At 39.5% G+C, this 72089-nt stretch overlaps 4 protein-coding genes, 1 long non-coding RNA gene and 1 other non-coding gene across 6 annotated transcripts; all 6 read left to right on the top strand.

Moving 5' to 3' along the window:
• The first annotated feature begins 19595 nt into the window (after positions 1 to 19595).
• Positions 19596 to 20525, top strand: LOC120223867 (taste receptor type 2 member 7-like). The gene has a single exon (XM_039222110.1). The coding sequence runs from the start codon at positions 19596 to 19598 to the stop codon at positions 20523 to 20525; it is 930 nt and encodes a 309-aa protein (XP_039078041.1).
• Positions 20526 to 21357: 832 nt separating this feature from the next.
• Positions 21358 to 21459, top strand: LOC120223876. Its single transcript, XR_005526390.1, has one exon. It is a non-coding gene; the product is annotated as a U6 spliceosomal RNA (small nuclear RNA).
• An 11476-nt stretch (positions 21460 to 32935) lies between these two features.
• TAS2R10 (taste 2 receptor member 10) lies at positions 32936 to 33925 on the top strand. Its single transcript, XM_039222109.1, has one exon. It carries the CDS (start codon positions 32936 to 32938, stop codon positions 33923 to 33925), a length of 990 nt encoding a protein of 329 aa, XP_039078040.1.
• Positions 33926 to 45845: 11920 nt separating this feature from the next.
• Positions 45846 to 46841, top strand: LOC120223865 (taste receptor type 2 member 9-like). Its single transcript, XM_039222108.1, has one exon. It carries the CDS (start codon positions 45846 to 45848, stop codon positions 46839 to 46841), a length of 996 nt encoding a protein of 331 aa, XP_039078039.1.
• A 7394-nt stretch (positions 46842 to 54235) lies between these two features.
• Positions 54236 to 55174, top strand: LOC120223864 (taste receptor type 2 member 7-like). The gene has a single exon (XM_039222106.1). It carries the CDS (start codon positions 54236 to 54238, stop codon positions 55172 to 55174), a length of 939 nt encoding a protein of 312 aa, XP_039078037.1.
• Positions 55175 to 57452: 2278 nt separating this feature from the next.
• On the top strand, positions 57453 to 61537 carry LOC120223874. The gene is made up of 3 exons (XR_005526389.1): positions 57453 to 57598; positions 59160 to 59409; positions 61251 to 61537. It is a non-coding gene; the product is annotated as an uncharacterized LOC120223874 (long non-coding RNA).
• Positions 61538 to 72089: the final 10552 nt, after the last annotated feature.

Here is a 72089-nt window from a genome sequence, read left to right as displayed (position 1 = left end):
TTTAATCTTATTTCATTTTAATCAACCTAAATTTTTAAGTATTTTTTTATAGTTTACTTATTTTTGAGACAGAGAGAGACAGAGCATGAGCAGGGGAGGGGCAGAGAGAGGGAGGGGGAGACACAGAATCTGAAACAGGCTCCAGGCTCTGAGCTGTCAGCACAGAACCTGATGTGGGGCTGGGACCCACGAGCCACGAGATCATGACCTGAGCTGAAGTCGGAGGCTTAACTGACTGAGCCACCCAGGCGCCCCTAATCAACCTAAATTTAAGTGGCCACATGTGACATGTGGCTAGTGGCTATCAGAGTAGCACAAATTCGGTCTTCTTGGCTCATACTTGATCCCTGGGATAAAAAGACTTACAATCCGGGCTCAGATGGGACTGTTCTCCATCACTGGGACATATGTAACCTCTCCTGTGGTTCCGGCATTGTGGCTTCAGTGGAGTGGGACTCCCTGCATGTGGCTTAAGGCTCAAAGAGTAAATGTCCCAGTGACAGAGGACGAAGCTGCATGGCTCTTTATGGCTAAGCATCTGAATGACCATGGTGTCATTTCTGTTATTTATTTATTATTGTTATTATTCTTACCTTTTAAAGATAACATTGCAACACTGTAACAGAGAGCCTATCACCATTTTGCGTGTTAACAAATAGGGATTCAAATTATACAAATTCTAAGGTACAGCTTTACATGTATAATATAACCTGCCAAAAGCAACAGGGAATATAATCTCTGTCTTGAAAAATCACTAGCTGATATCTGAGAAAAATGGGTATAGATTTTACAGTTTAACTGAGGGCATTTTTGGGGAGTACATCTCGGGGCTTTCCAGACTCTGGTAGTGGCCATCAATAAAATAGAAAGAAGGCATTCTGAACACGTACATCTGTAACAGTGCAGTCATAGTCAGCCGATGGTTAACTGAAAGCAGAGATTTCCTATCAACAGACATGTCAAGCATGATGGAAACCTTGTTTATAATAATTTCTGTCTTAGAATTTATAATAGGGAGTTTGGGAAAATGGATTAATTGCACTGATAAACACCACTGATGGGATCAGGAGTCGAAGGAGTCCTGATTGGTTCTGTTGTCACCTGTCTCGTCATCTCCAGGGTATGTGTCTGTGGGTGTTGATTTTAGCTAGCTCTTTTTATATGGTTGATGAGAAAATATTTTACTCCAAGAATCTCATGTTACGTTTGGACATCCTCTGGGCAGGATCCAACTATTTCTGCACGATCCGTACTACCTGCCTTAATGTCTTCTGTCTCCTGACGATATACAGCTTCTCTAATCCTGTTTTCCTCTGGAATGAAATAGAAAATTCACAAGGTGCATCTCATTATTGTACTGGAGGCAATGCTCACTTTCTACATATGTTTCCTTTTTTTTTTTTTTTAATGTTATGTATTTGTTTTTTGAGAGAGAGAGCATGTGCAAGTGGGGGAAGGGCAGACAGAGAGGGAGACACAGAATCCAAATCAGGCTCCAGGCCCCAATGCAGGGCTTGAACTCATGAACCACCAGATCATGACCTGAGCTGAAGTCTGCCACTTAACCAACTGAGCCACCAAGGCGCCCCTACATACATCTACTTTTGAAGGAAGTATTGATTAATAGACTGATCCAAGAATGGGTAAAAATGGAAAGAAAATTGACATCCAATTTTGTAGAGAATATAAGTGATTTTTTAACTTCTCTGACTTTCCTTGATAAGCTGATCATCATCTTCTTGTAGTGTCTCTGATCTCCTGACTTCTTTTAATTCTCTCCTCAGGTAGCTGAACCAGGCAGGTGAAATCACAGGATATGTATTCTAGGGATTTTAGCTCAGAAGCCCATGTAAGAGGCACGAAAGCTAGAATTTCATTCTTACTCCTCTTTATTATGTACTCTTTGAGCAATGCCATGATAATTTTGACATATTTTACTTTATTTTATTTTTGTCTGAATATATTTGACATCCATGCTACCTTACTTTCACCTGTACAACATAGTAGTTCGAGTTTATATGTTATGCTGTGCTTACCATCCACAGTTGACTGGAGAAAGAAGATGTGTATATATACACCATAGAACACTCCTTGGCCAGAAAAACAATGAGATCTTTCCATTTGACCTATTTGATTTCAGACAAAGAAGTGGCAAAGATGTTTGCCATTGTGATAGCACTTTTCTGTCCTTTTGGACTTTTGTGTGTCCTGATTTTATAGAATAGCAAATGGAAACAGGCCTCTCTCTGTGTCCTGAGGAAGCCGAAATGTGCCTGAGAGAAGACAATTCCTTGTTCTCATATATATAGCTGATATAAGCTATGTATGATGCTTTGAGGGGGAGAAAAGGAAGAAGAAAAAGATAACTTCTTATATGTCCCTTTTACCCACCTCTTCTTCTCTCCTTGTGCTCTGTGATTTGTTATTGGGCATTATTGAAAGTACTGCTTGGTTTAAGTTGAAAGAAAAGAATTCTCACCTTGTTGGCATTAGATATGAAAATTATGTATTTAGTAGTAAAATTATAATATATTGATAATGCATTTTACATTAGGTACTATAGAAGATATCTTAGATTATTCCATTTGTAAATGGTATTAATAGGTTGGATAAATATATAATAAGATAGAATAGAAATACATGAAGAATTGCAATATATATTTATGTGTGTATGTGTAAACATGTTTACACGCACCAGCACCTACAGATTTATTTCCTAAAAATGATGATCAAATGATCGTTTAAAACCAGGAAGGAGGGGCACCTGGGTGGCTCAGCTGGTTAAGCGACCGACTTCAGCTCAGGTCATGATCCCACCGTTCATGAATTAGAGCCCCCCACGTGCTGAGCTGTCAGCACAGAGCCAGGAGCCTGCTTTGGATTCTGTGTCTTCCTCTCCCTCTACCTCCCCTCGGCTTGTGCTTTGTCTCTCTCTGTCTCTCAAAAATGAATAAACATCAAAAAAAAATTTTTAACTAACTAAATAAAACTAGGAAGGAAAACCCAAATACAAATAGCTAATAGTGTCTGCTGTTTAATAAAACTTTGAGAATATAAAAATAAAGCTAATTGAAAGTAATATGTCATTAATGGCCATTTCCAAATGCAATTCTTGGTTTTTGTTTTGTTTTGTTTTGTTTTTTGAGAGAAAGAGGGTGCAAGTGAGCAAGGCATGGGGGGAAGAGAGAGAGAGAGAAGTGGGGCTCACCCAAAGTGGGGCTCATGTTTTACCCAAAGTGGGGTGTGAACTCACCTGTTGTGAGACTTGTGTTCACCTGATGTGGAACTTGAACTCACTAACCGTGAGATCATGACCTGAGCCAAAGTCAGATACTTAACGACTGAGCCACCCAGGCACCCCAAACCTTGTTCTTTAAATGTTTTCAGTAAAGAGCATTAAGTAACCCTGACTCTCAAAACATGTTACCACCACCACATCTAGACCCTGAACTCTGAATCTTTGAAACAAAATTTGGATTTACTCAATTGGTTGACTATTTAGGGAAGGCAAGGACTAACATTTGAAAATGAACAGAATTTTAAGAGACAGTACTGGTAAAAGACAGAAAGTCGTTTGATGACAGCCACTAAGCAAACAGAGAAATATAAATGTTTCAAAGGAAAAACAAATCAGGGGCAACTACTTAGACTACAGAATTAAATTTAAGAAGAAACACGCCTCTTAAAAACAATTAGGAAGCAAGTGAAAAGCGGCAAGACCAAGTATAGAATAACACATTTAAGGAAAACTGTAATAAATATTTTTAATCTTTATTTACTTTGAGAAAGAAAGAGAGAGAGCGCTCATGTACGCACACCAGCAGGGGAGGGACAGAGAAAGGGAGAGAGAGAATCCCAAGCAGGCTCTGTACTATCAGTGGAGAACCCCACAAAGGGTTCGAACTCATGAATCACAAAATCATAACCTGAGCTGGAATCAAGAGCTGGGTGCTTAACCGAATAAGCCACCCAGGTGCCCCAGGAACACATTTTTTCAGTGAAATAGTTGGGAGAATTTGGACGATAGTTACAATGTTTTCTCTAAGAAAGCACAGGAGACATTGCAAGGAAATAGTATGCGTCTCAGCAATAAAATCAGTAGACCACTTTTCAACACTGAGAAAGAAAGTACTTTAGAAAGGCAGTTAGGGGCACTTGGGGGGCTCAGTCAGTTTAGTGTCTGATTCTTTGTTTCGACTCAGGTCATGATCTTCGGGTTGTGGGATCAAGCCTCTTGTTTTCTTTGTGCTGACAGCGTGGAGCCTGCTTGTGATTCTCTCTCACTCTCTCTTTCTCTCTCCCTCTTCCCCTATCCTCCATTCTCACTCGGTCTCTCTAAAAAAAATTTTTTTAAATAAGCCAAGCATCTTATCATCAGTAGAATGGAAAATAAAACCTGAAAAGGTGACCTGGATATTGAAGGCCTTAAATAAAGAGATTTTTTAATGGATGAGTAAAAATTAAATATCCGGAAAATAATAGTCCATGAGGTCCTCATCTGCAAAGGACATACGTAATCTCTTTAGGACATTGGTTCTCGGGGTGCCTGGGTGGCTCAGTCAGCTGAGCGCCGACTTCAACTCAGGTCATGATCTCACACTTGTGAGTTCAAGCCCTGCATCAGGCTCTGTGCTGACAGCTCAAAGCCTGGAGCCTGCCTCAAGTTCTGTGTCTCCCTCTCTCTCTGCCCCTCCCCAACTCTCACTCTGTCTCTCTCTCTGTCTCTCTCTCTCTGTCTCTCTCTCTCACATATAAATAAACATAATAAAAAAATTTTTTAAAACAAAAAAGGACATTGGTTCTCAAAACAGGACGATTTTGCCCCGTAGGAGACATTATAAAATTGGGAGCATGTTACTGGCATTTATGGTAAGCTTGCCAGATTCAGCAAATAAAAATACAGGAGGCTCAATTAAATATGAATCAGATTTTGTTTTTGAATCTTTTTTTCTGTTAGTATTTCTTGGGATAGGTCTGTAAAAATACAAGGAGATATATTCTATGGAGGACCAACTTTGGACCTCAGAAAATTGATAATTAGATAGTGCCAGTTATTTGTTGCTTATCTTCAATCCAAATTTAACTGAGCATTTGTTATTTTATCTTATAGCTGTAAGAGGCCAGGGATGCTGGGAAATATCCCAACATGAACATTATGGCCCCACAAGGAATTATGGGGTAGAAAATGTCAATAATATCAAGGCTGAGAAAGTTATATGAGTGAAAAGCAGAGACTTATCAAGAGTAGTTACAGTTGAAAAGATAAAATACTCAATGCAATGCTGTGCATATACTGTAGCCTGACTTCCTCATCTCTGCATTGCCTCACTTACCATCACAGGGGCCCTCCAGCCTCTGCACAAGCTCCCAACCAGGCCTTCCTCTGAGACAAGAAGGATTTGGGCTGTTATTCGCTAATTGCTGATCAGTGAACCCCTGCGATGGCCTCCAGTCAAAAGACCTGGCCGGTGACAGGCTTCCAAAATAGTTTCTCTCTTTGAGGTAAGGAATAGAAATCCTCAAAGCCGTGCCCCTGTGTATAGGGTTCTCTTCATTTCTCACCTCCATGATTTTGTAAGTATCTTGGCCCTGGCAGCCTTTTCCTGGGAACTGAACTCTTGTTTCAGATCTCAGGGATGTGCGATTATCTCTCGGAAACTCTCAGTCTGAATTTCCAAACATTTTCTTTCCCTCGTTAATGTTTTACTTCTCTTCCTTTCTTCTACCGCGAAGGGGGATACTCAGATCACTCATTCTGGCATTTTTGTCAAATGATAAACATGAACTTAGGCCATGAAATGACATAACCTTTATAAAACAAGATTACTCAACTTCCAGTCCTTAACACTTGCGTCATTGACTTCAGACCGTGGGTGTTACCCCATTACAGACCCTCTCCTGCTGGCCCTCATACCTCTTTGAATTCACCTCTCAATCCAAAACTAAAACATCTCTTCATGTAGACAAAGAGACTTTTTTTTTTATTTTTTATTTATTTCTAGGAGAGATTGAGAGACAGCGTGAGCAAGGGAGGGTCAGAGAGAGAGGGAGTCACAGACTGAAACAGGCTCCAGGCTCCAAGCTGGCAGTCAGCACAGAGCCCGACGCGGGGCTCGAACCCACGAACCTCGAGATCATGACCTAAGCGAAAGTCGGACGCTTAACCGACTAAGCCACCCAGGCGCCCCAAAGAGATGGTTTTAAAAGCTACTTTGGATAGATATTGGGTCCTCCAGCAAGAAATGCTACATCTGTGCTTATCTGTCTTCTTTTAATCGCTAGTAAGTTAGGGTGTGGGGTGAGGTATTTGATTTACATGAGTCTGTGTTGACATTTCAATCCTATATGTTGGATAGCAGCAACCAGGCTGCTTTTAAGACTCACAAATCAAAATCACAGGGTACTTTTTGGCAAACAAAACAAAAAACAAAAAACAAAAAAAGGAAAAGAAAAAGAGAGAGAGAAATGAAAAAATATAATAAGAATTTGATGCTGGGATGAAAACCTCTATGTCTGTACTATAAAGTAACTAAAGATTAAGTCTGGGAGGAACTAAATTTAGTCTTGGGGTCTTGGATAATTGGATGGACAGATGATACCAAGGAGAAGGAAAACTAGCTGAAAATACAATTCCCTACCTGTAATCAGCAGCCTTGTTGAAAACTAGGAGGAAACCAGAATATTGGAAGAGAAAGAGCTTATCCCAGTTGCTAGAAGTTTTGCCATGCTGCCTTGTTTACTTGGTACCATCTGATGTTAACCTTCAAGGTAACTCACTCATGACCAGTAATTGCCCAAAGGATTATACAGGTAGTTCCTAGCAGTGATCGAGTGACCTCGGAATCCAGAAGAAAGAGCTTTGACACTTCATAGAGAAACAAGTAGAATCTTGACAAATTCTTGCTAGCAGGGATGCTCAGGATAAATAATCTCTAACTCTAGATACTAAATGGAAAGACTCAGTTAACAGCTGATGCCCAATGCCTCTAACAGTTGCACATTTTGTGAGCACTCTCTTCCAAACTGAATAACTACTAACAATGCAATGTATAAGGGAGAAGTTAAGCAGAATTATCCTAAAAGAAGTAACTGCACCGCTCCCTGTCCAAGGAGCTAATTTAATACTCCTATGGAAGGGACATTAGAAACACTAGAAATACTATGGGTATAGGCAACCCCACGTTGACTGTATGATGGTCAGAGGGTAGGTAATTTAATATCATTGTCACAGATCATGATAGACACTGTAATGCAGTAGACTCCACAGTCTTGAGCACCTTATGTCAACTTGATCTTTGTGATAGATGCTGGGAGAAAATGTCCTGGAGATATTGCTTTTCTGCATCGCCTAGGTCTTCTTTTCTGAGTAAAGAGTATGCTTGATTAGCAAATGGCAAGACCTGGGCTAGAGGGAGGTATGCAAGGCACCAAGGGGACAAAATTTAACAAACTGCTTGGTCTTCAGGGCCCTTTAAGTGTATACTTCCTTAAATGTTCTCTTCTAGAACTTCCTTAAATGTTCTCTCCTAGAACATTTAAATGCCTCTTAAATGCCTCTCTTACCTCCCTCTAGACCTGGCCTTGGCACTAAGGCTTGGAATTTTACAATGGCGTATCCCTGTTGGTCAGAGAGATAGAGTTTCTTTCTCTCCCCAGAGAAAGTTGCTTGCATTCCAGTGTCAAGATAAGGTCTCTTTCATTCCCCAGAAGAGAAGATAGATCAGTCACCCACAGTGATCAGGGTTTATAAGATCAGAATTTCCTAATTTCAGGATTCCTGAGGTGTTGCATCTCGCTGCATGCGCATGTGACATTTGGCTGTCATCTTACCCCCCTGAGGAGATTGAAGCTTGGGACTAGTGCTATGATGTTCCTCTGGATGGTGCTGTTTCTTCTCTTCTTTTCTCTTCTCTGAATGACAAATAGTCTAATGTACTACAAGTGGTGGGATGGTTTATTGGCTTAAAATTATTTTGGCAATCAGATTGGAGCATTGGCAAAGGCATGGCTTTCCAGAAAGAAGGTCGAGGTCTCTGCAGACTGATTAATAGGGTTTGAGAAAGTCCATAGGAATTGGTAGCTGGCATGGTGGTCAAACTGCATAGTCGTTTATTCAGCCCTCCATTTTGGTCCTCTATTTTGGTGCTTATTTTTGAGTAGGATTGAGAAGTGGTTGAAAGCTGAGTGACGTGGTAGGATTGAAACAAGCGTCCTGCCCAAATGGCACTTGTAGTTTTTGCTCTCTGCTACAGACAGAAGGATGAACGATTCCCCAAAGCTGATCCAGACCTTTGGATACACCTAAAACATTAGGTATGTATTCAGTTGAGTCAGGAGCAGCCACGGCAGTGTTTAAATTTGAAAGTGAGTCTATTTTGCCACCGGCACAGAAACATTTTATCTGTATCTCTCTGATCCTTTCTTCCCCTCCACTGTGACCTCTACTTCTTTAAGAATTTGGGTTGAGGTTGAGATTTCTCTGCCCCAAAGGCCCTATGAACTCATCCAAATATATTTCAAAATACCAAGGAGGGTAAGAACCCAAACTTTCATTCCTCTGTTGAATATAGATGCTCACGTCACCATTCTACTTGGTCCTGGGGGGTGAGAGGAGTAGTGTTGGGTGCAGCAATAAACACTGGTGCTGAGGAATATAGGACAGAGCCACAGTGGCCTGCAGGGGGTGGGGGCAGAACAAGGGAAACCCTGAACCTGTAGACCCCAAAGGCACTGGAAGGTGCACTCGAAAAGAGGAAGTCACGCGGACGAGAGCGGGAAAAAGCTCCCTAGATGCTCTAGCTCTTCCTCTCCACCTGGCCCCATTCTTCTGCAGCCCACAAATCCGCAGCCAGAAGATGACAGGATCCCCATCATAGCCCATAACAGGCAGATGTTTAACTCTGCCGTTGTTACAGGGGAAAAGAAAAAAAGAACCGACAGTTCAACTGATAAAGTCTGAACAAACATTGCATTAAAGAAAAAAAAATTGAAAAAGGTCGAGTGGGACCTTTCGGGACTACTCAGTGCCCTTATTTTTGGTGGTTTTATATCTGTGTGTATAGTATGATGTTAAATACTTATACTTTGTCTCATAAGGGCCAGAGAGAATCATCCAGCGGGGAGGTTGCAAGAAGGAAAATGTGTTAATGGGGCAAATTCTCCTCCCATTTGCTACCAGGGATAGATCAAGATTTAGTGTGGGTGTCTCTATTCTGTGATGTCCAAAATTTTCCTGATAAAACCTTTTGGCTATTAGAAACAGAGCAAATCCCTGTACGTTAAAAACAAAATCCCGAGAAATTCTCAAGGGGTAAAACCATCAATGAATGCCGACTCTCAAAAAATTTAGATATAGAGATGATCAAAGGTAGTCATTTTTCTTTGCTGGATAATACTTATTTTGAGTCCATTCACACTTTTTCCTGCCTAACTTTTATTAATCATCCTGATGCTTTATTCATAATAGTCTATGCGAAAACCCACTAGAAATTAAGAGGAAATTGGGAAGAAAAATTGGAAAAATAGTGACTGGTGGAAAACAGAAGTAGTGTTTTAGTCCTAACAGAAATAAAGTAGAAGCCTTCAAAGTACCTCTCTATTTAGGGGAAAAGCATCGAGACAAGAGGCTTGATAGAGCCAGTGTAAGGAATCCTAAAATCTGATGACCTGGGTAGAAGCTCATCATAAAATTAAGATGTTTTTTCCCTTGTATTAAAAGCACCGATGAACATGAGATATTTCTCTCGGAGATAAGCTGATTAGTTAATTCTGTAAGTTAATGACTCTCAACGTTGTTGTATTGTTTGTTGAAATATATTAAGGAGCAAAAAGAATCTTACAAATTGCCTTGGTGTAACGTTCTCATTTTATAAGAGGAAGCTGAGGTTTGTAAGTGACTCACCCACACCTAAGTGATAGAGCCAGAACTAGAATTCACATCTTCCCATTCCAAAGTCTGGATGCAACTTCCAGAGATTCCTCGTTCTTGTTTCTAAATGCACAGCTCTTCAAAACAAGTTCCTGTTCTTTTAGTTTGTCATTTATACTATTGCATATACATACTGCAAGGTACAAACATATGCAATACCAACTAATTTTACATAAATTCATCCATATCCTTTTGCAAACATCTAGTTGAAACATTACCACAGCATGGGTAACCATCTCTACCCCCCACTGAAACAAAGTTGAGAGGAGTAGATTTCCCATCTTGTCTGTGGTGGGAAGGAAATGCCTTCCCAAAGATGCCCACTTCTTAATTCCTGGCACCTGAAAAACATGTTGAATTACAAGGCAAAGGAAAATTAAGTTTGTGGAGCAATTAAATTGAAAATAGAGAGATTATCCTGGGACCAATTAATCACCAGGATCCTTAAATGTGGAAAAGGGAGGCGGAGGAGTCAGTGTCAAAGTGACATGATGTGAGGAAGACTTCAAGAGCCATTTTGGTGAAGATGGAAGGGAACCATGAGCCCAAAAATGTGGGCAACCTCTAGACACTGGAAAAGGCAAAACAGCACAAAGCAAACCCTCCAAAATGGAGTCTTCCTCAGAGCTCCTAGAAAGGAACATAGCCCTGCTGATTCCTCAGTTTTAGACGCATTTTTGACTTCTGAACTATGGAACTGCATGATAACAAATATGTTTTGTTTTAAGCTACTACATTTGTATTGATTTGCTATAGTAGGAATATAAAAATATACTGCCCACAGGTTCACTTGATGCTTTCCCATGGGCTGTCAAAATTTGGAGCCTGGTTATAAAATGTCTACCTGAAGGAAATAAAACTATTATTGGTGCTAATCCAAGGCAACTAAGTAATCTGTTCCCTCGTGAAATAAAATACACTCTCAACATTCAACTCAAGTGAATATTTATTGAACTCATATTAAGCAAGAAATGGTTAAAAAATCCCACCCCCCTCCGTCTGCCCCTTCTTCCCCACCAACTCTGCCAATTCCCTCCACCCAGCCTAGGATCAATGCCTTGCTGTTTTCCTGGAAGAGGAGCACCATCCCATGTTAAACCAGGTTTCTAGGATTACTCTATCATGTAGTGGGAGGCTTCTACTGGGCTGGGAATGCCAACTTACGTTTCACCAGGACATGCTTATGCAGTCCTCTGTTGTGTAGTGAGAGGCTTCTTCTGAAGCTCAGAATCTTCTTAAGAAGTATTATGGGGATACCTGTGTGGCTCAGTCAGTTGAGTGGCCAGTTTAGGCTCAGGCCACGATCTCACAGTTTGTGAGTTCAATCCCCACATTGGGCTCTGTGCTGACAGCTCAGAGCCTGGAGTCTGCTTCAGATTCTGTGTCTCCCTCTCTCTCTCTCCCTCTCCACCATTCACACTCTGTCTTTCTCTCTCTCAAAAATAAACATAAAAAATTTTTAATAATAAAATAGTATTATATAGCAGGGTGGTGGCCATAGCTAATCGAGCATTTGCTTTATTTTCTAAAAAAAAAGAAAAGAAAAGAAAAAGAAAGGAAAGAAGGAAGGAAGAAAAAAGGAAGGAAGGAAGGAAGGAAGAAAGAAAGATAGAAAGAAATGGGAGTTATCTAGTTCTCAAAAGATTAGCCCCACATATTCCATTTACCATTGTGACCTTGAATATGTGACTTCATTTCTTTAAATTGTAAACTCCTGGGGCACCTGGGCATCTCAGTTGGTTAAACGTCAGACTTTGGCTCAGATCATGATCTTGCGGTTCGTGAGTTTAAGCCCCTTGTTGGGCTCTGTGCTGACAGCTCAGAGCTTGGAGCCTGCTTGGGATTTTGTGTCTCCCTCTCGCTCTGCCTTTCTCCCACTCGTGCTCTGTGTCTCTTTCTCTCTCAAAAATAAGCATTAAAAAAAAGTGTAAACTCCTTATTCTCCCTCCCTCTCCTAGTGCAAGTCATATTTATACACTGTCCAGGTAGCCATTTTACTTCACAAAGAGACCATCTTACAGGCTTCCAAAAAAGCCAAAATAAGGTCACTTAGTAAAGCTGGGACCTCCTGATTCAGAACTCTGAAGCCTTACCATTTTTAACTGAATTATATGTTCACGAATTTGAAAATCTGATGCCTTATCTTTTTTTTAAGTTTATTTATTTACTTTGAGAGAGAGAGAGAGCGAGCACAAGTGGGGAAGGGGCAGAGAGAGACAGGAGAGAAAAAAGGGAGTCAAGCAGGCTCCTCATCACCAATGCAGAGCTTGATTCGGGCCTCAAACCCATGGGCCATGAGATCATTACCTGAGCTGAAGTTAGACACTTAACTAACTGAGACACCCAGGTGCCCCTCTGATGCCTTTTCTTCAAGCTCTTCTTTTAAAAAGACTCCATGTACTGACCTGGAATCCATATCCTAGATAGACAGGGAAATGGAATCTTGGAAAACTCGAGAGAGAGGACTTGTTTATGTTATTCCTTCCTATTTGGTTGCTGAACAGCCAGACAGTTAGATTTGCAAGATAAATATCAGAGAGGAAAGAGGTTGCCTTTGAGCTCCATGGGAACTTTAATAACTACTCTCAGCATCTGGGAAGTTGTCAGTTTGGACTCCTTCCCCAGTGTATGAAAGTCAGCAATGAAAGTGGTATCAAACCCTTGATAAGGAATCAGGGCAAGAGAGAAGAATTTACAAAAAGATACTGAGATGGACTCGGTGCTTTCCACAGAGGTGGTGGGCTCATCTGCAAATAAGAAATGGTTTTAATCACTTCAGGTAGGATCACTCACAGTGTGTCTGGCGTTCAGCTAACAGCGTCAAGTAGCCCCAGTAAACGGAGGGCTCCACTAAGTCTGCGGCCCCCAAACCTTCCTTCTCCCAACTGCCAAGGCCCTCCGCCGTGCCTGAAATCCTACTGTTAGAAAGGGAACCCAGATGCGCTCCATGAGGACAATCTGGTTAAAGGGGAGATCTCCACTCACACAAGTCCCCGAGAGCAGCACATGAACCTGTCATAACTTCACTATTTCCTCTTCTCCCCCAGAAGCTGAGCAAACATGAGTGAGAAGGGTGTAGACAGAGGCAGAGTACCTACCAGAGTCCTACTTCCTGAGTCTGTCCTGGAGAGCCTCCCAAGAAAAACATCCCTCAAAGACCAAGAATAGGCAAAAAAGACGGCGCTGTTTGGCCTTACCTCTAGTCATGGGCTCTTCTGACTGAAAAACAAGGGCCATTTGCTGAAAATAAGAGAGGATGTTTCTTAATTTAAAGGTTAAAACATCCATGAATTTTCTCTTCTTATTAGAAATCAAAGTATCTCAGTATGTGGGCAATTGCCACAGTCATAAAACATCTCCTGTTAGGCACTTTGGAAAGAGGTGAGGTCCAGGATACTAGCAGAAATAAGTAGATGAACCTGTGCATGAGGATGCTTCTTGCTCTCATAGTCAAACATAAGAGGTTTTGTGACAGCCAATGGGTTGTTAGGAGGATGGAAGACATAGGTAATTTTTAACCATCCTCTACTAGTTATTTGGAACACAGCAGATAATGAGACAGAGAACCATTTTTGCAAGGGAGATATGTCCTGCAAGGGAAAAAAATGCTCTCAGCAAAATTTGAGAGCCAGAAAACCAACACTTTCTTAAATAGGTTCTATAGCCTCCACTACAATACAATTTATAGATTCCTTTAATCCCACCTGTGATACCCTAATACACTCAGAGCAGGGCTGGAAAACAATAGATCTCAATAAATATTAGCTGTTATTTGTAGACATAAGAATCATATTGTGCAAAAATGCTTTTGCAGGTAATGCCTAATCTTTTTTAGCAAAAAAAAAAAAAAAATTCAAGGCATCCCTCAAACTATTGGGATTTATGTGTGGGGGTAGAAGTCATTGAACCTTTATCACTCCTTGGCTAAGTGGCAAATGGAAAGGTGAGAAAAGATGGAGGCTTGAGAGTGGGATGGGCAGAGATATGACCACTGCTTGATTCATGACATTTTTAAGTCCCTTTTTCTTCTGTTCAGTCTAAATCCAAATAAGATTTACACTAAACATAATCTTCACTCAAAAAGTTCCCTGTGAGAATTAAATTGTAATGAAGTAGAAAAGAAAACTGTTAACCCCTTTCAAGCCGCCACATCCATTGGCTTCTTGGAGACATCAAGGCTGGTCCTGGAGATCATGTAGGGGCAGACCTTAGGGATGGAGCTATGTTGGTATTCTGCTAGGGTTCTGTCTCCTAACATTCTGGGAAAATGCTTCCATTTTCCTCAAGTTTCAAAGCATATTTGGCAAAATTTACTCCATCCCCAAGAAAAAGGTAACAAAAGTAACCCCAAATGAATAAGTTACCATAGGACATTTCTATGTTATAAACGAGGGAAAGAGGGAGAAATGTCTGCATTTTTGAAATCAGAAATCCTTACCTATGCCTTCAGTAGCTTCTTTCTCAAATCTGTGTTTGACTCCACGTGAGTAGATGATGCTAAGAAAACAAAATGGAAGACAAGTGTGATAGTAAACTTACACTGGGGAATCAAGCATAATGGAGGAAAACAGCTTTCTCTCAGAAAACAGCAAGATGTGGAGAGACCACCAACTCATGCCCAGCCCTCCTCTGAAACCAAAACTCTCTCCTGCCAAAGACCTGCGTGTTCTCAAAATATACATCGGTGGTCAATTCTACATTACCAATGGAGTAAGGGTCAGTGGTCAACTCTAAGGCACTGGTTGACTCTAGCACAGTGGTCAAATCAAGAGAAGTGGCCAAATCTGGGACAGTGGTTGACTCTGGGGCTGTGATAAACTCTAGGGCAGTGGTTGACTCCTTGGCACTAATCAACTCTGAGGTTGTGTCAACCTAGGGGTAGTGTTGAATTCAAGGGTATTGGTCAACTCAGTGGTACTGGTTAATTCTGAGGCAATGGTCAGCTCTAGAGAAGTGGTCTACTCATAGTTACTGGTGGATTCTGGGGCTGTGGTTGACCACTGTAGGACAGTGGTCATATCTGAAGAAGTGGTCAAATCATAGGTGATAGTTCACTGTAGGGAACTAGTTGGCTGAAGAAGAGGACTCAACTGAAGACAGAGGTTGACCTTAGAATGGTTGATGTTAGAGAAGTGATCATCTCCAGAGAAATGATCGACTGGGGCAGTGGTCAGCTCTAGAGAAGTAGTGGACTCAGGGGCAATGGTTGACTCATGGACTGTGGCCAATTCTGAGGCACTGATCGGCTGATGAACAGGGATTGACTCAGAGGTGGTGGTCGATTCCAGTGCCAGGATCAACACCAGAGCTGTGGTTGGGTCTGTGGCAGTGGTTGACTCTAGAACCAGGGTTGACTCTGGTACTGTGGTCCACTTTAGGGTGGTGGTCACCTCTGGGGCACAGGTCACCTCTGGGGCAGTAATTGACTCTGGGGCAGTGGCCTACTCTAGAGCTGTGGTCGGCCCTGAGGTGGTGGTCAATTCTGAGGCAGTGGTGGACTGAAGGGCAGTGGGTGACTCTGGAGCTGTGGTTGGTTATGGAGTAGTGGTCAACTCTAGGGCAGTGGCTGACTTTAGGGTGGTGATGGGCTCTGGGGCAGTGGTTGAATCTAAGGCAATAGTTGACTCGGGGTGCTGGTTGTCCCTGGGGCACTGGGTGACTGACGATAGTCAATTCTGGAGCACAGGTCAACTCTGGGATGACAGTTGATTCTGGGGCAGTGTTTGACTGTGGGACTGTGGTTGGCTCTGAGGTAATGGTTGACTCGGGGGCAGTAGTGGATTCTAAAGAAGTGGTAGATGTAGGGGCAATGGTCAACCATCCAGATGGTGGTTGAATCTGGAGATGTGGTTTGTTCTGGGGTGGTAGTTGACTCTGGGACAGTGGCCAGCTCTGGGGCACTGGTCGACTAAAGGATGGTGGTCAGTTCTGGAGTGGAGGTTGATTCTAAAAACATGGTGCACTAATGGGCACTGGTTGACCCTAGGGTGGTGGTCGACTCTGGAACCATGGTTGGCTCTGGGATGGTGGTCAATTTTCAGGTCAACTGTAAGGCAGTGGCCAACTTTGGGGGAGTATACAAACAATGGAATATTATTTAGCCATAAAAAAGAAGGAAGTCTTGGCATTTGCATGGATGGACCTTGAGGGCATTATGCTAAGTGAAATAAGCCAGACAGCAAAAGACAAATACTGCATCAACTTCCAGCTCTAAGATGGGTAAGTTCTGGGGATCTGATGGAAACCATGGTAACTATAGTTGATAACACTGTATTGTATCATTGAAATGGGCTGAATGAGTGGAACTTAAATATTTTCATGAAAAAGCCCAAACAATACAAGTATGTGAGATGGTAGATATGTTCATTAATTAGATTGGAGAAATTCTCTCACAATATATATGTATATAAAATCACCATGATGTACAACTTAAATATTTTACAATATTATTTGTCAATTATACCCCAATAAAGCTGAAATTGAAAAAATAGGGGCACCTGGGTGGCTCAGTTGGTTGAGCATCCGACTCTAGTTCTCAGCGAAGGTCATAATCTCAAGGTTCATGGGTCCAAGTCCTGCTTCAGGCTCTGTGCTGACAGTGCAGAGCCTGTTGGGATTCTCTCCCTCTCTGTCTGCCCCTCCCCTGCTCATGCTACGTCTCTATCAAAAATAAACAAGTAAACATGAAAAAAAATTTTTTTAATTCATACACAAGTTTTTGCGTGAACATGTATTTTCTCTCTCATGGGTTTATAGCTAGGTATGGGATTGTTGGGTCATGGTAACTCTGTGTTTAATCTCTTGAAGAACTGCTAGACTGTTTTCCAAAACAGCAAGACTATTTTATATTCTCAATAGTAATATATGAGGTTCTCATATCTCCACATTCTGGCCAGCACTTGCTATTATTTAACTTAAAAAAATTTTTTTAATGTTTATTTTTGAGACAGAGAGAGACAGAGCATGAGTGGGGGAGGCGCCAGAGAGGGAGACAGAATCCAAAGCAGACTTCAGGCGCTGAGCTGTCAGCAAAGAGCCCGACGTGGGACATGAACCCACAAACCCTGAGATCATGACCTGAGCCGAAGTCAGACACTTAACCGACTGAGCCACCAAGGCATCCCTATTATTTGACTTTTGAATTTTAGTCATTATGGCTTGAATTTGCATTTCCCTGATGACAAATAATGTCTAGTATTTATTCGTGTGCTTTTGATCATTTGTATGTCTTCCTTGTAGAAATGTCTGTTCAAACCCTTTGTCTATTTTTTTTTAAATTGTAATTTTGTATAACAAAAGTTATGCTATTTGTATTGGGGGAAGGAGATAGATGGGCAGCTGGAATAATAGAAGGCTTTTTCTATCTAGATGCTAGTCACTTTGTTCTGGACATCGATTGCTCTTTAACATATCCAAAATTGAGTGGTACAAAACAATTATTATGCTCCCAGATCACATGAGTCAGGAGTCTAGACACGGCACATCAGGACCTCCAGTCTCTGCTCCAAAATGTCTGGGGCTTCAGCCTCAGGCTACTCAGGCAACGGAGCATGACTCAAATGGAAGAGGCTGGAATCACCAAGCAGATTCTTTTCTCTTAGATCTATCACTGAAGCGGGCTGATTGAAAGCCCGAGCTCAGTTTGAATGTCGAACCAGCTTGCCTACCTGCGGCCTCTTATCTGGGTTGGTTTCCTTCCAGCATACTGGTCTCTGATTTGTCAAACTTCTGACAGAGCACTCGGGACTCTAAGAGAAAATGTTCTAGTGATTAAAGCGAAAGTCGCATGATTTCTTAAGGACAGCCTGAGAATTCCGTAATGTCATTTGCTCTATATATTGAGTGCAGCAGTCATAAGCCCACTCAGCTTCAAGAAGAGGAGCTGAAGACCCCAGATCTCAGTAAAAGAAGAGGGTTAAAGAGTTTGCAGCCATGTCTCACCACTGCCCTAGACTCCGAGAGATGCTGTAACTTCAGACAGCAGATTTTCTGTATTTACACCGACTTTGAGTACTTTATACATACTATGTATTGGTGAGGTGAGTAGGTGAAGATAAACTCTGACTACAATTTAAGATAATTGCTGCATGTGGTGGTTGGGAAAAGGTGCCTCGAAGATCCCTGATTTAGGGGAGCCTAACTGGCTATGTAAGGGCAAATACAAATTAAAAACAAGAGGCTTAATTCTCCCTATTAAAAACAAGGACCTCTACTTCCCGGTTTCTAGGAGAGGACGGGAGCCTAATTTCAGCTGGTGCCTGACACCAGGAAGCAAAACTGCCTCCTGTCATAAATACCTGAATGTGTTTTTTCCTTTGTATAAAGCCAATTAACTAACACAGATGGTCAACCCAACACCAGGTAAATTTAGGACAAACCACCTGTATTAAATAGTGCTGTCCAGTCACCTCACTGGAGGACTAGTTATTGTTTACCTTGAGAACATGTATGTAACGGATCGTATCTGTTTGCATTACATAAAAGGGTGAGATTTCTTTCTGTTTCTGTAAATTGCCCGGGAGGTGCATCAGATTCTGATTTAATGCTTGATTCAATAATCAAAGTGTTTTCTTTCTCTACTTCCTTTGTGGAGAGGTTTTCTGTGTTGGCAGGAGATTTTGCTTTTAACTTTATTTCCCCAACAGCTGGCAGGCTCGCCTCCCTGTGCTCACCCCAACCCCTTCTCTGAGCGGTTCCCAGCCAATGACTGAGCTGGGCAGAGAGTCAATAGCAGGACCCCCCCTTGGGAGACTCAGGCCACCTCTGATGGGCACCATGGAGTTGCAAACTCCCACTGACTGTCTTGAAACTCTCTTAGATAGCACTGCTACCTAAGACCTACCTCCGGTCCTTCCTTCTCCTTCCACAGAACTCAGGCTTACGTGTCTGAGAACAGCTTCCCTAGTCTTCTCCCGCTCACTCCTTCGTTTCTCACTGGGGCATTTCCCCTGGTAATGTGCTTGCTTCTCAGAGCACCCAGACCGAGTCACCACATGTCTTAGATTGGGTTTTCAGGTTGCTAGCTCATAACGAAGGCGAATGGATCAAAAATGTCTGAATCTTAAAACGAAAAAGGACGTTGTAAAAAAATATGTAAAAAGCAATCTCTAGTTTGTGTTTTCACAAACTAGGATTCAAATCCTAACGAATAGCTTTGCATACAAATTATAAGCAATGGGTCGTATGCTATTTGCCTTGAAAAATCACTAGCCCAGATGTTGAGAGTGTTACAGAATCTGGTCTGAACCGGCGGAACCAAGTGGCACTCAGAGATCTCGGAAGGGAGGAGGTTTATTTTACACCGGAGAGGTGGGTAGGGGGTTCAAGGAGATGATTCTCCAGAGGTCGGAGCCCAGGGCGGGGCGTTTGCAGAAGGAACGATTTATAGGCAGTTACTTCCGCATTCCTCATTAATCAGGGGCAGGTGTTGTTTTAGTCCTGGTGGCCATTTTACAACAGATTTTCCCCATCAAGAAAAATAAAGGTGGTTTTCCTAAGGCGACTAAGACTTTGGGAGCCTCCTGGAGACAATCTTCTCTTTGCCAGTGGATATCAAAGTACAGGAAAAAGAAACTTATTCAACATTAGAGCTTTGCATCCGTAAGTCTGTAACACTTAATTCACGAATCAGAGAAGTCCCAAAGAGGGAGCTTGCGTATCAGCAGGCATGGCAAGCATACTGAAGAGCGTATTTATGATGCTGTTTGCTGGAGAATTCCTAATGGGGATTTTGGGAAATGGATTCATTATATTGGTTAACTGTATCGATTGGATCAGGAACTGGAAGTTCTTCGTAATTGACTTTATTATTACCTGCTTAGCCCTTTCCAGAATAGTTCTGTTGTGTATAATCATTTTAGGCATAGGCTTAGATGTAATTTGTGAGGAAATATGGTACAATCATAATCAGTGGATACATTTTGAAATCCTCTGGACAGGATCCAATTATTTCTGTACAACCTGTACCACCTGCCTCTGTGTCTTCTATTTCCTCAAGATAGCCAGCTTTTCCAACCGCATTTTCCTCTGGATGAAATGGCGAATTCACAAAGTGCTTCTCATTATTGTACTGGGAGCGGCCTTCTCTTTCTGCTTGTCCCTGCCTTTGCAGGATACAGTGTCTAGGAACCTGACCAAAACCCAGGTAAACACTGGAAGAAATCGGACATTGAGTTTCACAGGGAGAGCATATGAGCTATTTATGTCTCATATGCTCCAGAACATAATGTTCCTCATCCCCTTTGGAGTGTGTCTGACTTCCTTTGTCCTTTTGATCTTTTCCTTATGGATTCACACCAGACAGATGAAGGGCGCAGGTGGGGATCCTATCACAAAGGTTCATGTGAGAGCCATGAAGTCTATGATTTCATTCCTACTCTTCTTCTTCATGTACTATTTGAGCAGTATTATGATGAACTTGACCTATATCATCCTAGACAGTTGGGTGGCAAAAATGTTGGCTAACACATTAGTATTTTTATATCCATCTGGCCATACATTTCTTCTGATTTTCTGGAACAGCAAATTGAAACAGGCTTCTCTCTGTGTCCTGAAGAAGCTGAAGTGCATGAATCTAAGGAAACCCGCACACCCATAGAATGTGCCAGAAATGATTGCGATTTTGTCAAGAGTGAAGATAATGTGTAGAACTCCATGTACATTTCTTTCCTTTCTCTCCACTTCCTTTATTCTGTTCTGAGACATAGTCATTGAATCTTGCTGAAAATATCTGCCTGGAATAAGTTAAAAGAAAAAGATTTTGCTGTGTTTTCATCAGAAAAGTCATGTAATTAGTAGTAAAATTAGAATATATCCCCAAGACAATGGGAATTTGCTGAGATACAAGAGCAGACTTGGGAAGACAGAAATCTACTTGTGGCTAGATTTCAACTGTACAAAATTAAGTGTAGCAAGTCTCAGAGACAGAAAACTCCCAGAATTGATGAAATAAATATTTGGGAATTCTAAAACCTTATTACCTGTGGCTGATGGCTAACCTTGACTTAAAGTTGTATTTAGGAAAGAATGAACATAAAATGAACTGGTATGACGAATTTTTGGCAATGCACCCACAATACATGCCTAGAAGTCCATTTGGAGAGCCCATGAGAACCCTACTATTTCTTAAACATATGCCAAAGTTGGGGGTCCCTGGGTGGCTCAGTGGTTAAAGCTCAGTGGTCTGACTTCAGCTCAGGTCATGATCTCATGGTCTGTGGGTTGGAGCCCCACGTCGGAGTCTGTGCCGACAGCAAAGAGCCTGGAGCCTGCTACGGATTCTGTGTCTCCCTCACTCTCTGCCCCTCCTCCACTCATGCTGTGTCTCTCAAAAATAAATAAAACAAATTTTTAAAAAATATGCCAAAGGTGGTTTCAAATAAGTAAATGAATAAGAGAGAAAAACACAAGCCTTAGAAAATACAAGGTATGTTCGCTTGGGCAGCACCTATACTAGAAACTGGAATGAGACAGAGATCAGCACGGCCCCTACCAAAGTTGACGCACACATTCACGAAGCATTCCATTTTTTTTTTTTTAAGTTCTTTCATTTGTATCATTCATTCAAACAAAAGAATCTGGTGCCTCTTACCCCCCAAAATACAAGGCTGAAATTCTAGAGTACTATAGAGGTTATTTTGCACACACACACAAAATACAGAAAACACTTACAATGCAACATAGTTTTACATTTTTCTCATTCCCCAGGTATAATGCCAGTTTCGGTATCAAGTATTACTCATTAATACTGGGTTATCAAGCATCTCATGTTTTGACAGAAGTTGCCTGCTTTTTTCTTCCCAGCAAATAAAACGTTACTTTATTTATTTCACCTTTCTCTCTCATAGATGTTTTAGTTTTTAAGCAACAAGATTTAAGTTTGCTATTTGACTTCCCATTGGCATATGAGAAAAAATGTGTTTATTTTTTTTTAAATATGTTATTTTAAAGGCCTATAGAACACATCGTAGGAAAATGAATATGGTGAAACTAATTTTTTGTTGTTGTTGAGATGTAACTGACATATAACACTGTGTAAATTCAAGGTATACAATGTGTTGGTTGGATACATTTATATATTGCAATGTGGTTACCACTGTAGCATTAGCTAACACCTCTATCTTGCTGCATAATTGTCATTTACTTTTTGTGTGTTGAGATCAGTTAGGATCTAGTCTGTCAGCAAATTTGAAGTTTATAAGTTATGTTGTTGATTAGACCTTCAGAACTTATTTAGCTGCTAGTTGTAAATTTGGACTCTTTAAACAACATCTCCCCAGTATCCTTAATCCCAGCCTCTCTTTTTACATGTTTGACTTTTTTTAGATTCTGCATGTAAGTAACATACAGTATTTGTCTTCCTCTGCCAGACGTATTTAACCTTAGCGTAATGAGCGATCACTTGTTTTTGATTCCTTCCTTGGGCAGTGTAATTTAGATATGGGATGCCTACATATTAAGGGGGTAGAATATTTTAAAAGCTTTGTCTAGGTTAGAGACACAAATTTTATTTTCAAAAAGTTGGACTTTAGTATGAAAGCAGAGCAAATTTAGTCCTTCCCCCACGGTCCCTACAACCCTATTTTGCTGAGTTCTTCTTTTTCCAGGGTACAACCTTAGGCAGAACCCACAGCAGCTATAGACACGCGAACACCACGTCCGATCCAGACTAAAACCGAAGCTTAAACCTACCGTTCAGTATCAAACTTCTCTCACTTGCCTTATTCAGATCCCCTTCGAGCCTGAACACCTGATGTGGGAAAGGTTGTTTCATTGCTGATTCTTGTTCTTCTCCCCTGTATTCATGCTGCTTTTGATTTCTTGATGATTGCAGCAAAGTTAGATAGCTAGTACCCCCTAGAGTTCTCCTTTGGCTACAGAGAGCTGTCGACCACACTGGATATTTTAATGCAGACTCATTCTTCTGTAGGTATCTATGTCAGGGATCCCCAAAGCCACCCTCATGTTTAATGACTCAGAGAAATACTCAGGGACTTCAGAAAAGCTATTATAGTCACAGTTACATTTTATTATAGTGCTACAGCAAAAAAAAAAAGCATTGACAGATCAACAATTGCGTATACTACACTGATTTACTCCAAGACAGTTATGATATTTGAAACAGTAGCTAGAAACTGGTTAAGAGATTGCGGATCTCTTTTGTAACAGCCTCATTTGGGATTTTGATCATGAGAATTGAAATTTTGCCTGTAACATATGGATCAAATAGCAGTTGAAAGTTTGAAGCGTTGATCTTTATTGTTGCAATTTATAAATTTCTCTGATATATCTAGGAACAGACTTTGCCTATTTGCCTTTTAAAATATTTGTTATTACTATAACGGTGGATGTTCTCTTTCTAGTAAAACCTCAAACATGTTCTCAGGTTAGCCCTTGGAATACCCTTTCAATCCAGAGTTTTATTTGGTTAAGAATTTTTCCCCATTGTCTGATTATTTCTTCTTATTTATCTTTCTTCTTGTATTTTTAAAATACCAACATGTAGACATTTATGTTATATTATTATTCTATAAGTCTCTTCATTATTCTGTCAGAATTTTTATTTATTATTTCTTCTGAGACATTTTACCTAAATTATTAGACTGGAAGTTCCAGCTCACTAATTTGACATTCAGAAGAGCCTGTTCTCTAATTCAGCACAACTATCCTAATAAAGAGAGAGATGTGACTTTAAGTCCCAAGTATTCTGTCTGCCATTTTACTGTAGGATAATATTGATGTATAGTTATGAAAGCCTATCAAATTTCTCTGATCCACCAATTGTTAGATGTAACATCTAACAATAGTTAGTATTCCGTGTCCTCTGCATTCCCTGCATTCCCTTGAAGGTTAATTCTTTTGTTTGTTCAATATAGTATTTCTCTTTCATTGTTTTGATTTGCCTCAACATTAATTTTTAATATCTATATGTGCAGGTGAAGTCAGTGGGCAAGATTTAGCTCAGGTATGTGGTTTTCTTTGTTGTTGTTGTTTGGTTTTGTTTCTTGTCTCGACCAATATACTTATACTTTCAACTATTGTGTCTCTAATTTTCCACACTTATAACCTTCAGTGGTCTGCCACATGACAACAGTACACCCTTACATTACCATCCAGCACATTTGATTTTATGACCTTAATCTAGGATATGCCTTGGTAGGTAGAGGGAACTAAAGTCAATTTTCTCACTCCCAGTTAAACTCAGCTGGTGCCTAAAAACCAGGGCATCATGGTAATTATGTTAACAAGGGAGTAGAGCAATGACTTTGCAGAATTTCCTTGGGGATATATGGATGGCTTGTGTTTGGGAAAATGGTGTCCTTTACAACTTGAAAGAAGCTAAGGTACTGCACTATTTGTTCTTAATTTAGTTATTGATCTTCTCATGGACTTTATCCCTTTTCTAACAGACTATTTGACTTTTTCTTATTAGCTCATAAGACTCCTTTATGAATTATGAATATTATCTCTTTGTGTGTTACAAATGTTGCAAGTGTTTATAAGGAAGGAGATATTAAGGATTTTATGTCTGGAAGGAGAAGAGTATAGATGATCAATATTCCATTGGTGACTATGAACTAATTTTTGAATATGAATTAATAACTTCTAAAGTTAAAAAGCAAATGACAACTGCGAGATGTATTTGTTTGTTTGTTTGTTTATACAGGAAACAGAAAATGTGATTATAACCCCAATGTAAAAAGAATTGGTGGGGGCACCTGGGTGGCTCAGTCAGTTGAGCACCCGATTTCAACTCAGCTCATGATCTCATGGTTTGTGAGTTCGAGCCTCACATCGGGCTCGCTGCTGTCAGCACAGAACAGAGCAGCTTTGGATCTTCTGAACCCCTGTCTCTCTGCCCTTCCCTGCTCACACTCTCTCAAAAGTATATAAAACATTAAAAATAAATAAATAAAAAGAATTAGTGAAAATACATTTTAAAAATTACTAACACTCCTCAAATAAACAAGTTATGAATAGGAACAGATACTTCACGATGGAAAACGCCATGTTCCACTTTCCAAACTAAGTATTTTTTATTTATTGACAGTGGTAACTTTGCACAGGCTGATAACAATTTGGATTCAAAAATACGCATCAAGGCCTCCTGGGTGGCTCAGTCAGGTACGTATCCATCGACTCTTGATTTAGGCTCAGGTCATGATCTCACAGTTCCAGAGTTTGAGCCCGTATCAGGCTCAGCGCTGACAGAGCGGAGCCTGTGTGGGATTCTTGCTCTCCCTTTCTTTCTGCCCTTTCCCCACTCATGTTCTCTCTCTCTCTCTCTCTCTGTAGGTCTCTTTCAAAATAAATAAACATTTAAAAAGAAAAGAAGATATGTATCAGAAAACGTAAAAATGCTTATACCTTTAAAGTCCTACTCTCACGTACTGAAGTTTCATCTAAGAGAAATATTTACATATATTTAGATAATCATTGGCATACTGTGTATAACAGAAAAAATAAAGTAGAAAAAGAAAGAGATAAAAGTATCCCCATAATAAGGGAATACGTGAAACAAAAGTGTTATATGTCCTGATGTAAGGTGAGGAAGCTCTTAGAGTCATCCTTGTGGAGAATCTATAAAACTTATAAAAGCCCTTGGCTTCTAAAGCTAGTAATTAAAACGTAGTATGACGATGAAACTTACCTTGGACCATGTCTAGATTGTTGGTGGGCCCTCCTTTATGGTGGATTTGTCTGTCTCAGGTTGAGGCACCAAGGTTCAGTTAGTCTCAAAGCATCATCTAACTAGCAAAGCAGCTAACTAACTAGCATCTTTGCAGGACTATATTTACAGGCTCCTGTCCCCAGGGCAGGATCTCACAAGATCTCCTCCCTTGGGTTAGTTATGTCATTGTTTGAGCCTTTCTACTATTAGTTTTCTTAAAAGACCCAATCATAAAAGTGGGGGGTGGGAATGACATCTAATTACTTTTGGTTCAACTGCACTGAAGACATTAATAAATCAAATTCTTTTTTTCTAGTTAAATTCAAGTGATCAGAACAAATATCCCTCAGGTGTTTTGTACTTAAGGCAGAAATATACACAACAGATAATCCGAAACATTGCTCTATATTTTAAGCATTTTTGCCAAGATACAGTAATCTGCATATCCTGTGGAAAAGTTTCCATACATTTGCTAACATTTCCCTTTTTTTCATTGTCCCCCTATGCTCTCAAGAATAAAAAAATATTGAAGATTCTTCTACACTCTCAAGAAGGCTTTTGAAGAAATAAGAGAGGTTCAGTTTGGGCATGTATAGTTTGGAGCACATATGTTTCATTCTGGGAGATGACCAGAAAGGTCTACATGTCCTTGGGAATTATGATACCAAGGTGAGATTCTTATATTGCTCGCCAAGTTTTCTGAAAATTTCAAGCCCTGCATTTTACTCTGTAATGCAGTGACCTGAACTGTGAGTGTAAGTAATCAGTAATGCAGAGATTGCTAGTTTTACCTACGTGTGGAAATATTTTCGTGTGGTGATAATTAGTGTTCCGGGTATAAAAGAGAAAACCACAGGTCCAAAATGGTGTCACTTAGGTTAAGGCCCCAAGTCAATAAACCAAGACTTAATACCTAACCTAACTGGAGCTTCAACCCACCCCAGAAATATAATGTTTAACCAATCAGAATGGAATTTCCCGGTCAGCATGAGGAAATTTCCTAATAGACCCCTTAGGAGGGTGACCTTACCTAAAACAATGGATTCTTGTTAAAATTTTCCTTTTTTCCACTCCCTCTCTACCTTTAAAAACTTTTCCTTTTCTGTAACCCTTTGGAGCTCCTCGCTACTTAGCTGGATAGGATGTTGCTTGATTCACAAATTGATTAATAAAGCCAATTAGATTTCTAAAATTTCCTCAGTTGAATTTTTGTTATTTGACTGAGGTACCAATTTCACAATTTAGATTTGTAAACCAAACGAAGGATCTCCTTGAAAGAGGAGAGGAATTTTTATTCAAAAGAGTGAAAGTTAATCTATGCCTTTATTTACATATTAGCAAATGAAAATCTGGTCTTTAACCATCTCTCTACATAGGATATTTACAATTTCTAGCGAACATATGGAAGAAGACTGGAAATCCTTAGCAGAGTTGGCTGGAAATGCTCAATGGCTGTTACAGAGAGTGATTCCACAGTTGCATTGCATATTACTGGGCTTCGTAGCTAAAAAGAAGAGCCACCATAAAAAACAAGTAGAAGACTACTGCATAACTAAACATAAAATCTGTATCGCTATCTAGTAAATTATCTGGAAATTAGTCAACAAACTACAGGTCAGCATCTTCTCTTTGCAGCCATGTTGAATACGTTGGAGAAAGTTCCCATAGCTATACCAAGTGGGAAGTTTATAATAGGCATTTAAAAAAAATATTTTACATGTATTTATTTTTGAGAAACAGGGTGTGAGCAGGGGAGGAGCAGAGAGATAAGGAGACACAGAACCTGAAGCAGACTCCAGGCTCTGAGCAAGCATTCAGCACAGAGCCCAATGAGGGGCTTGAGCCCATGAACCGTGGGATCATGACCCGAGCCGAAGTTGGATGCTCAACCGACTGAGCCATCCAGGTGCCCCTACAATAGGTATTTTAACAAATGGATTCACTTGACTCACAAATAGCATTTCCTGGATTAGAAATCAGAAGTTATGCTCAGTTGAATTTATTCTTATTAGTCTGGACTTTGCTAGGATTAGTCAGTTGTGGTTAACAATTGTCTATTTGTTTTCTGTGATGCTATATGGGAAACTCCACCATACTATGGAAAGAAACCAAGTCTTAACTAGTATCTGGATACTGACCAACCACTTGAGCACTTGGTTTGCCACTCATCGTGCTGTCTTGTTTTTTCTTTTCTTTTTCTTTTTTTTTCTGAATGCCAATTTCTCTTATTCACTTTCCCTTTATTAATGAGTATTAATGAGGTAGGTTTCTTGCTTCTGCTGGTATCTGTGACCTTCCTGTTCATGAACTTTCCTTTGCTGTATAGTTTTGAAGTCTCCTGATACCATCTCCAAAAACAATTAACAGGGAGAGAGAGAGAAGAAAGAAGGAGGGAGGGAGGGAGAAAGAAATATAACTAGGATATTCAATGTGAATAATAATAAAAATTTAAATTATATTATTATCTTTATCATTGGGTCTGTTGGAAGGGAGAATTCTTTCTTTACCCGTCAGGTCTTCCCACTGGACTAAGAATTAAATTTACATGAGGGGCACCTGGGTGGCTCAGTCAGTTAAATCTCTGACTCTTGGTTTGGCTCAGGTCATGACCTCATGGAGGGTGGGTTTGAGCCCTGAGTTGGACTCTGTCCTAATAGTGTGGAGCCTGCTTAGGATTCTCTTTCTCTCCCTCTCTCTCTGCCCCTCCCATGCTTGCTCACTGTCTCTCTCTCTCTCTCTTTGCAAAATAAATAAATATAAATAAATAAATGCTTAAAATACATTTACATGAGACAGATTAACAGGAGAAAAACCACAAGGCTTTAGTACAGAAACCCAACAATGCAATTGAGACCTAAAAAAATGGCCAAGGTAGGCAGATTTTTATACGTTTTAGAGAAAGAGACTATACATTTGTGAAGAAGCTACAGGATAGGAAAACAGGTGTTTGGGAGTTGTGATTAGGGCAGAGTTTGGGCTGAGGTAGTAAATGAGTAAAAAAGTAACAAGATCTGTTTCTACAGCTTTTTTTTTTTTTTTGGCTTTCACGTCCCTATCTCTGGTGATAAAGATGTCTTTTTGCTTCTTAGTACAGAAGGGGTATTTTTTTATATGAGAGATTTGTTTTCTACTTTCAAAGAGATGGAGGAGGATCTGAGTGTTATTGCAATAACGGGTTGTTTCTCAAGGAACTTTTTTAATGTTTATTTATTTTGAGAGAGAGAGAGAGAGAAGCTATTTGTGCACTTGTGAGTAGGGGAGGGGCAGAGAGAGAGGAGAGAATCTCAAGCAGGCTCTGCACTGTCACCCCAGAGCCAGATGCAGGGCTCTAACCCCAAGAACCGTGAGATCATGACCTGAGTCAGAATCAAGAGTTAGAGGCCTAACCGACTAAGCCACCCAGGCGCCCTGAGGAACTTTAATTCAAACAGTATGCCAAAGTGGCGCGTTGTGGGGTGGCCTGCTTTGGCCCCTACAGGGTCTTCTCTCCTGTCTCTTTCCTTGATTTTCTTTTTTCCTGCCGCTCCATTCTTGTGGAAATACGTGAATCACGTTGAGCACATCAGCGATTCCAGAGACCCCCAGCATGGAGGCCTATTTCAGAGTGATAAAAACTATGTTTTAGTTTCTTAAACCAAAACAAGCTGCCTTGGTTTGGATGTTTGGTTAGACGATACGACTTCTATATCCTTCAGGTCGCTCATGTTGTGATTTTTGGAAATGGCCAACTGAGGAAATTCTTCTTAAGGATTCTTTGGGACTTGAAGCATGGTCTGAAAGGAAAGGCACTTTCAGCTACCTGCGCAGGCCTGTGAGAGAAGTTGACATGAAGTCTGGGCGATCTTCCTTAATTCACCAGATTCTTCCTTTCATTTATGTACTGTGTCACTGAGTATCGTTCCAACTCTTCCTAAATGTGGATCCGTTTCACCTTGATGGCTCCGAAGCAATTTCAGGAACTGAGGACAAGAGACTGTAAATTATAATGAAAGATGCTTCCACTGCTCCTATCACTTAGGGAATTGCAAGCGTTTCGGGAACTGTGAGCAGGAACCCTGGATAGAAGACCAAAATATGTATTATCTTAAATTACATTACAGAATTTATATATTTTTGGAAGTCCATCTTCAGGGTAAATTCAAATAAACCCAGACTGAGACCCCTTGAAGCCCAACTCAAGAAATCATTACTTTTAATAGTTTTGTGTATCTAATGTTTCCTTCTGCAGACTCAAGCAAATACATTTAATTTTTTTTTTTAATTATTTCGGATGCCTGGGTGGCTCAGTCGGTTAAGCGTCTGACTTCGGCTCAGGTCATGATCTCACCGTTCGTGGGTTTGAGCCCTGCATCTGGCACTGTGCTGACAGCTAGCTCAGAGCCTGGAGCCTGTTTTGGATTCAGTGTCTCCCTCTCTCTCTGACCTTTCCTTGCTCACGCTGTCTCCATCTCTCTCCCAAAAATAAATAAACATTTAAAAAACTTAGTAAAATTAAATAAACATTAAAAAATTTTTAATTTTTTAATTTTTTAATTAAAACTTTTTTTTTGATGTTTATTTATTTTTGAGACAGAGAGACAGAGTGCAAGTAGAGGAGGAGCAGAGAGAGAGAAGAAGACACAGAATCCAAAGCAGGATCCAGGCTCTGAGCTGTCAGCACAGAGCCTGAGGTGGGGCTTGAACTCAGGAACAGTGAGATCATGACCTGAGCTGAAGTTGGACGCTTAACCGACTAAGCCACCCAGGCACCCCACAAGTAGGTGCATTTTTGTTTTCCGACATTTTTATAGGAAAACTAAATGAAATAGTTATCTTATATTCTCTTCTTCTCCCACACACTTACTAGAAAAAATATATAGGCTTAGTATTATGCTACAGTTTGTATTTTATCAAAGAATTTGAGCATCTAACCAAAACAGGTATTTCTGGATCCTGGCATAGTTCACAGAATTCTTGTTGTTATTATTAATATGAATATTAGTTAATATCCTCTTTCCCTCTTTCTCTGCACATCTCTCATTCATGCTCTCTCTCTCTCTCAAATAAATAAATAAAATTAAATCAATTAGTTAATTTTTAAAAAGAAGAAAAAAACAATAACAGCAACTCTGCAAGCAAAATTCAAAGGCAATTGAGAACTAACGGGGACCCATCAGAGACTAATTTCATAAAGTATGGAACTTCTTGCAAAAATTTTAAGGTAATGTGAACAACAAATACAAAAAAAAAAAAAAAACCCTCTAGGAAATACATAAGCAATCCATCAGAACATGAATAAATAAGAAAGGGCAGAAAGAGGGAGACACAGAATCCGAAGCAGGCTCCAGGCTCCAACCTGACAGCACAGAGCCCAATGTGGGGCTCGAACTCGTGGACTCCAAGAATCATGACCTGAGCCAAAGTCAGATGCTTAACCGACTGAGCCACGCAGGTGCTCAATTTATTTTTTATTTCTAGAAGATTTATCCCCAAATGTTCCCGTTTCTTTTTTGACAGTATCTTATTGTTGTTCTTCTATGAAATTGCATTTGCGTCTTTAATTTTTTAAAAGCATTTCATACATCACTGTTACATCTGCAGATACTCTTATCTGTCAACTCCGAGATTTGCAGTCCATACAGAGCCTCGGTTTGCTGCTTGTTTGTGCTTGTTTTGTTTTCCTGACCCACGCATAGTCTGCTCTTTTGCTTAATGATAATGTATTGTGAGCTCCTTGTGAGATTTTTCTGCATAGACTTTGTGCCAAGATGAGTGGGAGTTCTCACCTCTGAAGCTTAGTTTATTCATTTTTATTTATTTTTTTAAATTTTTTTATTTTTTTTATTTCTAGGAGAGATAGAAAGAGAGTGTGAGCAGGGGAGGGTCAGAGAGAGAGGGAGTCACAGACTGAGAGAGGGAGTCACAGACTGAAACAGGCTCCAGGCTCCGAGCTGGCAGTCAGCACAGAGCCCGACGCGGGGCCCGAACCCACGAACCGCGAGATCATGACCTAAGCGAAAGTCGGACGCTTAACCTACTAAGCCACCCAGGCGCCCCAAGTTTATTCATTTTTAAAATGAAGATGATAATCGGGCCTATTTTAAAGGCCTATTTCTGAAACTGAAACAGGAAAATGACCATAAAGTGCTTCGCACAGTGTTGGGAACCTATGTCACAAAAACTGTCAAGTTTTACTTTTAATAGTAAAAGTGTGAATCAATATATTGATTTAAGTCATTGTTTCCTGCTTCCTCCATTAGCATATAAACTCCAGGAATCGCACAGGCTTTGAGGTCTTGTGTATCATTTTATTTCTTCCGTGTCCAGGAGACAGCATGAAATATTTAGACACTCAGTAAGACACTCATTGACTACATGAATGAATGCCCATGCCATCAAAATGGAAGAGGCTCAGTGAAAAGATTATTTATAAAAGCCTTTGAAATCAAAAGCAGTCAACATAATCTTATGCATTCACAGATGGAATAACTTACGAGACTAAAAACATAGCACCGTTTTGTAAGACAATATTTGTGAAATTTAGCGTACCCAGAGTTGAGCTTAAGTTTTAATAGAATAGCACAATTATTAAACTATTATTAAAATGTATTAAATTAATACGTTTTCATTGCTTTTCCTACCTACTTTAACACAAAGTAACAATTGTTCGGTGTTTCTATATAATTGAGTCATAATCTATTGTCCTCTATATATTGAAACTTGAAATATATGTTGGCTAAATTATCAGGAAAATGATGTATGCCTTTAATTATTCAGGGTAAGTGTCCACACTGGCTCGTCTGTCACCTCCATAAGTCATTTTTTCCTTTATATACATCTCAACTGTCATGAGCACAACACGAATGATGTTATGGTTGACATATAAATAGATGAAGTCCAAGTTTTGTTTCGGTTATGTTTTGTTTCCCGTGGGTATATGTTTGGCTCTCCTACTCCACAACTCAGGCTAACAAATGCAAAACAGTGAAATCCACGACACAGAAACTTTCATTTGCATCTTTTTTTTTTTTTTACAAATAGTTTATTGTCAAGTTGGTTTCCATATAACACCAGTGCTCATCCCCACAAGTGCCTTTCATTTGCTACTTAACAAATTGTAGGTAGGCATTCCGTTTGGACACACATTCTCCAGTCTAGCTAAGTTTTATAGATGTCTCTGAGGGGTCTCCATGAAGACATTTCAGATTCTATCACAAGGCATTGTTGGGGCACTTTTAAGCCTTTATGTGATGAGAGAGAAGAAAATAATTTTTCCGTCAAGCAGTCAACGTTTGTCGCATTCCACAGCAGGTAATCTAAAATAGATGTAACAGAAGCAATATTGAGAATTGGCAGATATGCTGAGCGTAGTGGAAGGCCTCCTCATTTGTATAGCAGTTAGTCAATCAATACTGGGAGTTTTAGGGAATGGATTTATTGGATTTGTAAACTGTATTGACTGTGTGAAGAACAAAAAGGTTTCTATGATTGACTTCATTCTCACTGGCTTAGCTACTTCCAGAATTTGTCTGATACTGATAATAATTGTAGATGGATTTATAAGGATATTCTCTCCAGATATGTATTCTTCCGGTAACCTAATTGATTATATTAGTTACTTATGGGTAATTATCAATCAATCAAATATCTGGTTTGCCACCAGCCTCAGCATCTTCTATTTCCTGAGGATCGCAAATTTTTCCCACCACATTTTCCTCTGGTTGAAGGGTAGAATCAATAGGATTCTTCCCCTTCTGATGGGATCCTTGTTTATTTCATGGCTATTTACTTTCCCACAAGTTGTGAAGGTTCTTAATGATCAAAAAGCAGAGAATGGAAACGCAACCTGGCTGTTCAACGAGCAGAAGAGTGAGTTCTTTACTAAGCAGATTTTGACCAATCTCGGAGTCATCCTCCTCTCGGCGCTATTCCTGATTACATGCTTCCTGTTACTCATTTCCCTTTGGACACACAGCAGGCGGATGCAACTGAATGTCACCGGACTCCAAGATTCCAGATCAGAAGCACATAGGAAAGCCATGAAAGTCTTGATCTCTTTTATCATCCTCTTTCTCTTGTATCTTATAGGCATCGCCATAGAAATAGCATATTTCACAGTGCCAGAAAACAAATTGCTGTTTATTTTTGGTATGACGACCACAGTCGTGTATCCCTGGGGTCACTCATTTATCCTAATTCTTGGAAACAGCAAGCTAAAGCAAGCCTCTCTGACAGCACTGCAGCGGTTCAAGTGCTATGAGACGAGGCGACTGCTCCCAGCGGCACAGACTGGGATGGGGAGAAATGGATGTTCTAGGAGAATAATCTGGAGAAGAAGAAGCCCCTAAAGTTCTGTTCCACTTGCACGACATACTTGCCTTGGTTGCACCTGTGTTATCGAACCTCACCAAACTCTTCCGTAATTGTTTTGACTACATTGTAGGAAATTTCACCTTCCACATGAAAATTCAGCGGCTGGGTCAGTTTCCGAGCAACTACATCTTCCCACACACCCCTCAGAGGAGAAACAGCTTGAAGACTCTTCGCTATAAAGGTTTTGCTGGTGAGAATAAGCACCTAAAGCCAGGGTTTTCCCTGTGCTTGACTTGACTTCCGTGAAGCACTAACAGCCTTTCACCAATAAGACCCATAGGAAAAAGAAGGCAACACAAAGAAAACTGTAATCAATCTTGATATTTAGAACGTGGATGTGAGAGACAGACACCGAGGCGCATCTTTTGAGTGTGCAGTTTTAGCTTTTTAAAGAGATCACTTTTATTTTCACTGTTTAAATCTTAATGTTTCTCCTCTTTCTTTCTTTCTTTCTTTCTTTCTTTCTTTCTTTCTTTCTTTCTTTCTTTCTTTCCTTCCTTCCTTCCTTCCTTCCTTCCTTCCTTCCTTCCTTCTTCCTTCCTTCCTTCCTTTCTTTCTTTTTTACTGGCATGTGTTTGACGGAACAGCAGTAGTAATAGTAGTAGATGTTCTGTAGGAAATAGCTCAGGAAGCAGAGTCTATGTGGGGAACAGGGGATCAGAACACTGATAAAACGAGTCTTTACATTCTTCAAACCCACTGATTGGAGATGAAGGGAAATCATGAACCAAAAGAGCTGAGCGAAGATTCTGGTAGAAGTACAGATCCAAAGGACTCAACAGTGTGGTCGCTGAGTTGTGCTAAGGGACACAAGACTGAGGCCAGCATAGGATCAGTGTGAAATAGGAGACAGTCTGCTCTAGAGTGTTACACATATTTATATTCATACACACAAACTCGCACTCATAGACATATTTACTGCTGGTTTTTAACTTTGTTTTTAGTGTTTTATTTATTTTTGAGAGAGAGGGAGAGGCAGTGCGAGCAGGGGAGGAGAGAGACAGGGAGACACAGAATCCAAAGTGGGCTCCAGGCTCCGAGCTGTCAGCACAGAGCCGTGGGTCTTGAACTCAGGGACCATGAGATCATGACCTGAGCCGAAGTCAGACGCTCAACTGACCGAGCCACCCAGGTGCCCCTAAAGCAAAGAACAGCAAATAATAATTTAAACAATTGTATTTATGGTGTTGGGAGACATAAAACTGAAGATTGCTAAGCAAATGACCTGATTCAGTCTGTGAGTAGAGAAGGTGCCACTGAGGTTGAAATGTTTTTGTTTTGTTTTATTTTGGATCTGAATAATGCCCAAGAGTAAGGTGGGCGGAACAGGAGAGATTTGGGGTGGGGAGTGAGCATGTGCATTGGTGTTGAAGCTAGAAAGAGGAGAGGGCATTGCAGGAAATGAAAGTCCAGCACGGCTAGTAGATAGAGTGCAGTATTTGAAATTACTTTTAAAGAAAAATTCCAGTGTCAGGGAGCCTGGGTGGCTCGGTCAGTTAGGTGTCCAACTCTCTGGTTTTGGCTCAGGTCATGATCTCATGGGTCGTGCCTTTGAGCCCTGTGTCAGCTCTGCGCTGATAGGCGGGAGCCTGCTTGGGGGTCTGTGTCTCCCTCTCTCTCTGACCTTCCCCTGCTTGCTTCTCTCTCTCTCCCTCTCTCTCTCTCAAAATAAATAAATAAAACATTCTAAAAACTTCCAGTAAAGAAGGACTTGATAAATTTCTTGCAGTTGGTAAGTTGCCTGGCAGAAATAGTAAACTAATATTTTGATAGCGAAAAACATAACCCACCCTATTTTAATCTCAAAATCATTCAAGATTATTATTTTTAAAGTTGTTACTTTGATCACAAAACATCTTTCTAATTTGCATATATTTGATCACTAATGAAGTTAAAGCACTTGTACAGAATTATTAACCAACGGGATATAATTTGGGGGAATTGTTCATTTGTTTTCCTCTATTTTCTTTCATGCCTTATGATGTTTCTTACGAATCTGACACTTTATTTATTGACATTATGCCATATATGTTATGGTCTTTTTTCTTAATTTGCTATTCAGCAAATAACTTAGTTTGTGGTGTTGGTGGAAGCAGGTTTGTAATGTATATAAACTCAAATCCATTTTTTTCTCTTTACGATTTCTCCTACTATTTTGGAAGAATTTGATTTGGTTTTATTGATACATGTTCCTTTTATCAATAACTCCATTTCTTTGTCTGATCATAAAATAAAACCTTTTGCTCCACCTAAAATTCAAAAGCACAGAAAAGGATGAAGGAGAAATTAAGATTGTGCATATTTGTGATACTCAGCTTACTATTGTTAACATGTTTCTACATAGATTTCAAGATAAATTTCAAAATAGACAAGTATAGATACATAGGTATGTTGCTTAAAAATTTATTTTGATTATATTTATATATAAACTAGATGGATATGTCCTTTATCTATACACAGCAGGATTATAGATGATTTTTGTTTTCTTCTTTGACTGTACTATAAATTTCTAAATTTTCTGTAGTTTATGCAATAAGCGTGTGTGTTTAAGCATAAATACATTTATGCAATAAATTCTGTAATTTATGCAATAAATGTATGCAATAATTGATGTGATCAGGGAAAATATAATTAAATAAAAAATAAGATACATGAATAAAATCTGTTTGGTTTCCTTTCCTTGAGAAATGATGAAAAGAGCATTCTCCAGAGTTTTCACAAACTCTGTAAGTACTAACTCTAAATGGCTATTACCTTGGCAAGTCTGATCATTTAGTTTATTGTTTGTACTCTCTCTTTTGTTTTTTTAATTTACTTTCATTAATTAAAATGTTTTAGGGGTGCCTGGGTAGCTCAGTCAGTTAACTGACATACTCTTGGTTTTGGCTCAGGTCATGACTTCATGGGTTGTAAGATCGAGCCCTGAACTGGGCTCCACACTGACAGTGTGGAGGCTGCTTGGGATTCTCTCTCTCTGCTTCTCCTCTGCTCAATGGCTATCTCTAAATAAATAAATAAATAAATAAATAAATAAATAAAAGCTTTTTTAAAAGTTAGAAAATTTTAATTGTGGTATCACTGACATATAACATTAAATTAGTTTGGGGTGTACAACATAGTGATTCAACAATTGTATACAATATAAAATGTTCACCACCAAAAGTGTAATACAACACTATGGACTATATTCCACATGCCTTACTTTACCTCCCTGTGACTTACTTATTTAAAAATGTTTTTAAATGTTTTTTATTTATTTCTGAGAGGGAGAGAGAAAGACAGAGAGACAATGTGAGCAGGGGAGGGTCAGAGAGAGAGGGTGACACAGAACCTGGACCAGGCTCCAGGCTTTGAGCTGGCAGCACAGAGCCGGACTCGCGGCTCAAACCCACGAACCGAGAGATCACGCCCTGAGCCGAAGTCGGACGCTTAACCGACTGAGCCACCCAGGTGCCACTTATTTATTTTATAATTGGGAGTTTGTGCCTCCTAAAACCCTTCACCCAGTGCTGCCCTCCCCCTTAGCAACCATCAGTTGGTCCTCTATATTTACGGATCTGATTCTCTCTGTTGCGTACTAACTTGATTATGATTCTTGGTCGTCGCATATTTTGTGATTCTATTTTGAACTTAGTTTCATTAGAACGTTATCTGCGGGAATTCTTTAAAGAACTTCCATCGGTGAAGTGTCTTTACCGTGCACTCTGCCAGAAAGGATTTAACTTTGCTTGCGAGGCTGACTGGGGATATTTCATTAAATTCCATTTTCAGTTCATAAGTTTCTAGGCAAATTCTGGTCACGAATATACCTGTGTGCAAGTCTATTTCTGTAAATTCTCAGAATAACAGATCTATGACATTCTTCCTTCAATTCAGTGGGATTGAGAGGTAAATACCCCTAATTTTAACCTTTTGTTGCTCGTATGATATTTTTTTCATTTGCTTTTAAGGAATTGCCTTTCAGGGGTCTTGATTTATTGATAGCATTCAATCTCACTTCTAACCGTGGAGGACCCCAAGCTAGGAATCCTACCCTACATGCGCATGCTCACGGTCCTTTCAAATGTATGTATGCTCTGGTAGAAAGGAAGTTGAAAATGTCCTCCCCTCCCACTACTTTCAGTCCTTCTTTTCCCCCTCAAAATTTGCCATTTCCCACCATTTTTGACATCTGAGGATGTATTTTAAAAGTTTCATGTCAGCTGAGCCATGCACTTAATGTAATTCTGAGCTTGTTTTTCCATATTTTCATGTGTTCTGAACTGAGGGTTTTGCCGTACCCTTGAAAGCAAAAGTTGATTGTTCTTTTCTAGTTTCATTCCACTTTATTTTTTAGTAAATGTGTTCAAGGCTATATATTTTCTGCATAAATATTGATTTAGATACATTCAGTGTTGACACAGCTCTTATATAGTCAATCAGCTCAAAGAGTTTCAGAGGATTCTTTGTAATTTCCCTTTAATTCAAGAGTGAAGAGAACAATTTTCTAGTTATATGAGATTTGTAAAGGTAGCTTCTGTATTGATATTTTATTTTATTGAAGTTGGATCAGGCAACATATTTCTATGATACTTGGCCTAGGGTAAGATTTATTTGGCTTAATATTTGACCCATTTTGGTGAACGCTCCATGTCTTCTTGAAAGGAGTTTGATGGTGCTGAAGTCAAGTTTATATAGATGAGCTGAACCATATTAATGATATTGCTTCTTTATATTCGTGTTTATTATGTATTCATTTGAAAATGATAATATACATTCATTCATAATTATTGATTGATGAGTCATTTGTAGTTGCATTTAATATGAAGCAATATTGATAATTTCCTTAGCATTTGTGCAAATAAAATTTATTTATTTATTTATTTATTTATTTAATTGAGAGAGAGAGTGTATAGGAGGAAGGGGCAGACAGAGAAGGAGAGAGAGAATCTTAAGCAGGCTCCACACTCAGCACAGAGCCCAGTGCTGTTCTTGATCTCACGGCTGTGAGATCATGATCTGAGCTGAAATCAAGAGTTGGACACTTAACCAACTGAGCCACCCAGACACCCCTATTACTTTTATTATTTTCTTTTACTGATATTAAAATCCTTGTTTGTCACTCATTAAATTTTCCTTTGTCCATGTTAAATATCACTAATTTTGTTATTATTTATTATGTTTTCCATCTGTATATTTTCAACATTTCTAAACTTTTCTTTTATTGTCTCCTGCAGAAAACAAATATCTGATTTTTGATCTTTTGGTTAATATTAGAATTTCAAAATTCTGATTATTGAGTGAACATTTTTATAGTTACCTTCATTGCAGTTATATTAATCTCCTATATTTTATAGTTACCATCATTGCAGTTATATTAATCTCCTATCTTCTCATTTCTTCTTTTTTTTTCAATTCTACATCCTTTCTTCTAATTTTCTTCCTCTCCTTTTCTATTGTCTGCTGATACAACAGTTTCATATGCTGGTTTAAAAATATCTTTTTTTAATGTTTTTTTTAAATTTATTTCTGAGAGAGAGAGAGAGAGAGAGAGAGCAGAGGAGGGTCAGAGAGAGAGAGAGACACAGAATCAGAAGCAGACTCCAGGCTCTGAGCTGGCTGTCAGCACAGAGCCCGACACGGGGCTCGAACCCATGAACTGTGAGATCATGACCTGAGCCGAAGACAGACACTTAACTCACTGAGCCACCCAGGCGCCTCTAAAATATCTTTATCTTCATCCCAAGTAAAAGAAGAAGCTTAGCTTGTATTATCTATTTCTAGTCTGTCCTATGCTGCGTATTTTTCTGGTCTGCAGTTTCAAGTTTTAAATTATGTTTTTATTTAAAATGTATTTTTATTATGAGAAAATATGGTAAAATGTATTTTAATATGGTAAAATAGTTTGCAAGAATAGCCTTAAAATTTCAAGAACCACCACAACAATCACAACAGCAAAAATAAAATACCCACATACATATAAAACTACTGCAGGGGAAAAAAAGGCAGATATACACATTCATGCACACACTCACACACACACACACACACGCACACACACACAAAGGGAAAACCAACCTTCTCAGCATTTTCAGTATATGAATATACACTAAAAAAGTAACAACCATGAAATAGAGGAAAACTAACACAACATGCCAAGATGAAGAGAAAGAAACAAGCGAAAAACACCATGAAACATAAATGTAACACTCAAAGAAGATGTGTTCAAACAATGAAAAGACATGACACAGAAGCTGATAGAGACAAAAAGAAATTAAAGAGATACAAAAGCACCTTAGAAATGAAGAGAAATCTTGGTGTACATAAGAGCATGTAGATCGAACAAGGTAGTAAAGAAGAGAAAAGATAGAAATGAGAAAGAAGGAAGTAACACAGAAATCATAAAAGACAATATGAAAGGGAAAAAGTAAATATGAAAAAGCAGGCCATGATAAACAAATAATTGGCTCCCTGAAGGAAAAAAACAAAGTAAAGAAATGGGCTAATACTTAAAAAGAGAGGATATAAGAAAGCTTTTTGAAAATGAATTTCTTGGGGCACATGAGTGGCTCAGTCAGTTAAGCGTCCGACTTCAGCTCAGGTCATGATCTCACGGTTCATGGATTCGAGCCCCACATCGGGCTCTATGCTGACCGCTAGCTCAGAGCCGGGAGCCTGTTTCAGATTCTGTGTTTCCTTCTCTCTCTGACCCTCCCCTGCTCACGCTGTCTTTCTCAGAAATAAAGAACATTTAAAAAAATGTTTTTAAGTAAATAAAAATAAAAATAAATTTCTAGAAGGGGCGTCTGAGTGGCTCAGTCAGTTGAGCATCCGACTTTGGCTCAGATTATGATACCATGGCTCATGGGTTCAAGCATCAGATTGGACTTTCTGCTGTCACTGCAGAGCCTGCTTTGGATCCTTTGCCTCCTTCTTTATCCCTCCCCCACTAGCTCTCTCTCAATAATAAATAAACATCAGAAAAATGAATTATTGGAGCCATATGTCAGAATGACAGCATATATGGGAAAACTATCCCAGAAAGGTTAGCTCAGAGACCTTCTCTACTCATCATGTTAGACTTTAAGTGTAAAGATAAATGACTCTGAGTTAACAGGCAAAAAAGAGAAGTCATTTGAAGAGGAAAGAAAAAAACTGATATCAGACTTCTTAATAACGTTCATCAACAACATGAAAAAGAGGGCAAAATTAACACTAAGCTCAAGGAAAAAAGTGTGAGCCAATAATATTTTATCTAGCCACACTGTCTTTCAAGTACCAAGGTCATTGGGGAAGGGAAGATGTTTTTAACATACAAGAGCTCAGGAACTACTGTATCTACTAGCCATTCATGAGAAATAGATTAGAGGCTGACTTCATGTAATGAAGAGATGGTTGGGGGAACTTTGGCAAAAGGAATGGTGGTGAGGTTTCATATGTTTAACTATAGAGAGAAGTCTAAAGTCTAAAATAAAAGGAAGGCTGGTGAATGATTGCAACATTACACCGCAAAAATATGTAGACAGCTGACAGGGGATTCCAAGTTGCTGGGTCTCTTGTGAGGATGTAGGGAAAATGAGCTGAGAGTGACGAAAAAGAGAAACACCAGACCCGCTTCACCTCAGTTGGATGATGGAGTGTGAGAGGGAAAACAGTTACCACTTGAAAGGCTGCAGAGGAGGCAATGTCCATAGAGGAAAGTCAGGAGATAGTTGTGAAGTGTTAAAATAAGGCATCTATGGATAAAATTGAGAGGTCTGTGAACTTGCAGGGCCACCAAATTATAGCTTCCTTTTTATTAACCTTTAACTTAAACCTAGCATTCTTTCTAGGTATGAATGCAGGTAACGATCACAGCAACATCAGCAGTACCTGTGATTGTTCACCCCTAGAAATCACAAATCACTGTTGTTAGAGATGCCTCAAATTATCGTTTTACCTTTATCACTGCTCTTTCTTCCAGATGCTATTATTATGTGAAAAGAGAAGCACAGAGATTACCGTATCACATTAAAAATATACTTTAATGGGGGCACCTGGCTGGCTCAGTTGGAAGAGCATGCGATTTTTGATCTTGGGGTCATGATTTTGAGCCCCCATTGGGTGTAAAGATGACTATATACATATATGTATATATGTCTATGTATATACATATATATATATATTCATCTATCTATGTATCTATCTATCTATGCACACACACATGCGCATATAATTTATCCGGATTCCTTTAAAATTCCATGTATTTTTTTAATGTTTATTTATTTTTGAGACAGAGAGAGACAGAGTATGAGCAGCGGAGGGGCAGAGAGAGAGAGGGAGACCCAGAATCCGAAGCAGGCTCCAGGCTCTGAGCTGTCAGCACAGAGCCCAACATGGAGTTCAAACTCATTAACTGAGAGATCATGACCTGAGCCGAAGTCGGACACGCAATCGACTGAGCAACCCAGGTGCCTCAAATTCAATGTATTTTTATTTTGTTCACTTAAAAAAACATCCTGAAGACATTATTATCTGAAAAAATTATTCTGAAGACATCAGAGTGTTCACCAATCTGTCAAAGTAGTCTATGGTATATAAAAGTTTAAGACCCCCTGAGTTCAAACAAAGAAGGTAAAGTGAACTGTCAGAAAAATGAATGAGAACATAAGGTTCTTGCTGATGATTTGCTGTGAATCTCCATGGACATAGTGAGGGATTTGGAGTCAGGGGTGGTGGGTAGGTGAAGTCAGTGAGTAATTAAAAATATGAGCTATCTGAAAATAGGACCAGTATGGCAGCATTCTGTTCTCAATGCTCAATGGAAAATATAGTCACTTGCCTGACTTGACTAGCAATCATCGACAGCCATAATTAAAGAGAAATTGTTTACAGAGAATGTAAGATTCTAAAGAATGGCACAAAGTATTTTGACAAGGCAAAGAAAATGGATTTAAAGAAACATCTGCCTAGATAGGTTGGTGTTGGAGCACTTCTGATAGGAAGAGATTCAAGAAATGACACTAGTGGATGTGCTGAGCCTAGAATCTATGAAGGGGCGGCTATATCAATGCATGGACCCAGATCCAGGGTTAACATCTCTCGTCTTTGGTCTAAAATCGTTAGAGTCCATTCTTACATGTGTTCTTTGAGCTCTGGCCAATATAAATGTGGGAAATCTTGCGATTCTTTCAGAGTATAAATGTTTTCCCTTTTGGTCAGATTCTGTCATTGCCTTCCCTCTTTCCCCTCCCCCCAGCGCCTAGAGCATGCTGCATTATGACCTTGGTTATGAGTCAAGAGACAAAAATGGTGATCAAGGTGGATCTTAAGGAAAATAAGCATCGCTTTGCCTGGTAACTTTCCCGGGTGAGGTTACTATATGGTCTTCGGGCAGAGCAAGGCTGATTCCCTCTGACATGGGAAGGTGGACTGCTTCCACCAGAAAGGAGTTCGAGATTCTCAGCTTTATTTATCCAAGTGCACCTAGATGTCCTCAGCCCCGGTTTTAGGGTCCTACTCTTGTCCCGTCTTTGCTCTACATTTCATTCGATGAGATTTGATGAATCTGCGAGTACATCTTATATAGTAAATCTCTTATGTGCACAATTAGCTTTTAGACCCAACGTATGGTTATAAAACATAAGTGAATCTTTCAGGGCCACCATAGAGCTCTGGTTTTCAGACTGTCATGAGTTGAAAATTTAAAAATCTCGAGTTGTCGTAAGTTCTCCTTATGCAGGTGGAAATAGCCAGGCCATTCACAGTCTGTTTAGTCATTACTAATGCATTAAAAGACAAGAACAGTAACCATTTCATCTGCAAATACATAAGGGAAATTATCATTTATTTTATTTTATTTAAAAACATTTTTATATGTTTGGGAGAACGCAAGCATAGGAGGAGCAGAGAGAGGGAGACAGAAGATTCAAAGCAGGCTCTGTGTTGACAGGTTGACAGCAGTGAGCCCGACATAGGGCTGGAACTCACAAACCAAGAGATCATGACATGAGCCGAAGTCGGATCCTCAACTGACTGAGCCACCCAGGCGCCCTGGGAAATTATCATTTAAATAAAGGTGGCATCTTCAAGCACGGGTGTAAGGTGGATTGCCAAATCGATATTATTGAAACAAGTGAACAGCCGTCTTCAATCCATAAATCTAGTTGGATCCGTACCTGACAATTTCAGATATATACACATATATATTTCCAAATTGTTTTTTTAATGTTCTATTGTTAAAAAAAAAAGGCAAATCATGAAAATAATAGAGAAAATATAGGAAAATTTTAATGGAGACATTTTTCTGACTGTAACTCAAGATCCAGAAGTCATAAAGACTGATAAATATATGAACTATATGAAATTTGAAAAGTTCTGCTTACACTTAAAAAAAAGAAGGAAAAGCTGAATACAAATGAAAAACTGGGGAAATATTGTCAATACAGAACATAGCAAAAGTGCTAATCCCTCTAATGTGTAAACACCATAGAAATTCATTAAAAGGTAGAAAAATGAGCAAAAATGTAAATAGTTTACCAAAAAGAAAATTCAAATTGCTTTTAAATATACAAAAAGGTACTAGACTCCAGGGGCACCTGGGTGACTCAGTCTGTTGAGGGTCGGACTTCGGCTCAGATCATAGTCTCATGGTCTGTGGGTTCGAGCCCCACATTGGGCTCTGTGCTGACAGCTCAGAGCCTGGAGCCTGCTTTGGATTCTTTGTCTCCCTTTTCTTTCTGCCCCTCCCCCACTCATGCTCACGCATGCGCTCTCTTTCTCTCTCTCAAAAATAAACATTAAAAAGAAAGGTGCTTGACTCTCAACCCACTTAATGGGTGGCATTCTTAGTCTCCAGTCCTCAGTATCTCAGTCTCAGTGTCTGTTGTCACCAATATACTTAAAACACACGTGCAAATGAGGTTGGGCATTTGCTTGAGATCATCACCTCGAGCCCTTTTTCTCTGACAGAGCAGTTGCTCCAGTGAAAGCAAAGCCTAGAAGCCTCTACCTTACATGTTAAGTTGGTCAAATATCAAACTTGGTGCAAGAGAATATTACCATAGCTTGGTTTATTGTTTCATGGATTGAGATGCTAGGTACCTTAAATCAGGAAACAACCAAAAATGTGTACAGATAGATGATCAAGTGTGTTTTGTGTTGAAATTGGTATCCGTTATTATGAAAGCATTATAAGGAAGGTGGCATTCACATTTTAACAAAGCATGATCAGCTGCATACAAGTACAGATTCTGGGGTGAAATTCTGTGTTATAACAGAACAACTGGAATGTCTTCAGTGCTCAGTCTTCCCCATTACAGGGAGAAGGAGCTGGAAGTCAAATAACCATCTTTACAAGAAAATTGAGTTATTCTAATTAATGAAGTGAATACATTGCCATAAGGCTGAAATTAGTCATATTAATTGTCTACACTCTAAACCAACAATCATTTTTAACCTCCCAAAGATGGATTTGCACAAAATGGATCATAATTTGGGGGTACATTGCAAGTTATTAGAGATGGTAATGTAGCCACATCTCCAAATTAAATTTGGATCCATTATTTTCCAAGTAATTGATTCTTTCTTGAAGTTCCTGGTCAACAGCTTAAATTCAAAGACTCCAAAATACACAGAGCTTCAAAGGAGAAAGATTGTGCAAATCCAAGAAATCAGATCCATTCCTATTTGCATCGTTGAGGCTTTCAATCATCACTGCACACGAAAGACATGACTGGTCCATCAGTAAATTCTTCAGGCAGTTGTCACCCTGAGCAGACCTGGCTGTCTCACTGACCTGTATCATTGCTAGGGAAGAGGACAGAAAAAGACCACTACCCAGCAGGACGTAAGTGGCAGACTCAGCCACCATCGTCCACTGGTCCGCTGAAAGCTGATACTATCATTGGCAATACCCCAAATAGGAACGTTGCTGACATGCCAAGTACAGTGGAGGTAATATATATGATCTTGATTGCTGGTGAATTAACTATAGGAATTTGGGGAAATGGATTTATTGTACTGGTTAACTGTGCCGGTTGGCTCCAAAGGGGAGATATCTCCATGATTGACGTCATCCTGGTGAGCTTAGCCATTTCCAGAATCTGTTTGTTGTGTGTGGTATCTATCGATGGCTTTCTTATGCTACGCTCTCCACACGAGTATGCTCAGAGCAAGATGATCACCATCGTGGACGCTTTCTGGACACTGAGCAATCATTCAAGTGTCTGGTTCACTGCTTGTCTCAGCATTTTCTATTTACTGAAGATAGCCAACATATCCCACCCGTTCTTCCTCTGGCTGAAGCTAAAAGTTAACAGAGTCATCCTAGGGCTTTTTCTCACATCCTTCCTCACCTCCATAATTATTAGTGTTTTTTTGAAAGAGTTCTCCTGGAATCACTTCAACGTCAACCCTAAGGAAAACAGAACTTGGGAATTCAAAGTGAGTAAAGCCCAGAGCACTTTCAAAGTGATTATGCTGAACCTAGGGGCTCTGGTTCCCTTTACTCTTTGCCTCATCTCATTTGTCTTGTTACTTTTCTCCCTATTTAGACATACGAAGCAGATGAAACTTTATGCCACAGGGCTCAGGGACTCCAGCACAGAAGCACACATGAGGGCCATAAAGACAGTGGTCATCTTTGTGCTCCTCTTCATTATGTATTACGCAGTCTTCCTTCTAGTCACTTCCAGCTTCCTGATTCCTCAGGGAGAATTAGTGTTGATGTTTGGTGGCGTCGTAGCTGTCATTTTCCCATCAAGCCATGCGTTCATCCTGATAATGGGGAACAGCAAGCTGAGGGAGGCGTTGCTGAAGGTGCTGAGGTGTTTGAAGGGCTTCCACCAAAGAAGGAGACCTCTTGTTCCGCAGAGAATTCTGAATGCAAGGAGAAAGAAATCAACACAAGAGAGTCTCCCTTCTCCCAGGTGATTACATTCATTTGTTTAATTGGAAGCTGTTGGGAATCATGAATAGCTACCATTATTCTAAGTTTCCCTTTGTGTTCCTCCACGTTGTTTAACTTTAAATCAAATGTTATCATTGAGCCACATGTATTTCCTTGTCTCTGCAGGAAAGATGAATCTAAATCCCATGCTGGGGTGCCTGGGTGGCTTAGTCGGTTAAGCATCCGACTTTCGCTTAGGTCATGATCTTGCGGTTCGTGGGTTCAGAGCCTGGAGCCTGTTTCAGTCTGTGACTCCCTCTCTCTCTGACCCTCCCCTGCTCACGCTCTCTCTCTCTCTCTCTCTGTCTCCTAGAAATAAATTAAAAAAAAAAAAACATTAAAAAAAATAAATCCCATGCTAACATTTCATATCATTGCCTAAAGGCATAGAGATTCTCCGTTCTGTCATAGTCTAGTAAAAACCTTGAGCTCCGAAAACAGAAGAAAAATTTCAGGCAAACAGGCTATGGGGAAGAGGTTTTAAAACATATCAGCCCTTCCTATAAAATCAATCATATAAAAAACTATACTTCATCTGACCTGGGGGTCAGTTCTTATCTTTTCTGCTCTGTCCCCTCGATTTCTAGAATGATTTGTCCTGATAAGGAAGGAGATAAAGCACTGGTGAGGTCCTCTCTAGGGTGAAATATAATGTAAGAAAAGAGATGTGATCTCATGGAAATGTTTTTCCAGGAAAAGGGATGGGGGATGTATAGTTAGAGATATGTGTATCAAAACTACCCAGTTTTAGAGTCAATTCTCAAAGATTCTTTGGAATGTTTTCTCTGCCCTTCTAGACTCAGGAATCTTTGACATGTTTGTTTGGGTTTTTTCCCTTCTTAGCATCATTCTCTTTTCTATTCTGGTAACATTTTACAGATAACTAGGTTTCCTTAAATTATTAATTTCATGCTCTCCTATTACACATTAGGCAATAGAAATAGGATATATACTACATATGTTGTTTACATTATATAAGCACTTAAATACAAGAAGAAGAACCCTAGTTCTGTGATTTGTATTACTTAGATTTAAATGTATTGTTGCCTGGGTCTCCCAAGAAAGAATAAATCAATTTGATAGTAGAATTCATCTTATTCCCTGGAAATATTATTTGGTTAACATTTTTTAAAAATGTGATAGTCCCATCTGGAGAAATGACTGTAATGTAGAATGTGAGATTATAAGTCTTATAAAAAGAGTTGATTATGAAGAGAATAATTTAAAGTGTGTTTCCTTAATTTTATATGAAAACGTTTATTATCCAAGAGACAACATTTCGGGATGAGCCTTTCAAATGAGGAGCATTTCCTGTATTAAATAAATGAAATGAAACTAGCAAATCTTTGGCATCTTTCACTTCTATTAAAAAACTGCATAGAGAGAAAATTTTTGTAAATATTGCCATGTGCCTGCCTGACTAATAACACTATACCATTTATAATTGGATTGGTATCATACCCTTCTCTAATTAACCATTTATTTGAAAATAAAAATTATGATCCTCTAACTGAATGCCAATTTTCTGTAATCCAACTGTACTGATCATTTCCAACACTAAAATTCATTTCTACTAGGAAATCTGAGTTTGATTGGCTTACAATTTATGGTGATGAAAATGAATTTACACTTTACACATTGTGATTATGGAATCCATGTTTTTTTTTGTTTTCTGTGGCTCCCTATTTGAAAGTCAGTTCAACAGATGGAAGTATGCAAGACTCAATAGCAAGAAGCCTGTTGCAAATTCATGAAATATAATCTCTTTTAATATGTATGAGAGCATTTTCAACCAAACATTTCACTTACCACTCACTAAAGGGTAATGATTATAATTTGCCCAGGCTCAAAGCTAGTCAAAATGTTTGGAACAACCAGTTGGTTTAGTCCTCATGAATGTAGAAGCCATCCTACTTCAAAAGAGAGCTCGGTACTTCTGGAATGATATCAAAATCCAAATAGTCAATGAAATGAAAACATTATTCCATGATTTGAAGAACTTATTTACGACTCTCCAACTGAGAATCTGTAAATTAGCCTATCTGTAGTGATATTGGAGACCAGGGTGTTCTCTCTACAACATGCTCAGTACAGAAGACAACGTCTTCATCATCATAATAATGGGAGAATTCATAATAGAAATTTAGGGGCATGTACACATTGGACTGGTAAACTGGATTGACTGGTTTCAGAAGAAAACGAACACCTCAACTGTCTATGCCCTTCCCAGTCTAGCCCTCTCCAGAATTTGTTTGCTCTGTATAATGATAGTAAAGGTCATCATAATGGTACTCTACCCAGATTTTTATGAAAATGCTAAACTGCAAGCCATCATGTATATCTTCTGGACACTCACCAACTACTTAAGTATGTGGTCTGCCATCTGTCTCAATGTTTTCTATTTCCTCAAAGTAACCAACTTCTCCCACCCACTTTTTCTCTGGCAGAAGAGGGAGAATTGACAACATGATTCACTGAATTCTCCTGGGCTCTTTGGCTATTCCCGCTGTGGCCAGCCTTCTACTGGCAATGACACCAATTTCATAAAATTGCAAAACATAAAAGTAACTGGCCTGAAATGTTCCATGTGAGTAAGAGTCAGTGCTTCAACCCGCTGACTCTCTTTAACCTGTTGGCAATTGTCCCATGTACTGTGTCATTGATCTCATTTTTCCTTTTAATTATGTCCCTATAGAAACATGTCAAGCAAATGAAACCCAGTGTTACAGGCTGTGGAGATCCCAGCACAGAGGCCGATGGGGGAGCCAGGAAAACTATGACTTCATTTCTCTTCCTCCTTTTTGTATATTATTGGCCTTCCTTCCCTTTTGGAGACTTTTTGCCACCTTACGAAAGAAAGCAAGTTAGCTGTGATGTTTGGAGAAGCTCTAGCAATTCTCTATCCTTCTGGCCATTCACTCATTTTAATTATTGGGAATAACACGCCGAGGCAGGCATCTATTAGGATGCTGAGATAGGGCAAAATGGCCTCCCTGCTATAAAATCTTAGCTTTCTAAGTGAACTTGAAAACCAAATCTCATTGCCTAATAAAAAATACATCCTCGTTTTTTCCAGTTATTCCATTTATTTTGGGTACACATCTTGAAGCGTTCTTGAGATCTATTAGCACGTGAATGTATACATCCTTTCTGCGTCTCTACACCCCAAATTCTCATCTTCACTGTTTCCTCTGAGAATTTCAGAGCTCACAGCTCACAGTTATTATTTTTGCCTCCTCTCTGCAGAGGTTAGGCATGTCCTTCCTAGTTACTTTCTGTTAAAGTTTTGCTTTGGCCCGTAGTAAAGTGCACTGAGCTGCATGAACTGATTATTTTTTTCTTTTTTTTTCTATCACATATTTTTCATTCCTGACCCTTAATTTTGCTCCCATGATGGCTCTGTTGGGTCATTTCCCCCTTGGATTATTAACTAGGAACTCAGATCTTCCCCTGTCCCGTATCTGGCTCAGGTTCCCAGTTATGTATCTGTCTCCTGCCAAGTGAGTGATGCATTAGGTGGTCTCCTAGATAATATATTCTGGTGGACCTTTTTCTGGCATCTCCTATTCATTTGCCTTGAAATTAAATTTCTGTACAAACCATCTCCTATTCAGGCAGCAATAGGATGGGAATAGAATTCTTTCAAGCATCTCTCTCTAAGGCTATTCCTAGAAGATTCCTTCACAATCTCGGTAAAAGGATGGGGCTAAGTAATGTCAATCAGACTGCTTCCCTCAGGTTCCTTTCTTAATATGACCTGCAAGGGTTCTTTTCATTAGGGACTTTAGCAAAACAATGAATTGAGAAGAAATAGCATACATTGTAGGATAACTGTTATCCCTTAAAAAAGCATGTATACCCTTAACAAACACAGGGCAAATTACAAAAAAATAACAGAAAACAAGAATCACTACAAAAGCGTCATTCTACTATGAATATCAAATCCTTCCTTACTGGAGTAGCACTGACACACTTGATCTAGAATTTAGAACATCTAAGTTCAGTTCACGTCTGTTCCCATATGACTGTGCACTTCAGCTCCTACCCATTTGCCATGTCAAATTCTGGTCTATTTCAATCTGTTCATTTCCTTTTGTTATAACTAAAATATTAATTACCTGAAGATTATCCATTTCTCTGCATATGATGATGTAAAATTCACCCCATAATGTCCCAATATTTACAGTCTTATGTAGGTAAACTTCATCAACTATATTTCTAATAGCCTATCATTTTGGATGCTATTTGTTGTATAAGACAGGAGAACTGATATTCTTTTGATGGGATATATTAGTATAGTCTACAAAATATCTGCTAATTCTTCACCAGGATGAACTTTACATGCCTCTGTAGGTTTAGATGCAATAAAAATTTTGTAAAATTAGTACTTCTGAGAAGGTTTCCTCCATTAGTCTGAAGTCCTTTTCTCCATATTTAGGTTTTTACCTCCACTGACCATGACCAGGCTTCAAAGTATGAAGGTGGTGACCAAACACTCTCACACAATTATTTTTTCTGTTTTCCAGTGGTTTGTTTTTTTTTTTGTAGTTAAGGCATTTAACATGAGATCTATGCTTTTCACAAATTTTTAGGTGTACAATGTAGTGCTGTTAACTGTAGGCACAATATTGGAGAGCATATCTCTAGAACCTATATTTCTTGCATAACTGAAACTTGATACTCATCGAATAGCAACTCTCCATTCTTATGTCCTTTCAGGCCCGGGTAGCCACTGTTTTGCTCTTTGCTTTTATGATTTGTCTGTTCTAGATACCCATGTAAGTGGAATCGGTCAATATTTGTCCTTCTGAAACTAGCTTATTTCACTTAGCAGAATGTCTTCCAGGTCCACCCATGTGTTTGCATATTGCAAGATTTTCTTCTTTTTAAAACTGAGTGATATTCCATTGTCGGTATGTAACATGTTTTCTTCATTCACTCATATGTCAGTGGGCAATTAGGTTGCGTCTACATTCAGCTGTTGTGAATAATATCACAAGAAACATAAGGATCTCTCACTTGGAGATCCTGATTTCAATTTTTTAATTTATTTTAATTTATTTTTAAGTTTGTTTATGTATTTATTTTGAAAGAGAGAGAGAGAGAGAGTGTGAGCCAGGGAGGGGAGGAGAGAGAGGGAGAGGGAGAATCCCAAGCAGGCTCCTCACTGTCAGTGCAGAAGCTGACATGGAGCTCGATCTCACAAATTGTGAAGTCATGGCCTGAGCTAAAATCCTATGGTTAATTGACTGAGCCCTCCCCCCCCCCGCCCCATTATTTAAATTCTTTTAGATAAATTCCCAGAATCGGGGTTGCTGGATCATATGATAGTTGTATTTTTAACCTTTTAAGGAACTTTCATCTTGTTTTCATAATACCGGCACCATAACTTCCATGCTATGCAACACAGGTATGTATAAAATCTACATTTACTTACAAACAAATAAACAAAAAATGTATTCTAAAATTTATTTCGATAAAGGTATTATTATAGTTACTGAAGGCCTCCCTTTTTTTTTTTTTTTTACCAGGAAACTATGGAGAAGAAAATGATATGCTTGGGTCAGGAATCATCACTTTTTTCTTTTTTTCTTTTTAACATTTTTATTAGTAAGAGACAGAGACAGACCATGAACATGGGAGGGGCAGAGAGAGGGGGAGACACAGAATCTGAAGGAGACTCCAGGCTCTGAGCTATCAGCACAGAACCCAATGCTAGCCTCAAACTCACGAACCGTGAGATCATGACCTGAGCCGAAGTCGGATGCTTAACCAACTAAGCCACCCACACGCCCTGGATCATTTCTAAGCCCAGAGGAAAGCAGTCATCTGTGAACATGGCCACAGAATGAGGCATTTGCCCCAAAATCCAAGCTGTGTCTCAGGAATGAACATTTGTCCGTTGAGGAAGGATGAGACAATATGTGTTCCCAAAGAAGGTATGAGCACCCTTAGAATTATTCCATGGAAACACTATATTGCAAAGTGTTTCTCAGTAACTCTAAATTTAGAGAAGCTACTTCAAAATAATAGTCTGTGGAAATTAGGTAAATTTCATCATCGGTCTCCTGCCAAATAGTCTAGAAGAGCTAGATTCTCAGATACAGTGTGGCATGGCCGAAGGTGGAGAATAGATCAAAACACAGGATTTTGCTCTCTTCTTTCATGTGTACAACTTCCCTTGAGCACCTTTTAAGTGAAAAGGGAAAATATAAAGATAATGAATATTGTTCTTTATTATGACTCCTTCATCTCATTATATATAGCATCACAGGGGTTCCTGGGTGGCTCAGTCGGTTAAGCGTCTGACTTCAGCTCAGGTCATGATCTTGCAGTTTGTGAGTGTGAGCCCCACGTCGAGCTCCGGAGCCTGGAGCCTGCTTCAGATTCTATCTTCCTCTCTCTCTCTGCTGCTCCCCTGCTCATGCTCTGTCTCTCTCTCTCTCTCTCTCACTCCCTGTATCTCTCAAAAATAAATAAACATTAAAAATTTTTTAAAATATATGGCATCACAAACTAAATGGCCATTAAATGTCACTTGACTCATAAGACAATGCACTATTCTATGAAACCTTGTGCATGTAATCATTCAGCTGAACAACCAAGATAAAGGAGCTAAAATATTTTTTTTAAACCTAATTATCTATATTTAGTGTTAACCTTTTAAATTCGCTGAAAATCTATGGTTCTCAATGTCAAGTCAAACTTTAGACTTTTAGTGGTAATCAATATTATCATTTCAGAAAATGAAGATTCTTCCACAAATTTTGATTTGGGCCCCTTTTCTATTTGCTAGAAAATCTTCAGAGGTTAGATTTGCCAGATTAAATACAGGACACTCAATTAAATTTGAATTTCAGTAATCTCATGTAATTAGTACACACACTTAAAAAAAATCATTCATTGTTTATTTGAAATTCAAGTTTAACTGTGTGTCCTGTATTTTTATTTGCTAAATCTAGTATTTCTACGGAGGTTACTAGTATGTGCTACAGATTAACGAATCCAAAACATAACAAAACATAGCCTTAGAAGGACAGTGCAGGATATTGAAAGAGAACAGGTCTAATTTGCATCCTAAAATGTAGCTCAGCCTAAATGCACCCTATGTGGAAAAGTAAAACCCGCTGATACAGGTTTTACATACAGGTGACACATGCAGTGGCCAGGCCAGGGATTACCAATCACATTAGCTTCCCAAGACTAATTAGGGTTTAATGATGATAGCTACAGTCTTTATTTATCATTCCAGTCTCCATCACAAGAGAGACTACAGTAAGAGAGGTAAAGAAAATTACAGCAAAATCTAAGAAGTAGGTGTACCTGTCAAACTACATCAGTTCAACTAGAAAACGGTTGGAAATTTCTGTATTTTACCATGCCGGATAAAGTAAAGAGCACCTTAATGCTCATAGCAGCTGGAGAATTTTCAGTGGGGATTTTAGGGAATGCGTTCATTGGATTGGTAAACTGCATGAACTGGCTCAAAACTAGGAAGATTGCCTCCATTGATTTAATCCTCACAAATCTGGCCATGTCCAGAATTTGTCTATTATGTGTAATACTGTTAGACTATTTTATACTGGAGCTGTATCCGGATGTCTATACTACTGGTAAACAAATGCGAATCATTGACTTCTTCTGGACACTAACCAACCATTTAAATGTCTGGTTTGCCACCTGCCTCAGCATTTTCTATTTCCTCAAGATCGCGAATTTCTTCCATCCCCTTTTCCTCTGGATGAAGTGGAGAATTGACAGCGTGATTCCTAGGATCCTGCTGGCATGCCTGGCCCTCTCTGTGCTCATTAGCCTTGTCGTCACTGAGAATTTGAATGATGACTTCAGGTCTTGCGTTAAGGTAAAGAAGAAAATAAACGTAACTGTGAAATGCAGAGTGAATAAAGCCCAATATGCCTCCATCAAGATTTGCCTCAACCTGTTGACCCTATTCCCCTTTTCCGTGTCCCTGGTCTCATTTCTCCTCTTACTCCTCTCCCTGTGGAGACATACCAGGCAGATGAAGGTCGGTGCCACAGGGCGCAGAGACCCCAGCATAGAAGCCCACGTGGGAGCCATGAAAGCTGTCATCTCCTTCCTCCTCCTCTTCATTGCTTACTATTTGGCTTTCCTCGTAGCCACTTCCAGCTACTTTATGCCCGAGACCGAATTAGCAGTGATGATGGGTGAGTTGATAGCGCTCATCTATCCCTCAAGCCATTCGTTTATTCTAATTCTGGGGAACAACAAATTAAGACAGGCGTCCCTAAGGGTGCTTTGGAAAATAGAGTATATCCTAAAAAGAAGAAATCGCTAAGACCGTAAATGGATCTGAAGACTATCATTTACTGGGATGAAGGAAGACATGATGTTTCTTAGTTGTCTTCAGTTCTCTCATTAATGTTGGTTTCTTATGGTTAATTACTCTTAAATACATTTAGAATGTCTATAGTTGTAGCTTAGGAAATCTCACGGAGAGATGATTTTGCCTCTTTCTCTCTCTCCCTTCTCTCTCTCTCCCTCCCTTCAAAGTTTTTTTTTTAACATGTTTCAGAATATATAAAAGTTAATATCCTCATATTAACTGTCAGAGGAGAGAGTATTTTCATAGTTGGGTCTAAATCATTTCTCTAGATGCAAAATTGTACAACTAATTCAGAACAACTGTAATAGCATCTCCTTGTTATTTGCATCCTTATGAAAAGCAGCTCACTCATCCCCATGGTCCTAGTTACACTTTTTTCTCAGATCATCTGGCTAGTCTCCACCTTTGGAAAAAGCTCAATCTGGTGAAGGTCTTAAGTGTAGTGCAATTCTACGAATGTCGCAGAAATGAATATTGATTATTATCACCGTTAAGATATATATTGTGATGAAAATAAATATTGTCACAGCAAGTTTGAAAATTATTTTAGACTAGAGTTGAATGAAGGGAAGATACTTTATCTGTGTGAGAGAAGGAGAGTTTATATAGAACGTTTCTATAAAACAATGTTGGCTAAAACAACAAACAATTTATTGCTTATTGAAGTATATTTCTCCACAAAAGAAACGTGTAAGTTTGCTTTTAGCAAAGTAGGACTACACCGGGAACTGATTGTCATCATACCCTTATCAGATGAAATCTTCAATCAAAAACTTATGTATTGAGATGTTAAAATGTCAAAACTGTCAAAGGAAGCATTGATTCAATACAGATCATCTCTACATGCCGGGAGAATACTATTTGGATTATACACAAGTTATCTATGAAATATCTATTTGGGAAATTTCAACAAAAGCACGTCCTTTATGTTGTGGAAAGGATATTTTGGAGTGATTGACCCTGTTACCAATCAGCCTAGAGTAGCTATAACCTTTGTGTGTGGAAGAGAAAATGTTTATAAATATTCTCATCGATGAACCTGGCAAAAATAAAAATTACTTCCACATGAGTTTCATATGTTAATCTTTATTCTCCGAATCTGACTGTGCAAGATACACATTGATTAAACTGGTAGATTTTAAAAGATTTATCCTGACTGCCTTGTAAGTTAAAGAAACTAGAAAATTAGCTGCATAAGCCGAAGCCTACATTCTTTTCAATATTGACTTAAAGAGTACCTGTCCCCACCACCCACTTAGGCAGAGACCAATTTATTTAGATTTATTAGACATGGGAACAACAGCAACAAAAGCCCCCGAGGGCTAGGGGAAATCTTAGAAAAATCTTCATGTTTGATGTCTTCATATTGTGGACCCTAAAAAAGTGATCATCTGCACACATTACAAAAATAACAGTTCAATATTCAATTTCTCTGTGAATAACAGCCAGGCAAAGGATACTAAGGTGGAAACAGAGGCCTATTAGAAATCTCTTACTATACATAATTCTACTTTACTGGTATGTCAAGGATGAAAGTCATATAGTCAAAGCAAGTGGTTTATCTTCTGAGAATATATTAGTTCTGAGAAATTATGCAAAAATGATAATAACTTAGAGTTGAAAGAAGTATTTGTACTACTTCTTTTACTCCCAGCGTTTGGGAGTAGAGTTTTTTAGATTTGCTCTAAAAGAGTGTAGCAAACTGGTTACAGAGAGTGCAGACAAATTCCTTCTTCTTTTTTTTTTTTTTATGTTTATTCATTTTTGAGGGGGGAGAGGCAGAGAGAAAGGGAGACACAGAATCTGAAGCAGGCTTCAGGGCCTGAGCTGTCAGCACAGAGCCCCACACAGGGCTCAAACTCACAGACCATGAGATCATGACCTGAGTCAAAATTGGACTCTTAACGGACTGAGCCACCCTGGTGTCCCTTCCTTCTTGTTTTCACTCCTTGTTTAATAAGTACATGTACACTCATACATCGAATATCTGAGTGTTAGGCATGACCCTGGATGCTGTAAATACAGATGAAAGGTGATAAAGTCCATGCTCTCAAGTAATGTGTAGTCATGGAAAACATTATGGAAGACAGATAACGATCGAGTAAATAAACTCATGGTTTTTTGACTCATCTTTGGCTCAAGTCATGACTGATGCAACTGAGAATTCCTGCAGGAGAGGAATCACTCTATACAGTGTAGTCAGACTAGACCTACCTGAGAAACTGAGATTTTAAGCTGAAACTTGAATCACATGTATAACCCTGCCACGCACCGTCTTGAAAAAGTAATATCTCGAAAAGATGGCACAGCAAGTGCCAGTACCCTGAGGAACAAGTGTTTGAAGAAGAGTCATAAGAGCAGAGTGACCAGAACATGGTGAGCAAGGGGGTGACTGGCAAGATCATGAAATGCCTTGGAGGTCATCAGAGGGAATTTAGACTTCAGTGCAATGGGAAGACATTGAAAATGTGATATAATTTTTTATATGTAGATGTGAGCTTACTTTGGTTATAAGAATAGATGTAGTATGTGTTGTAATGAGGAAGAGTACAATTAAGGGGACCAACTAGTAAGTTATAGTGTCGTAAGTGGTCCCTGTGAGAAATCATAGTAACGTGATTTGGAGGGCGGTAATCGAGTAGACTTTGTTTAAAAGACACACATTTCCTTTCCTTTTAATTTAATTTTACTTTTTTTGAGAGAGAGAGCGAGAGAGCTTGTGCACTAGTGGGGGAGGGGCAGAGAGAATACTAAGCAGGCTCCAGGCTCAGCTTGGAGCTTGATGTATGGCTCGATCCCTCAACTGTGAGATCAAGACCTGAGCCAACATCAAGAGTCAGGTGCTTAACCTACTGAACCACCCAGGTGCCCCAAGACTTTTTAAAACTTAAATATTTTTATTTTTTTAAGTGATCTCTACACCCCACACGGGGCTCCAACTCACAACTCCGAGATCAAGAGTCACACACTCCACTGACTGCGCCAGTCAGGTGCCCTGAGTTAGGGCATTTTAAAATGGATGAATTCTATATATTGTACAGGTAAAGCTGATCAGTCTTATTACTTGGTTAGATAAGGGGAAAGGATTGAAGAATAAGAAGATTCAAAATACCTTAAGATTGTTTTTACGTTAGCAATTGAGACGACATGGCTACTTAAGATGAAGTGACAAATGCTAACAAGGGATGGGAGGACCAAAATAAAAAATTATTTTTTTAACGTATTGTGTTTGAGAGATCTATGAAAGGACCAAGTGAAAATGTCAAATAAATAGCTGAAAATAGGAATCTGTACCTAAGGACTGAAATAACAGATACATATTTGGAAGCCAGCAACATAGAAATGGGGTGACCTAAAAAAGTTACAGAGAATTGAAACCAGCTTGGAACCCTGAGATATTCAAGTCTTTAGAGGTTAAATTACAGAGAAAAGACCAGCAAAAGAAAACAAGAAGAAGGTAAGAAAAAAGCAAGGAAAGTCTGGTGGAATGGAAATAAGGGATGTCAGTATGTTAGGAAGAGGGAGAGATCAGCTTTCAAATGATGTTGAGAAAAACACTAAAATTGGTATAACAAAGTAACCATTGGTTTTGGCAGCGCGGATGTAATTGATAACCCAATGGCAAGAGCAGTATTAGTGAAGTGTAGGGACAGAAGCTAGGGTCAGTGGGGAAAGTTTAGGAGGGAATATAACTCGAGAAAGCAGAGAGATGGTGAATGTATAATTTTTTAGTAAGTTTTGTTATTGAGGAGAGTAGAGAATGGAACATGGGGCCAAGACAAAATTTTAGTGTCTTCACCGGTTCTGTTTTGAAGTTGGATGATACAGTGTGTGCATGCAAATTGAAATGATTCGACAGAGAAGGGAATAATAATATAGAAGAAGGGTAGTAATTGCTGGGGCAGTGATGTTAAAATCGTTATCTCTGACATTAAAGGATGGAACCCTCAGACCCAAGATAGGGCTGTTTAGGCGGATGAGCCTAAAAATATGAAACGTCCAGATTTCCTGGAACCCTCAGGGCCAACAAGAGCAAACCCTTAACACTTACAAGAACGGGAGAGCCTCCCCACTTCTGAAAACTGTTCAATTAACTCAGTTTGAAGCAAGTTAATATTTATTCTGCTCAGAAAATGCCCTGCCACTCCTCGTGACTTCCAGACAAAGTTTCAACACAGCCTAATAAGGTGAGTACAATTTCTCTTTCAAAACAATATAGCTTCAAGCTAATACTAGCACATGTTGTTAACGTTATCAGCCAAAGCAATCGAACATGCTGGAAATGGGTCTTGAGAGGGATGGATCAAAAGGCTCTCTTTATTCAGTCTGGGTATGAAGAATTTATTGACCTGGGGGCCCTCAATAATGATTTAGAGTTCATATTCTGACAAGGGAGCATAAATACAGCCCTAATATTCTGTTGGGAAAGCTCCATGAAATTGTCCACAATGTTGGCCTCATATGTAAGGTAGAATTGCTGCAATGTCATTGACAGGATATTAAGAAGGATCAGAAAGCTCAGGAAGATGGTAATGACAGAAAAGATAAACTATGTAAGACTCAAGAAACCACCTAACTATGTTCCCCCAGGAGATTCCTGAAGGCATTTTCTTCACTGAGGCAGTAATGAATGTTCTGGTGAGGGGAACACTTGCATTATGGAGAACTCAATGACGGGATGTCCTCTGTAGGCCAGGATTGGCTGATGGGAGTGGCTGCCAGGAACCTGGGCTCCATGCATCCATGAATCCATTGGAATTGTCTGTTGTAGCACTGAACCATCATCACCATATAGAGCACCAAGGCCAGCCCGGGTGCTAATCATCATATAGTGATCTGCAGGAATCTATGGTCGGCACTAAGAAAAATGATATTCCTAGGATTCAGATAGATAAATAATCAAGCAATGTGCTTCTTGAATTGTGTAAGGAAAAAAAATGAATACTAAGAAGTTACTGTAAGAGAAAACATTTTTCCCTCTCAAGCTTCTAACTCTTAGTCACTTCACTTCATTGACTGAAGAGGAGGCTGGATCCCACTGGGGAGTGACATTGCCAGGTTTCATGGTACATGCTTTCCCAATCTCGATCCTCCCCAAAAGGAACTGTACTCACTGGACAGAGTAGTGGGGAACCAGGGAAAGAGATAATTACATTCTTTGAGAGTTGTTAAATATATAAGATATGACCAGGCAGTAATACCAGAGCAACTAAAATGCCATCATGATCCTCCAGTGAGAGTGGAAGCCCAGGGGGGACAAATCCTTCTGTGGCTCCAATGAGTTCACATACCTCCCATGTGGACTTTGGAGAGTGGAGGCGTGGAGGAAGGCAGTGAGAAGTGCGTGGCTAAATCTCTGCATCTAATGTAGTATTAATGGCCTAGGAACACTGAATAATCCAGCAACATTGAAGAGAATATGGGAAGATAAAGCTGGAGATGTGGGATAGTTCCAGATTGTGAAGACTGTTGTCAGTGACAAAGTGTGGTTGATTCTATGGGCGGCAAAGAAATTTTTGGAGACTGGGAGTAGCATGATCATTTTCTTTGCAAATACTTCAGACTGGGGTACAAAGTTTAATATAAAATTTTGTTTTAGGAGGAGGGGTAGCTCCTTATGAAGAGATTTATTTCTTCATAAATCTGGCAAGCTGGAAGTTCCTCCTGGTGGGCTGGGAAACAGCTGGATGATACTGAGAGAGCAGAAATGGGGAATAGAGCTCTGAACTGAAGATGATATTGCTGGGCACGTGTCTAACTAGGAAAGCCATGTTTTGGTATCTCTTTCTGAAAACAAAGCAGGGCATTAAATGGGTTATTTGTAAATGTCCTTACCTGTTCACTCATTTTAAATTATGCAAAACTATTGATTTGGACATAAGACCATGAGCTTTGCTGCCCAGTAGTTGGATTGAAATGATGGGAACACATTATCTGGTAAATTACTGTCAGTTATCTTTAATGACTAGTGTTATTATGAGGCCTGTTGGCTTTTATCTTTTTATGTTCTTTTCCCCTATGCTTTCAGTAAATGATGGAAAATTGGAAAAGATCACAGCTGGGACTCCCACCCCGCTTGAGTGGTAGAAAGAAAGCTCCTACTCTATTCTTAAATCCACCCAGGTCACCTTCAAATGTTTCCACCCTCAGGTTTAGGTACCATCATACATTTTGTGCTGTGAAATGTACCCAACCTCATCTGTAGAATGATTCCATTCCTTCAGAAATTGTATGACAAGCCTATCAAGGTACGGAGAATACCTGCGCCCCCCGAGACTAATTCCACTTCCAAGGAGAAGGTCAGTTCAAGGTCTGATTTCAGAACTGAACTTGGCAGGGCATGTGGGAATAAACAGAATTAAACATGTTTACTTTGTGTCTGTCATTTTACCCGTAAATTCTCCATTAATACTGATACTAAAAGCCAATGACTTCTATATTCTTTATAGAAATGTCCACCAGAACCTTCATTTTTATCCTCACCTCGTTTTATGGTCTGCCTTTGGAAGCCACCTGCATTTACACGTGTGAGTCCCCGTAGGTACAACCAAATGTGGAAGGACCCTCAGAGAAACAAGATCTTCTGGGTTAAGCACAGTTCCTAAATTGTCTACCTGGAGCCCAACTGAGAGATACTTTTCTATAAAAGCTTTTTATGTTCGTCTCCATTCAGGGGCTTTGGAGGCGGATGGAACAAGTGTGCTGTCATTAATATAAGGATGCTCATTCATTTAAGAAATGTGGTACATAAACTTTCACGCTGTAGTCATTTGCTGAGGCTGCTGTAACAACGTACTACAAACAGAGTGGCTTAAACAACAGAAATCCATTTCCTCACCGCTCTGGAGACTAGAAGTCCAAGAACAAGATGTTGGTTCAGTCTGAGGGCTCTGAGGACCATCTTTCTCAAGCGTCCCTCCCAGCTTCTAGTGGTTTGCTGGTAATCATAGCTTCTGCTATGTCACCCCAATCTCTGCCTTTATCTTCACGTGGCATTCTCCCCGTGTACGTGTGTGTGTCCAAATTTCCCCTACTTATTTATTAATTGTTATTGTTTCTGGTCACTTTTCTCTCTATTTTAAAAAAAAAAATATTGAGGTGTAGGGGCGCCTGTGTGGCTCAGTTAGTTAAGTGTCTGACTCTTGGTTTCAGCTCAGGTCATGATCTCAAGGTTGTGAGTTCGAGCCGCCATTGGGCTCTGTGCTGACGATGACAGCCTGCGATTCTCTCTCTCTCAAAATAAATAAATAAACTTAAAAAAACGGAAGTGTAGTTTACATATAATATTATATTAGTCTCAAGAGTACAACATAGTGATTCAACATTTACATACATCATGAAGTGATCACCCTGATAAATCTACCTGCCATCCGTCAGAATACAAAATTGTTACATATTATTAACTGTATTCCTTATGTGTACATCGTAACCCTGTGTTTTATTTATTTTATAAACGTACGTTTGTACCTTTTTAATCTGCTTTTTAATTCTGTTTTGCCCATCCTCCCCCCACTTCCCTCTGGCAACTACTGGATCATTTTCTGTATCTATGAGCCTATTTCGGTTTAGTTTTGTTTGTTCATTTGCTTTACTTTTTAGATTCTACATATAAGTGAAATCATATGGTATTTGTCTGTTCTGTCAGACTTACATCACTTAGCATAATACCTTCTAGGTCTACCTGTATTGTCACAAATAGCAAGGTTTCCTTCTTTCTTTATGTCCAAGTAATATTCCATTGTATCCATATACCTTATTCTCTCTATCCATTCATCTGCTTCCATATCTTAGCTACTGTAAAGAATACTGCAATGAACATAGGGGTACATGCATCTCTTCAAAATAGTATTTTCATTTTCTTTGGATAAATGCCCAGAAGTGGAATTGCTGGATTGTATTGAAGTTCTATTTTTAATTTTTTTAAAGAACCTCCAAGCTGTTTTTTATAGTGGCTGCACCATTTTGCATTCCCATCAATGGTACATGAGTGTTCCCTTTTCTACATATCTTCACCAACACTTGAGCCATAATATGTTACATATGAGTTAAAGGACTTCCAAAAATCAAGGGGGGTTACAAGGTAATTCTCTCTGTGTCTGAGCTGAGAAAAGAGTATGTGTATTCGTATATGAAGTTGGCAAAGTCCATCACTGGTGTCAAGAATGAAATTTTTTGCTTTGTAATATTGGTGGTAGTTAAGTCCTCACAAAATTATTAAAATCAGAACTACCTCTAAAACTGCACGATACAGAACATTTGGAGTCCAATCTGGGTTTTGTATTGCCAAACCTGTCCTTCTTGTCCCCTAAGAACTGTGACCCTAGAAGGACAACAAGAGCCAGGGTTTTAATGCTGATGACTTTATTGATGATTTGAAGTTGGAGAAAGAAAGGCCAAGTATACATCACTGAAAAGTCCATGGTCACCAGGTGATCTCTATCAATTTCTAAAACAAAGAGAAGAATTTTAGACAGAAGTATTCATTTTGGCTTGGGCATTATCTATGCTGATATTCTACTAGTGGGTAGTCTCATTACAAGACATCATGTTAAGAGAGAGAGGAGGAGGACACGGGAGAAGGCGAACAAAAGAGAGTAAGAGAAGGAAGAGAGAGGAAAAGAGGAAGAGGAGACGGGAAGTAAATCTTAGGGAGATTGTAGGTTAATATAAGAAAAACAGAATCAAAAAAAAAAGAAAGAAAGAAAGAAAGAAAGTTCAGGATGGAAGTAACACCTGCTCTTATGAGAATGGGGGAGACTTTTCTATGGGTAAGGTTGAGGCAAGGAGAACTGTGACAAAGACAGGAAATTTAAGAGGGAGTAAAGTCAAGATTTAAATGAGAGAAGGAACATAAGCAAGAAGAGAGAATTAGGAAATAGAAAAAGAGAAAGTCACTAGATTGGTGAATAAGAATACAACTGATACCTAGAGATCACGGGAGGCCTCTTTAGGTGGTTTTCCTTGTCATTGGCCACCACATTCACCACTCGGGCTATCTCTTTCACGCTGGCCACCATGGCCACCACGGCCACCACGGCTACCCTGGCGATGTCGGTTTCTTTGGCCACCTGGACCACCTAGACCACCTGGGCCACTTTGGTCACTCAGGCCACCTCGGCCGCCTGGGCCACGTAGGCCCCATCTGCTATATGGGCTTCCCAGGCCTCCCTGGTTGTAAGGCCTGAGCTGAAGACCATGGCCTTTCTTTCTATTGTTGCCCATCTTGCCACTCTGATCTCCATCTTCTCCTTGGGGTTTGCCTTGTAAGTCTTCTGGGGTTTCTTCCAGTAATTCATTATCTGCTTAGACAAGAGAACACAGATTCAGAAAGGAACAAGTCAAAAGAAACATTAGCCACAAACTTAAACGAGGCAAGTATGGGATCTACCAGAGCCTAAATGTAGATAGAAGTAATATATTCCTGGTTTCAGTGGGACTAGGTAATGACCAGGGCCTAGAGAAGGGACAGAAGAGAAGGGGCAGAGAGATCCTGGCCTCGTAAGAATGCGTGTACTTAGCAGCTCTCGTTTGTCCATTTGCCACTTACTCTCCCCTCTTTTAATGCTTCTGCTTCATCTATATTGCCATCGATCCTGAACTTGCCATGGTATACATTCAATCTATACTTGCCAGGTAGCTCACGATGTCTAAGAAGAACCACCGGACAGATTCAGTGTGTTTACTTCCAGACATGCATGACAGTTTGACATGAATCTATTGGACGAGGGGAGATTATTAGCAACGCTGCTCACCCCAGTAGCATAGCAATCATGGGACACCCTCCCCCCTTTCTTCTATCACCTTCTACAAATTGTTAAGTCTATGGCAAGCAGAAGGTACAAATAAAGCCCGCCCTATATCATGTCCTTTTGCACGTTTCTGGTACCTATAATTGAGGCCCAAGGCCTCATCATTTCTCTCTCTTTTTTTAAGGGTTTATTTTTAGTAGTCTCCACACCCTACACGGGGCTCAAACTCACAACCCTGAGATCAAGAGTTGCACACTCTACCGACTGAGCCAGTCAGCCCTGCCCCCACTTTTTAAAGGATTTTATTTTTAAGTAATCCTTCACCATCTCTTGTATCAACATTCAATCACTGCTTCATAATCTCTTGGCTGTCATCCTTCTAATCATTTTCTTCAGACTTCAACACATATTTTATTGCACACCCATATATTATATTGTGCCTTCTGTCAGGTGTTAGGATTCCAAACTTAAAATACACAGTCTGTGCTCTCAGGCTGCGTTCTCAGTGTTTTCAGATCCACTAAGAAATTGCTGTCTCCCTTTCTTATTCAAAAATCTTTTCGTTGCCCACAGAAAAAATTTTAAGTGCAGTTCGCCATTCACAACACCCTTCACAAAATGAAGTTTACCCACTTCTCCAGCTCTATCTTCCTATATTCACTTCAACCTTACTGATTATTTAGTGTTCTTAGATTATTGAAAATAACACATGCATAGGGGCGCCTGGGTGGCTTAGTCGGTTGAGCGTCCCACTTTCGCTTAGGTCATGATCTCGCGGTTCGTGGGTTCGAGCCCCGCGTCGGGCTCTGTGCTGACTGCCAGCTCAGAGCCTGGAGCCTGTTTCAGTCTGTGACTCCCTCTCTCTCTGACCCTCCCCCGATCACGCGCTCGCTCTCTCTCTCCTAGAAATAAATAAAAATATTTTAAAAAAATCAAATATAGCTAGAATCCCACACTCTCGGTCTCAGGATGTAGGATGGTGGTTAGCGCGTTAACACACAGGTTCTGAGGCTGACCTTGGGTTCAAATCCAGGTTTTACTGCTGTGGGACTTCACCTTGTGGACCTCAGGTNCGAGCCCCGCGTCGGGCTCTGTGCTGACTGCCAGCTCAGAGCCTGGAGCCTGTTTCAGTCTGTGACTCCCTCTCTCTCTGACCCTCCCCTGCTCACGCTGTCTCTCTCTCTCTCTCTCCTAGAAATAAAAATAAAATATAAAAAAAGAAAAAGAAAAGAAAAGAATAGATGTAGCCTTGCATTTGCCTCTGCTTTCCCCCACTTCTCCGGTCTCCACGGTCCAGATCACATGGCATCTCCTGTAGGAGGCTCCCCCTTCTCTCCCCTGTTCTCAGCTTCCCTAAGGCCTTACTTTGCCACTTTTCTGATCGTGATCATTGTTATGTCCAAGTTCAATCTCCCATTAGATCCTGTGTTTTTTGAAGACAGGAACAATGTTTCATTTACTTTTGCATCCTTCGTACCAAGTACAGGATCCTGCCATGGTTACTGGTTTGTCTGTTTGTTTTTAATGATTTTTTTAAATGTTTATTTATTTTTGAGACAGAGAGAGGGTGCGAGCATGGATGGGGTGGAAGGAGAGGAGACACAGAATCTGAAACAGGCTCCAGGCTCTGAGATGTCAGCACAGTGCCTGACGCAGGGCTCCAAACCCATGAACCGCGAGATCGTGACCTGAGCCAAAGTCGGATGCTTAATCGACTGAGCCACCCCAGGAGGCCCTGCCATGGTTATTGTTAAATAGTGAATTGTATTGAATCAATGTTGTGGTAGAACATGTGGATACTTAAAGCACTTCTTTGGGGAACCCTCAAATAGACATGCTCTTACAAAGGCAACCAAGGCCAGGTATCTGAAACAAGAAAAAATCAGAAAGACAACAGTGAACATATTGTCTAGAACTGAGAGAACTCTTACTTAAGTTTCAAGCAAATTATTTCCCCCTGCCCATGTTTTTTCTTTTGGTCTTTGATCCTCCTTCTGCAGTGTGGAACTAATAAGATTAAACTATAGAGTGCAATGGTTGAAAAAGGAACTTTAAAAAAAAATTTTTTTAACATTGATTTATTTTTGAGAGACAGAGAGAGACAGAGCATGAGCAGAGGAGGGGCAGAGAGAGAGACACAGAATCGGAAACAGGCTCCAGGCACTGAGTTGTCAGCGCAGAGCCTGACACGGGGCTCAAACTCCAGAACCTTGAGATCTTGACCTAAGCTGAAGTCAGACGCTTAACCAACTGAGCCACACGGGCGTCCCAAAACAGGAACTTTTAAAGGCTAAGCATGATTTTTTTTTTAAGTAAAAATCACAGATTTTTATCTGGATTATTTTTATCACCCAGACTATTTTAGAATCCATTTAGAAAAATTCTAAATAAGTTGATTGAATTCAAAACAACTCACCTAATACTTGGGGCATTTCGTCTTCCTCTTGAGGGGCTTCTTCAAAGAAAGAACAAAAAAAAAAATGAGGTATGAAATGACATCATAACATGAATGGAAGGAACGTTGACAACCCAGGAACCGGCGAAAAATCATTAAGCTCATAAAGGTTTTCGTTAAGCAACAACATTTGGGGTTGACATTTGCTCAATTTTGCCACCTCTTTGGTGGCATGACTTGTAATTCATTAGCTCCCTCGTGTACTCTGGTCCTTTCTTAATCCTCCCTTCCACACACACTCCCACCCACATTGGAATGGACTGCCAGGTTTTCATTTGAAGTGGGTACAGCTTTGAGAAAACTTCTCATTGAAAGTGGGATCGAGGCTTAATAACAAAGGAATTAAACATTAGGGCTGTAAATAAATAAGGTATAATGATAAGGTCACAGATGGAACAGCTATAGTACTTTGTTAAATTACAGGGTATCTTTATGATTCAAATTAGTTAAATGTCAATGGAGATAATTCCCTTACAAATGTAAGGCATTTGTGTTATTCAATCATTAGCCATTGGTTGTAGAGGGATTTAGAAAAAAGAACATTTACAAATGAGTAGGTGTCCCGTTCTGCCAATATTCAGCACTATTTAGATCTCTGACACGAGAGATTGCAGTGTGAAACGGAAGGAGGCCCTCCCTGACAATATGACTGAGGATCACGGAAACGTATGGGCCTGCTATTTCTTTTTGTATCTCTCTTGATTCAGTTTTGAGAGCTTTTCAAGAGACAAAACACTCAGCAGAGAGAAAACATAAGACAGACTGCGAAGCAAAAAAGAGAGGAACACATGCTTGAACCAGGATTCACCTAGGTCTTCAAAAAAGAAAAAGAAGAGACATCTAAAATATGATGTGATAAAACTCTGGCTATCCATTTGTAGAAAGACAAGTCAGTTTAGGATAAGAGATTAAGAAAATGCCTAGAACTCAAAATAGTAGTAGTAGTAGTAGTAGTAGTAGTAGTAGTAGCAGTAATAAAATTTGGATATAAGGGACCAACATTTCCCAGACTGGAACCTCAGTCCTAACCATTGGTTCCGAAGCAGAGATGACAGTCATATATTTTTACTGACGTTGCGTTACATATAATGAAAGGAAGAGTCTCAAGGATTGTAGACCAAACAGAGGTTATGTGACATCTTGCAGCAGAAAAAAAAATGATACTTGAGGCAGGCAGAGTAAAAGGTTTCTCCAGGAACTCCCTACTGTTAATTAAGCATGTCTTAATGTTAATGCTTTGCTGGAGGGAAAAACAACCTTAGTTTGACAATAGCTAGGCCTCCAGTATCCTGGGGTGGGGGGGCTTCTTTAGCATATGAAAGTCTCATTGGAAGTGTCCCCCCCCCCCCCACCTTACCTCTCCCAGCTCCATAGTATATAACCAGTCTCTCCTCATGGTTCCATGGGTCTTCCTGCCCATAGGTCCTGTCCCTGTGCTTTAATAGAATAACCTTTTTGCCCTCAAAAAAAAAGAGGGAGAGAGAGAGAGAGAGAAAGAAAGAAAGAGAGAGAGAGAGAGAGGAAGGAAGGAAGGAAGGAAGGAAGGAAGGAAGGAAGGAAGGAAGGAAGAAAAGGAAAAGAAGAAAAGAAAGAAAAGAAAAGAAGAGAAAAGAAAAGAAAGAAGAGAAGAGAAAAGAAAAGAAGAGAAAAGAAAAAATTTGGGAACTGACACCATCTACAACCATCTAGTTCACTGTCCACAGTAACATGACTTTACTCTTTCAGAAAACTCTTGTCAGGAAGATAAATGTTTCAAATATTATTTATTTCAGGAATTTGCCCCAAACTCGTTTAAACTAACATGAATCTGTTCTACTTTTTAATGGCATCAGTTGCTTAGTCTCCAAGACTCTTCACAGCACCTCAGTCCACGTGCCTCCTAAACTCAAAAGTCAGGAGCCTTACTCATTCCTAATAAAGCTCTCCTTGAACCAGACCCTAGAACCTTAGTTTTAAAGATCACAACTTGAGCCTTTCCTCTCAGAAGCACTCTCCCTTACCAAAGTAAGAATAAACTGTCATCTTTGCTTTAATGACATTACTTGGGTGGTTTTCTGGGGCATTCTCCTTTTACCAATTTTTTAAGCTATATTTTACTAGTTAAGTTTTTCAACAGTTTCATAAACATTTTATGCAATACTCAGAAACAGAGCACTGCACTTTACTGGACCATAAGGCTGTCTTTGGGAAGTGGGTGTAGTAGTGACAGAAGTCAAGAAACAAATCATTTTGGGGACACCTGGGTGACTCTGTCAGGTAAGCCTCCAGCTTCAGCTCAGGTCATGATCTCACAGTTCATGGGTTCAAGCCCTGCTTTGGGTTCTATGCTGACAGATCAGAGCCTGGAGCCTGCTTCAGATTCTGTGTCTTCCTTTCTCCCTGCCCTTCCCCTGCTCACACTCTGTTTGTCTCTCTCTCTCTATCTCTCTCTCAAAAATAAACATTAAAAACATTTTTAAAAATAACAAAAATAATTTAAAAAAGAAATCATTTCAGGAACAAGAAGAGATGGGGAGCAAAAACATTTATGTGCTGAATCAGTATTAACATGAAAATATTCAACATACTTTAGACAATTCAGTCATTTCAGGTGAAGTAAAAGCTAACAGAGAGGTTACACGATGGGGTAGGAAGATCATGGGCTTTGAAATCTGACAAGGCTGAGTAATACAGCTCTGTCACTTTCTAACTATGTGAGTTCTACTGAATATTTAAGCTCCAAAGTTATGGTTCAAATGTATACCATGAGTAATAATATCTAGTTCAAATTGTTGGCAGTGAATATGAATGACAGAAAATATGAGACCAAACATAAACTAAATTCCCCATACATACTATATAAAACAAAATCTTTCCTCAGAATTTTACTATTATTTCCCACTAATATCCAAACTACAACAAAATATATAGCTTGACATTCAAATAGTTTTATTATAAAATATCTTCTTATGGATCCTGATTAAAATTTATATGCCTTTCGGAAAAATCAGAAATTACCATTTTAGAATTTTGAAAAGCAACTTTGTCTCAGTAGATGGCAACACTTATTTGAGTGTAAAACTCAAATAAGTAGAATTTCATGTATTTAGCATTCCCATTTTCTTAACTTAGGCTGCTTCTGTATAATGGCAAAGCATTTAATAAGAAAATAAAATTTTATTTCAATTTCTAATCCTTTATTTTATAAGAGGTCTAATATCTGGATGTTTGCAGTCATTTCAATAATTATCTGAATTTTCACTTTATATCTAGATATTGGTGCCTTTAAGACATGCCATCCATCTTCTTTATTTAAAGGAGCCACAGATGTAAAAAGAATTAACCTTTCTCTTTTATTATGTATAAATTCTTCTATCATTGTCTGAAGTTATCCATTTCTAGGAATTTCTAGATTTACTATAAATTCATGCCTGCCAAATGGTTCCCTAACCAGATCTATAAATATTTTTTAAAGTAATATAATGGAGACAAGAATTGATAGTGCTGAAATAAGGAAAATTTAATGCAAATTGTCAATATTTTTCTTTTCTTTTCTTAATGTCTATTTTATTTTAGAGAGAGAGTGAAAGAGAGAGAGTGAGAGAGACAGAGAGAAAACACAGGTGCAGAAGGGGACAGAGAGAGAGGGAGACAGAGGATCTGAAGCAGGTTCTGTGCTAATAGCAGAGAGCTCAATGTGGGGCTTGAGCTCACGAGCCATGAGATCGTGACCTGAGCCAAAGTCGGATGCTTAAACCACGAAGTCACCCCAATTCTCAATATTTTTAAGTGGTCGAGTGTTTGGTGTCAAGGAAATGAGATATCTAGGTGAATTACAGAATTTTCACTCAATTTTTGGATGACCTATTTCACACAAACAGAATAAGTGGAAGTCCATATTTCTAAACCCAGCAAAAGGTCACATCATGAAGACATTGGCTTGGGACTTAGGCCCAGGTTCTCTGAGAGCTGTTTTCCCTCTTTTGTTTGTCTATTCTCTGAGTATAAAGTACATACTTAGTTTCCATGAAAGTTGAAGTCAACGTCACTCTTTTTCATGAATCTTAACCTCACCCTTGTATGATCCCCATTTCCCCTTCTTACCATCATTGGTGCCCTGAGCAGAGCACAAGGCCAGCAAAACCATGGAAAGCAAGAGCAGAAGCATCCTTTTAGAAGTCATGGTGTCTTTCTCTCCCTCTCTGGATGCTGTAGGAAACTCAGACACGCTCCTGTGTAAGATCCAAGAGAATGATATCACCGTTGAAGCCCATGGATTGGACACCTCTCACCAATAACTGATTTGCCATTTGGACCCCTCCGCTGACCAGCTGTGTTCAAGGTCTAGTCAAGCCCTTCACTGGCAAACCATAAATTTTCAGGTTTTTAAAATAGTTGTTCATCATCCTCAACTATTGGTTATAAGTATGAATAGTTATCTTCCATTTTGTAATATTCAGTTCAGAGCTCTGGTTCTGTTTTACAACCCTATTCAACATCGTTTAAGCCGTCCAAATGTCAATTACCTCAGGCCTCTTTCCTATAGAATTAAAGGTTAAAATAACATAAATAAAATTCATAAAATTAAAGGTTAAAATAACATAAATAAAATCCATAAAATGAAAGAACGACAAAGAGTCAATAAAGTCCAATACGTCTTGCATGGCTTGAAAAATGAGAGCAT

The sequence above is a fragment of the Hyaena hyaena genome, unplaced genomic scaffold (genome assembly GCF_003009895.1).
Source record: "Hyaena hyaena isolate Hyena2069 unplaced genomic scaffold, ASM300989v1 scaffold_1056, whole genome shotgun sequence".
NCBI lineage: Eukaryota > Metazoa > Chordata > Mammalia > Carnivora > Hyaenidae > Hyaena > Hyaena hyaena.
Note: the sequence above shows the minus strand (reverse complement) of the source record. Positions and strands in the feature narration are given on the sequence as shown.

Coding starts and splice junctions, on each gene's coding strand:
- LOC120223865 (XM_039222108.1), top strand. CDS start 45,846: ATGCCAAGTACAGTGGAGGTAATATATATGATCTTGATTGCTGGTGAA.
- TAS2R10 (XM_039222109.1), top strand. CDS start 32,936: ATGCTGAGCGTAGTGGAAGGCCTCCTCATTTGTATAGCAGTTAGTCAA.
- LOC120223867 (XM_039222110.1), top strand. CDS start 19,596: ATGGCAAGCATACTGAAGAGCGTATTTATGATGCTGTTTGCTGGAGAA.
- LOC120223864 (XM_039222106.1), top strand. CDS start 54,236: ATGCCGGATAAAGTAAAGAGCACCTTAATGCTCATAGCAGCTGGAGAA.